General features: G+C 44.5%; 1 protein-coding gene across 7 annotated transcripts; it reads left to right on the top strand.

Annotated features, from left to right (window-relative positions):
* Positions 1-33,568: 33,568 nt before the first annotated feature.
* On the top strand, positions 33,569-48,974 carry LOC100382533 (uncharacterized). 7 transcript variants are annotated; one of them, XM_020543763.2, is made up of 17 exons: positions 33,569-33,961; positions 34,796-36,888; positions 37,008-37,181; positions 39,463-39,881; positions 39,956-40,169; positions 40,246-40,321; positions 40,649-40,701; positions 40,779-40,889; positions 40,975-42,519; positions 42,599-42,708; positions 43,232-43,331; positions 43,445-43,622; positions 45,380-45,450; positions 46,425-46,546; positions 46,653-47,513; positions 48,389-48,479; positions 48,595-48,974. In XM_020543763.2, the coding sequence occupies exons 2-17, from the start codon at positions 34,806-34,808 to the stop codon at positions 48,615-48,617; spliced, it is 6,231 nt and encodes a 2,076-aa protein (XP_020399352.1). In that variant the 5' UTR covers positions 33,569-33,961; positions 34,796-34,805; the 3' UTR covers positions 48,618-48,974. The 7 variants fall into 7 exon arrangements, with proteins under 7 accessions (XP_020399352.1, XP_020399353.1, XP_020399354.1 ...); XM_020543764.3 differs by having other exon boundaries at positions 33,574-33,961; positions 40,234-40,321; positions 42,614-42,708; XM_020543765.2 differs by having other exon boundaries at positions 33,574-33,961; positions 42,614-42,708.
* Positions 48,975-72,089: the final 23,115 nt, after the last annotated feature.

Raw genomic sequence — 72,089 nt, forward strand, 5'->3', positions numbered from 1 at the left:
TTAGTTCCCGGAATTCATCCTCCTTAAGTTGAACTATCCCCTGGGGTACATGGTGCTCACGGAAGGCTGTTTCGAATTCTGCCCAGGTAGCATCTCTGACAGCCTCACTGAAGGTGTCCCACCATGCTAAAGCCATTCCTGAAAGCTGATGAGCTGCCAGTTGGACACACTGGTTTTCGGGGCATCCAATGGCTTCCAGCTTCCTTTTGATCGTGTGAAGCCAGTCATCTGCATCGAGGGGATTGCTGGACCCCGCGAACGTGGGAGGCTTGAGTCTCAAAAATTCTCCCATCCTGTCCTGTGGCCTTCCACCACCTGGGCGCTGGTTTTCCAGACTTCTAGTGAGGACTTCAATGAGTCGGGTTTGATTGGCTAGAACTTGGGCTAGGTCTAGTGGTAGATCCGGAGGTGCGAGGAGGTGGGTCTCACTCCCTTCTCCGCCAGCTTCTCCTTCGGCTCTCAGAGGGCAACCTGCTCCGATCCCGGAGGTGGTAGGCGTGGTTTTATCCGAAGCCATCTGCCATGGGAAGAGAGTCACTATCATGCACATGCCATTTTTTTAACTAGTTATTTTATTCATTACATCAAGCCATTACATAATACAGCACACAGCTACCATAAGCTCATTACACACGAGTGCTATCTAGGGCACTCCCGAACTCCTTCTCTAAAGTGTCCCCAAATTCCTTGAGAAGATCATCAAGGCTGGCTAGGGACATCTCCTCGGTGTCGGACGAGTTCCTTAACCCGGCAGGGGGTAGGGTTGGAGGGGCTTCTTCCTTCTGCTCAGTCTGACATCCTTGGCTTTTGGTCTTCTTGCGGATTTTTCTTGCAGGGGCGAGCTTCTTTAGTTTCTTGTCATAGTCCATCTTTAGGGTGCGGTAGGCCTCACGGGTATTGGTTTCCTCGCCTTCTGCTATTGCGAGGCTCTCTTGAAGGGACGCCTTTTCCCTTGAAAGTTCCCTGACTTTTTGCTCCAGGCTTTCCACCCGGGAGGTTAGGTGGGTGCAGTGGAGGGTGAGGTCATCATATTGGTTATCAAGGGTGTGAAGGTATCCAGCCATGTAGACGATGGTGGGATCATCCTCAATAGGATCTCCTCCTGACAGGGCCTGAAGTCTTTTCCTCTAGGTGGGGGTATTCTTGTTGCTGGGTGGAAAGTAGCGAAGGGGGGTTTCAAAGATCACCTTGTTGTAGTTCTGGCATAGTTGTCAGAGGGCTGTTCGGGCAACATTCTGGCAAGTATCTGGAAAGCGGTATCCGGTAAAAGTGACTTGGAAAGAAGGATGGTTCGGATAGTTTCGGCTTTCTCCCAAGTAGACTGCCATAGAGCATTTCTCCATTCCGCTCTCGAGATACTCCTTCCAGACGTATTCCGGCTTCTTGTGGATTCCCATGCGGAGCGCACAGCTTCGCAACAGATGTGGGAACCCTTCCACCTCTGAGCAGTAGGATGTCCTAATGGCCAGATAGACTTCCATCTGGAATAGGAAAAGAAGGGTCTGTTAAAATCGGGGATGAGGAGAGAAGACTTTTCTTGGGGAAAGAGGTATTTTCTTTTTAGGGCAAGTTTTAGGGTCAGGGCTGCAAACCTACGGCCAGTCCTACGGCTCTGATACCACCTGAAGCGTCTCGATCCTTTGGGACTCAAATGTGATACAATTACTAGTCTCAGGAGGCTAGTAAACACATCCCTTACTTCAAATAGTACATAGTTTAGATAAAGGTTATTACAATACCGGGGTACAAGCTCTAGAGAGCCAAATTAAGAAGCGCAGTAGGAAAATATACTAGCCCAAGCCACAGGCAGAACTGGGTGCAGACACAGCCCTCTCAATCAAGCATAGCAGAAAAGAAGTCTTCGGCTGCTGAAAAACATAAATAAATCTGGGTGAATACACTAGGTATTCCGCAAGCCCACCCCGCTCCCGTAGAGAGAAAGAGAACTATAATATACATGCTTTATTTGGTGGAGTTGAAGTCACTCATCATTTTCTTAGAGAAAGGCAGTTGCTGTAAGGTTTTTCCCCAAAGTCTAAAAGTAACCAAAAACTCAACCACCACTGAGCTTACCGCTCCCGTGGCTTTAGTTTCTTTCTCAACACCCACTTACCCACACATTTCTCTGTTCATGGAACTCATAGAAAAATCTCTAATTGTCATACCATACCATACTCGTCCATACCAGTGGACATGGACTATTCGAATAGGTTTCAACTCTGCGCAGAGGGGTACACTTTACCCACTAGCCCGGTTTCTGCTATCTCACCGTCGCGAGATCCGAATGCCGGATCTCTTTCCTTACTCGAACGTCCTAACCTTAACGGTTATCCGGAAGGAGTCAGGCCACCACCATGTCCAAACCGGACAAAACTTTCCCCCTCCTTATCCTCCCGGTGCTCCCCAGCCTTCTTAACCCTGGGGTTGGACCGCACGAGTTCGGATTGAGTGACTGCCCACACAGTCTCGAGTGGTTGTACTATAAAGGAGTACAGGTAGTGAAAATGACAAGCCGGTCCTTATATGAGGGGACAATCCTTCTGCTCACGCCTAAACCAGCTGAGCCAACACCCTAGGCCCTCCCCTAAACCAGGGACTCCCTGATCATCCCACTCCCAAGGTGATGAGGGTGAGTACCCTTCATCGCATAACTTTTCGAAAAGAGACTTTATTTGAAGAAACACATTGCCTTATTTTCCCAATTCATATTTCGTATCCAGAATGTATATGTCAATGCGGGCCATCTCTCACTCACAATGCAATTTTCCCACCCAGATTTCTCGGCCTAGGCAGTGGTAGAGAGAATAGGTAATTCATGCATCAAGGGAAGGATGGACTTGCCTTCGTCGAAGCTTTCCTGGCCCAAAAGATCTACTTCCGGGAGATCGGGCTCCGGCCCTTCTTCCGGGGTTACGGGATCCGGATCCGCGGTCCCCGCTTCTTCTATTAAAATAGTCAATAAACAATACATCAACAGTAGTCTATTAATTGTAGTGTGTCATTTACCAATATTATTATTACTTAGGATTTTTAGAAATTATTTGGATAATTTTGGGTGCATAAAATATTGGAGAAACTAATTAAATGAGAAAAGGTGAAGAAAAGAAAAATAAAAGGGATTTCTTCTCTGCTGGGTCGGGGGGAGGGTTTTTGGCCCACCCGGGCGCGAGCGCGCGCGCGGGCGCGCTTGCGGCCCAGCTGCAGCCCACGTGCGAGGGGGACGGCGCGGGCGCGGGGAGCGACGGCGTCACTGCGGGCCCACCTGTCAGCGAGAGCGGAGGGGGGGAACGGCGCTACGGTCTGACGGCGCGGCCGAACCAGCCGAGCGGGGGAGAAAGGCCGGCCGCCGGTGGGCTCGACGGCGGTTTGCCGCTGGTGGCCCGGTTCTTGGTCCATGGGGAGGTGGCTTAGCACGGGCAGAGGCTGGCGATTCTAGGGGTAGGCTTAATTTGGCTAGAGGGGGTTGGGAGGGGGCTGTCCGCGGGGAGGGGGCGGAGCTCCACGGCGGGGATCGCCGCCGGTGGGCTCTGGGTGAGGGACTAGGGCGGGGGAGTGGTGCTTTGGGTTCGCGGCTTTGTGAGGGAGCTGCTTGGTTCACTTAATTGCTCACCGGACCAACGGAGAGGGAGAGAGAGAAGGGAGAAGGGACTCACCGGAGAGGGGGAAGACGGCGGTGCTCTGCGAACTGCGCTCGGGCGAGGGGAGGAAGGTAGTGGCCGAGGCCGGTGCGGGGAAGGAGGTGCTTGGGGTGACCTTTTTATAGGCGCCCGAGGGAAGGGGAGCGGTGGAGCTCGGCGGGCGCCGGTGAGGTGCACAGCGCCGGCATTAATGCCGCACAGCGCCGTCGATGAGACTCCACGGCGGGGCGGTACCGGGCAAGGACATTGGTCAAGCGGGGAGGACGGGGCGGTGCCGAACTCTTCCGGTGCGGCGAGGGGACGGCGATGGAGGGGACGGCGGTGAGGGGACGGTGGAGCGTCGTACGTGGGGAAGACGACGCGACTGACCGATGGGGCCGGTCTGCCAGTGAGGGAAAGCGCGCGAGTGAGAGGGGCTGGCGGGTGGGGTTGGCGTGTCAGCGAGAGCGGGTGAGGGGAGTGCGCGGGCGGCTTCGTGCGCGAGCAGGCCGGCTAATGGGCCGAGGGAGGGGAATGCGCAGGCGCGCGGGAGGGGAGGCGGCCGCAACATGGGCCAGAATTGGCCCAGCAGGGGGGGAGCTCCTTTCCTTTTTTCTTTTTATTTTCTATAACTCATTTCATTTTTGTTTCTTTTTGCACAAAATTATTTAGTGGATATTCTAGGTGTTGGAAAATAAAATCTAAGTGAGGTGCTTGTGATCAAACAAAGTGTATGCATATGATGGGAAAAATCTAAGGGAGTTTTTGGAGTAGAAGGTAAAAAGAGGGGAGGGGTAGATTAGGGTTTCAAACCTGGTTTAGAATTTTGGGATGTTACAGCTGTCCACGGTTGTTGCCTCCTAGCTGCATTGCATTCTGTCTGACTGGGGCATTAGGAGCTGGCTGCTGCTGAGTTGCTTTCTTTGGGCAATGATTCGCCCAATGGCCTTGTTCCCCACAGTGGAAACACGCACGACTTCCTCCTTGCGCTGGCGCTGCTTGGTTGCTCTGACGCTGGTATTGATTTCCTCCTTGCTGGTTCTTCTGACGGTACTGTTGCTGCTGCTGAGGAAACTGCCTATAGTACTGCTGATGCTGGTGCTGGTGACCTTGCTTGAATGGCTAAGGTGGGTTGCCTGAGTAGCGAGGACGGCTGCTACTCCTGACCTGAGGTCCACCAATCTTGTGTTTCCTGTCCTCCATCTCCTGACGCTTCCTTTTTGTCATGATTGCTCTGTTGATCAGATGCTGGAAGGTAGGGAAGGTGTGGTTCATCAGCTGGTAGTGGAGGGGATCAACCAATCCTCTCAAGAAGCGGTACTGCCTCTTGGCATCCGAGTTGACATCTTCTGGAGCATAACGTGACAGCTGCAGAAACTTGTCCCTGTACTCGCTGACGGACATGGGACCTTGCTTCAGGGCGAGAAACTCTTCCTTTCTCACTATCATCAGTCCCTTGGGCACATGATAGCAACGGAAGTTGTCCCTGAATTCTTCCCAAGTGATGGCTTCAGGGTTGGCATGGGTGGCGAGGTAAGACTCCCACCAAGACTGGCTGCTCCCCTCAGCTGTCGGGGACCGTACAACACCTTCTCACGATCGTTGCACTGGCAGTGTGTAACTCACGTTCCACGGTACACAGCCAATCTTCGGCGTCCATGGGATCAGCAGAGTGGGCAAAGACTGGGGGATGGCCCCTCATGAATTCTGCCCGCTTGTCTCTAGGCACTTGTGGCATCTGGACTTGCATTGGAGGCTGAGGCAGGGGTGGTTGCCGCTGCACTTGCTACATTGCTGCTAAGGTCTGTTCGATTGCCTGAACTGCTTAGGTCTGCATCATGAACATCTGCTCGACTGTCATCGGTGGTGGCGGTGGCAACTGCTGTTGCTGGGTTGTATCCTCTTGGGGTGCCAGCTGTTCTGGCTGAGCACGCCTCGCACCTCTGCTCCTGTTCTCAGACATCTGTAGAAATCACACACACATATATCAAATCTGACTCTGCAGTCTTTCATAGGGATGAAAACGGTTTCGGAATTTTTCGGTATTCCGGAAACCGATTTCGAAATTTTTCGGTCGGATTCCTCGGTAACGGTATTTTTCGAAAACGGAATCGGTTTTCGGAATTTTCTATCGGAATCGGCGTGGTATTTTACCGACCGTTTCCTTCGGTTATCGGTTTTTGTCGGAAATTACTGGATTTGTGTCTCGGAATCTTCCGGAATTGTGTCTCGGAATTTTTCTGAATTTTCCAGCATGTGCTTTTTCGCATCGCTTGTACGTCTCTAAATAAGGATTACTTATTTTTGTATTTTTTGGACACCTTTAGATTTTTTTGGATAGATGGTTTTAGAAGGCAGTTGAGATTAACGATTTGGTATTTTCCACACACTAGGTTTTAGGGTTTTCCTGTGAGGTTATGAAAAACTTTTTATGTGAGAAAAAAATATTTTATAAGTAAGCATGTCATGTCAGCTGGATCGAGTGGATATTGTGAATTGTGAACTTTGAGTCTATGAACTTGTGATCTTTATGAACTTGTTATACTGTGAACTCTGTTATATTGTGAACTTGTGATCTTTGTACACTTTTTATATTATAAATTTGTGATCCTTGAGAACTTTTTATATTGTGAACTTGTTATATCATGAATTGTGAACTTGTGTTCTTTGTGATCTTTTGTCAACTTTGTTGTATTATGAAGTTTAATATATTTATCGATTGTATTTTAGATTCCGACCGTTACCGGTGTATTTTCCGCACCAAACTTTCGTTTTCGATGTTTCCGAAATACCGATATCGTTTCCGTTTCCGGAGTTACCGTTTTCGATTTTGTTTCCGATAAAAAATATGAAAACGGTAATGGTTTTAGTGTTTACCGACCGTTTCCGACCGTTTTCATCCCTAGTCTTTCAGCATAAGAAAAGATGTATAGAAAATCCTCATAGCACTGAACAAATGACCATCTTCACTGACAACTTCTCTGATAAAGAGGAAAGTGGAAATAAATGGGTTACCCAACTAAATAACCGACTTTATTAATAACTATACCAGGTTACAGGGGGTACTCACACCTTGGTGACAATCATTACAAAGATCCAACTTCATTACATGTCCATCATAACGAGCATCCAACATAAGATAAGCAAACTAACTCTAACTAGAACTGACTTAGACTAAGACACTGAACTAAGCATTATTACAGACTCTGACTCTGTCGATCTAGGGATCTAAATCTATCCGGGTCCTGCAGTCTGGGTACCATAGTCGAAGCGACCACGAGGCGGTGAACGGTAAGGGTCCTGAATCCCGGCAGGGGCAGGAGAACCACCATTCAGATAGTGGCGTGCTGCGCACTCAGCACACAATTTCGCAACCTCCGCCCGAACCTTGCCCAACTCGTCAAGGGCGTGGTCCAACTCTATGTTGAGTACGGCAGCCAGGTTGACCATGTTGTTCAGCCTGGGATTGCCCTCACCAACTGGCGAGACAATCACACCTCCAGCACTGCCCGTCGAACGACGAGGGCAGTACTTCAGGTCGAGGCCATCAGCTACCTCGATGAACAACGAGCAATACTGAGAAAGTGCTCGCCGTGCTGCATCTTGCATGGCTGCCTTGGCAGTATCCCTCTCAGTAATAGAATAGTGCTCTGAGAAGGCCTCTGCACCCTGGAGATCATTGTCCGAACGACGCACAAGCAAGTAGCCTCCCACTGGTCCGGGTATAACCCGCGACGATGCTGGTAGACTACACAACGGTACTCGATGGACCAAGTGTGTCGGTCGAAGGCTTGATGCAGTAGGGTGTCAAGAGCGTCATGGAAATGACACCCACGAGCGGCGTCACGAGTGATGGGTCTAGCGATCCATACCCCCGGCTCCGGCTCCTCCAAGAACTCCGTGTCGTGGCTCGAACTACCATCAGCGTCATCGTCGTCTCCGTCTCCGTCAGGGTCTCCTCCAGCAGCCGAGATGCCCTATGGTGGTGCAAGGGGCATCTCTGGCTGAGGTGCAGGGGAAGGAGGCCTCTCAGACTCCACCTCCCGCTGAGGCGAGGGGGAAGAGTCCTGCTGCTCTTGGTCCTGCTCCTACTCCTGGCGTCGGCGCTCCTGCTCCTCGTGCATGCGACGATGCAGTCTCTCAAGGTGACTCGACTGACCTGGCACCATGCGACGCAATGGATGCTCCATCAGGCGAGAAGGCAAAAAGGGGATCACAGACTTACGTGCAGTGCACCTAATACGAGCCATCTACAAAAGACATCGTGAGAGCACCTAGAGGGGGGATGAATAGGTGATCCTGTAAAAACTTGAAACTTAAAGCCGCAAACTTGATTAAGTGTTAGCATAATGAAATCAAGAGCTCTTGTGAACCACAATTGACACAGTGAGAACAAGCACAAGAGACACAAGGATTTATCCCGTGGTTCGGCCAAGTACAATACTTGCCTAGTCCACGTTGTGGCGTCCCAATGGACGAGAGTTGCACTCAACTCCTTTCAAGTGATCCAATGATTAACTTGAATACCACGGTGTTCTTCTTTCTTTACTCTTTCCCGTTTGCGAGGAATCTCCACAACTTGGAGCCTCTCGCCCTTACAATGAGATGATCACAAAGAAGCACAGATGTAAGAGTGGGAAGAGCAACACACACAAGCCTCAAAGCACGAGCACAAACACGCACACAAGTCACAACTTGAGCTCTAAGATCACACACGGAGTTCTCAACTCAAGAGGAACTCAAATTGCTATCACAACGAATCAAATGCGCTAGAGAGATGTCTTGGTGCTAAGAGATGATCAAAGTATGCTTTTTTATTCTCCTTCATTAGCCTAGGGGTCCCTTTTATAGTCCCAAGGCAGCTAGGAGCCGTTGAGAGCAATCCAGGAAGGCAATTCTTGCCTTCTGTCGACTGGTGCACCGGACAGTCTGGTGCAGATTTCTTTCCTATTCTGGCGCAGCCGACCGTTGACGATTTGGAGCCGTTGGCGCACCGGACACTGTCCGGTGCACACCGGACAGTCTAGTGCCCCCTTCTGACCGTTGGCTCGGCCACGCGTCACGCGCAGATTGCGCAGCCGACCGTTAGCCCAGCCAACCGTTGGCTCACCGGACAGTTCGGTGCACCACCGGACAGTCCGGTGATTTATAGTTGTACGCCGCCATCGAAACCCGAGAGCAGGCAGTTCACCAGACGCCAGCCTGGCGCACCGGACAGTCCGGTGCACCCAGACTGAGCAGAGTCTTGGCTGCTCGAGCCAAGTCTTTTCCATTTGTCTTTTCTCTGATTCTAGCACTTAGACAAATATGTTAGTACACAAAAACCAATGTACTAAGGGGGTGTTTGGTTAGAGGGAATAAAGATTAGTCTCTAGTTTTTAGTCCCATTTAGTCCCTTTTTTACCAAACACTAGGACTAAAATATGGACTAAAATGATTTAGTCTTTAGTCCTTCACATAGGTGCTAAAAGAGACTAAAAGCCCACATGAGTGTATTCCAAGGGCATTTGAGTCTTTGGATAATGTATTTAATGACTTTAGAATCTATTTAGTCCGTATAACCAAACAAGTAGGGACTAAAGTTTAGTCCTAAGACTAATTGAAACCAAACATGGCCTAAGTCTAGAATCATACCTTTGTATTGATTTGCACTTTGTCCACCATTTGGCATAGTTTAACACATAACCATTTGTGTTGGACACTTAATCACCAAAATACTTAGAAATGGCCCAAGGGCACATTTCCCTTTCAATCTCCCCCTTTTTGGTGATTTATGCCAACACAACAAAAAGCAACATATAGAAGTGCAACATCAATGCAAATGAGAACAAGAATTTGTTTTGATTCAAATTTGGCATATTTGGATCATTCTTTGCCACCACTTGATTTGTTTTTGCAAATCAAACTCAATTTCCTATCTCTAAGTCAAATTCACTTGTTGAGGCATAGAGCAAGGTATTCCAAGAGAAATTGATCAAAGATTCAAAAACTCCCCCTTTTTCCCATAATCAAACACTCTCCCCACAAGAGACCAACTTTTGACAAGAAGAGACATTAAGAGGATTTTGACAAAACAAAAACTCTAACTCTACTATTTTCAAAATTCTCAAGTGGTAGCTGATCCATTTCTTGCTTTGGCCTTATTTTCTCCCCCTTTGGCATCAAGCACCAAAACGGGATCAATCTTGGCCCTTAAACCCCATTACCTCACCAAAATCTTCAACTTAGAGTAAAGAGGCAATAAGAGCATGGAAATCAACTTGGAGTTAGTTACCCTCTCATCGGAGTGCAGTGGAAGTCTTTCATGGTCCAAGTCCATCTTTCCCTTTCAATCCACCTTTGAGACTAAATCAAGCAGGCTCAAACACATGGTTAGTCTCAAAGGGTCAAGTTGTAGCACATCTCCCCCTAAATATGTGCATCACTTGCAAATGGACTTGTGAGATCCGGGGAGTGCTTGTACAACTTGAGCACCATAAATAAACAACAAAATGCATAAGGAACATAATCAAGGCATAAATCACATGTATGCTATAAATCAATCCAAGTTCCGTGAATCTAAGACATTTAGCTCACTACGCAGCTTGCAAAAGGTTGTCTCATCTAGAGGCTTGGTAAAGATATCGCTAGCTGGTTCTCGGTGCTCACATAAAACACTTCGATATCTCCCTTTTGCTAGTGGTCTCTCAAAAAGTGATGTCGGATGTCTATGTGCTTTGTGCGGCTGTGTTCAACAGAATTATCCGCCATGCGGATAGCACTCTCATTATCACATAGGAGTGGGACTTTGCTCAGATTGTAGCCAAAGTCCCGAAGGGTTTGCCTCATCCAAAGTAGTTGCGTGCAACACTGTCATGCGGCAACATACTCGGCCTCAGCGGTGGATAGGGCAACGGAAGTTTGTTTCTTAGAACTCCAAGACACCAGGGACCTTCCTAAGAATTGGCACGTCCCTGATGTACTCTTCCTATCAACCTTACATCCAGCATAATCGGAGTCTGAATATCCAATTAAGTCAAAGGTAGACCCCTTTGGATACCAGATCCCGAAGCAAAGCGTAGCGACTAAATATCTAAGAATTCGCTTCACGACCACTAAGTGAAACTCCCTTGGATCGGATTGAAATCTAGCACACATGCATACACTAAGCATAATATCAACGGACTTACCTCCTTTGTTGAGGTCGACGTGTCCGTCAGTTCCCATTGGAGTCTTTGCGGGCTTGGCGTCCTTCATCCCAAACCGCTTGATCAAGTCTTGCGTGTACTTCGTTTGGGAGATGAAAGTGCCGTCCTTGAGTTGCTTCACTTGGAACCCAAGGAAGTAGTTCAACTCGCCCATCATGGACATTTCAAACTTTTGAGTCATCACCCTGCTAAACTCTTCACAAGACTTTTGGTTAGTAGAACCAAATATTATGTCATCGACATAAATTTGGCACACAAATAAGTCACCATCACAAGTCTTAGTGAATAAAGTTGGATTGGCTTTCCCAACCTTGAAAGCATTAGCAATTAAAAAGTCTCTAATGCATTCATACCATGCTCTTAGGGCTTGCTTAAGTCCATAGAGCGCCTTAGAGAGCTTACACACGTGGTTGGGGTACCGTTCATCCTCAAAGCCAGGGGGTTGCTCTACGTACACCTCCTCCTTGGTTGGCCCGTTGAGGAAAGCGCTCTTCACATCCATTTGGAACAACCTGAAAGAATGGTGAGCGGTATAGGCTAACAATATGCGAATTGACTCTAGCCTAGCCACAGGAGCAAAAGTCTCCTAAAAGTCCAAACCTGCGACTTGGGCATAACCTTTTGCCACAAGTCGTGCCTTGTTCCTTGTCACCACCCCGTGCTCGTCCTGTTTGTTGCGGAACACCCACTTGGTTCCCACAACATTTTGCTTGGGACGTGGCACCAGTGTCCAAACTTCATTTCTCTTGAAATTGTTGAGCTCCTCCTGCATGGCCAACACCCAGTCCGGATCTAGCAAGGCCTCTTCTACCCTGAAAGGCTCAATATAAGAGATAAAAGAGTAATGCTCACAAAAATTAACTAATCTAGAGCGAGTAGTTACTCCCTTGCTAATATCACAAAATATCTGGTCGACGGGATGATTCCGTTGAATCGTCGCTCGAACTTGAGTTGGAGGGGCATGTTGTGCTTCTTCCTCCATAACATGATCATCTTGTGCTCCCCCTTGATCACACGCCTCTTCTTGATGAACCTGTTCATCGTCTTGAGTTGGGGGTTGCACCATTGTTGAGGAAGAAGGTTGATCTTGCTCCTTTTGTTCCTGTGGTCGCACATCTCCAATTGCCATTGTGCGTATTGCGGTCGTTGGAACGTCTTCTTCATCTACATCATCAAGATCAACAACTTGCTCTCTTGGAGAGCCATTAGTCTCATCAAATACAACATCGCTAGAGACTTCAACCAAACCCGATGATTTGTTGAAGACCCTATACGCCTTTGTATTTGAGTCATAACCTAACAAAAATCCTTCTACAGCTTTGGGAGCAAACTTAGAATTTCTACCTTTCTTCACTAGAATATAACATTTGCTCCCAAAAACACGAAAGTATGACACATTGGGTTTGTTACCGGTTAGGAGTTCATACGACGTCTTCTTGAGGAGGCGATGAAGGTAGACCCGGTTTATGGCGTGGCAAGCCGTGTTTACGGCTTCCGACCAAAACCGCTCGGGGGTCTTGAACTCTCCAAGCATCGTCCTTGCCATGTCAATAAGCGTCCTGTTCTTCCTCTCTACCACACCATTTTGTTGTGGTGTGTAGGGAGCGGAGAACTCGTGCTTGATTCCTTCCTCCTCAAGGTACTCCTCCACTTGAAGGTTCTTGAACTCGTACCCGTTGTCACTCCTTATCTTCTTCACCTTGAGCTCAAACTCATTTTGAGCTCTCCGTAGGAAGCGCTTGAGGGTCCCTTGGGTTTCTGTTTTATTCTGCAAAAAGAATACCCAAGTGAAGCAGGAAAAATCATCAACTATAACAAGACCATACTTACTTCCTCCTATGCTTAGGTAGGCGACGGGTCCGAAGAGGTCCATATGAAGTAACTCCAGAGGTCTTGATGTGGTCATTACATTCTTGCTGTGATGAGCACTTCCCACCTGTTTACCTGCTTGACAAGCTGCACAAGGTCTATCTTTTTCAAAAGTCACATTTGTTAGTCCTAACACATGTTCTCCCTTTAGAAGTTTGTGAAGGTTCTTCATCCCCACATGTGCTAGACGGCGATGCCACAGCCAGCCCATGCTAGTCTTAGCAATTAAACATGCATCTAGACCGGCCTCCTCCTTTGCAAAATCAACTAAATAGAGTTTGACGTCTAGTACACCCTTAAAAGCTAATGAACCATCACTCCTTCTAAAGACAGACACATCTACATTTGTAAATAAGCAATTATACCCCATATTACATAATTGACTAACGGACAACAAGTTATGTCCGAGCGATTCTACTAAAAACACATTAGAAATGGAATGCTCGGATGAAATTGCTATTTTTCCTAGTCCTTTAACCTTGTCTTGGTTCCCATCACCGAATATGATTGAATCTTGGGAGTCCTTGTTCTTGACGTAGGAGGTGAACATCTTCTTCTCCCCCATCATGTGGTTTGTGCATCCGCTGTCGATAATCCAGCTTGAGCCCCCGGATGCATAAACCTACAAGGCAAATTTAGGCTTGGGTCTTAGGTACCCAACTCTTGTTGGGTCCTACAAGGTTAGTGACAATAGCCTTAGGGACCCAAATGCAAGTTTTATCTCCCTTGCATTTTGCCCCTAATTTCCTAGCAATCACTTTCTTATCCTTTCTACAAATTGCAAAGGAAGCATTGCAAGGATGATAAATTGTAGAAGGTTCATTACTTGCTTTCCTAGGTACATGAACAACATTTCTCCTAGGCATATGATGAATAACATTTTTCCTAGGCATATCATGCACAATAGAAGAACTAGAAGCATGCATAGCATATGAATCATAAGAATAATTCCTATAAGCATTTCTAGAGAATTTTTTATCACTATAAATGAAAGCATGATTCTTTTGAACACTATTAGTCATAGTGGCCTTCCCTTTCTCCTTGGCGGAGATGGGAGCCTTATGACTTGTTAAGTTCTTGGCTTCCCTCTTAAAGTTAAGCCCATCCTTAATTGAGGGGTGTCTACCAACAGTGTAGGCATCCCTTGCAAATTTTAGTTTATCAAATTCATTTTTGCTAGTCTTAAGTTGGGCATTAAGACTAGCCACTTCACCATTTAGTTTTGCAATAGAAGTAAGGTGCTCAACACATGCATCAACATTAAAGTCCTTACACCTATTGCAAATCACTAGATGTTCTACACAAGAACTAGATCTATTTGCTACTTCTAGCTTAGCATTTAAATCATCATTAACACTTTTTAAACTAGAAATAGTCTCATGGCAAGTAGATAATTCACAAGAAAGCATTTCATTCCTTTTAACTTCTAAAGCAAGAGATTTTTGGACATCTACAAATTTATCATGCTCTTCATACAAAAGATCCTCTTGCTTTTCTAACAATCTATTCTTGTCATTCAAAGCATCAATTAATTCATTGATTTTATCAATTTTAGTTCTATATAAACATTTGAATAAACTTGCATAGTCTATTTCATCATCACTTGAAGAAGCATATGTAATAGTATTCCTAGTGCATACCTTCTTTTCCTTTGCCATGAGGCAGGTGTGATGCTCGTTGGGGAAGAGGGATGATTTGTTGAAGGCCGAGGCGGCAAGTCCTTCGTCGTCGGATGAAGAGCAATCCGAGTCTCACTCTTTGCCAAGGTGTGCCTCGCCCTTCGCTTTCTTGTAAGTCTTCTTCTTTTCCCTCTTCTTTTCTTGATCCTGGTCACTATCATTATCAGGACAGTTAGCAATAAAGTGACCAACCTTACCACACTTGAAGCAGGATCGCTTCCCCTTCGTCTTGCTCTTGTTGGGATGCTCCTTGCGACCTTTGAGCGCCGTCTTGAAGCGCTTGATGATGAGGGTCATTTCATCTTCATTTAGTCCGGCCGCCTCAACTTGCGCCACCTTGCTAGGTAGCGCCTCCCTGCTACTTGTTGCTTTTAGAGCAATGGTTTGAGGCTCGTGGATTAGGCCATTTAACGCCTCATCAACATATCTCGCCTCCTTGATCATCATTCGCCCGCTTACGAACCTTCCAAGTATCTCCTCGGGCGTCATCTTGTTGTACCTAGGATTTTCACGAATAGAGTTTACAAGATGCGGATCAAGGATGGTGAAGGACCTTAGCATAAGCCTGACGACGTCGTGGTCCGTCCATCTCGTGCTTCCATAGCTCCTTATTTTGTTGACCAGGGTCTTGAGCATGTTGTAAGTTTGAGTTGGCTCCTCCCCGTGATCATCGCGAACCTTCCTAGTTCGCCTTCCACCAACTCCATCTTGGTGAGCATGGTGACGTCGTTCCCCCCATGCGAGATCTTGAGGGTGTCCCAAATCTGCTTGGCGTTATCCAAGTCGCTCGCCTTATGATATTCTTCCCTGCACAATGATGCTAACAAAACAGTAGTAGCTTGTGCATTTTTGTGAATTTGTTCATTGATAAATATGGGACTATCTGTACTATCAAATTGCGTTCTATTTTCTACTATCTCCCATATACTTGGATGGAGAGAGAACAAGTGACTACGCATTTTGTGACTCCAAAATCCGTAGTCCTCTCCATCAAAGTGAGGAGGTTTACCAAGTGGAATGGAAAGCAAATGAGCATTGGAACTTTGCGGAATACGAGAATAATCGAAAGAAAAGTTCAAGTTAACCGTTTTCTTTTTCTCCTCGTATTCGTCGTCCTTTTGGGAAGAGGAAGACTCGTCGCTGTCGTAGTAGACTATCTTCTTGATCCGCCTCTTCTTCTTCCCGTCCTTCTTTTTTTGACTCGAGCCGGAGTCAGTGGCTTTGTCGTCCCTCGGCTCGTTGAAGATGGACTCCTTCTCCTTATCGTTGACCACCATCCCCTTTCCCTTAGGATCCATCTCTTCGGGCGATTAGTCCCTTTCGTGAAGAGAACGACTCCGATACCAATTGAGAGCACCTTGAGGGGGGTGAATAGGTGATCCTGTAAAAACTTGAAACTTAAAGCCACAAACTTGATTAAGTGTTAGCACAATGAAATCAAGTGGCTAAGGAGAGCTCTTGTGAACCACAATTGACACAGTGAGAACAAGCACAAGAGACACAAGGATTTATCCCGTGGTTCGGCCAAGTACAATACTTGCCTAGTCCATGTTGTGGCGTCCCAATGGACGAGAGTTGCACTCAACTCCTTTCAAGTGATCCAATGATCAACTTGAATACCACGATGTTCTTCTTTCTTTACTCTTTCCCGTTTGCGAGGAATCTCCACAACTTGGAGTCTCTCGCCCTTACAATAAGATGATCACAAAGAAGCACAGATGTAAGAGTGGGAAGAGCAACACACACAAGCCTCAAAGCACGAGCACAAACACGCACACAAGTCACAACTTGAGCTCTAAGATCACACACGGAGTTCTCAACTCAAGAGGAGCTCAAATTGCTATCACAACGAATCAAATGCGCTAGAGAGATGTCTTGGTGCTAAGAGATGATCAAAGTATGCTTTTTTTATTCTCCTTCATTAGCCTAGGGGTCCCTTTTATAGTCCCAAGGCAGCTAGGAGCCGTTGAGAGCAATCCAGGAAGGCAATTCTTGCCTTCTGTCGACTGGTGCACCGGACAATCCGGTGCACCACCGGACACTGTCCGGTGCAGATTTCTTTCCTATTCTGGCGCAGCCGACCGTTGACGATTTGGAGTCGTTGGCGCACCGGACACTGTCCGGTGCACATCGGACATTCCGGTGCCCCCTTCTGACCGTTGGCTCGGCCACGCGTCACGCGCAGATTGCGCAGCCGACCGTTGGCCCAGCCGACCGTTGGCTCACCGGACAGTCCGGTGCACCACCGGACAGTCTGGTGATTTATAGTCGTACGCCGCCGTTGAAACCCGAGAGCAGGCAGTTCACCAGACGCCAGCCTGGCGCACCGGACACTATCCGGTGCACCACCGGACAATCCGGTGCACCTAGACTGAGCAGAGTCTTGGCTGCTCGAGCCAAGTCTTTTCCATTTGTCTTTTCTCTGATTCTAGCACTTAGACAAATATGTTAGTACACAAAAATCAATGTACTAAGTCTAGAATCATACCTTTGTATTGATTTGCACTTTGTCCACCATTTGGCATAGTTTAACACATAACCATTGGTGTTGGACACTTAATCACCAAAATACTTAGAAATGGCCCAAGGGCACATTTCCCTTTCACATCGTAAGCACAAGAGTAAGAGTAGAACTATGAAACCAGAAAGTAAATAGAAAGAAAAGTGAGACAAAACCTTTTGAGATAAGTAGATAACATAGAGTTGGTCAAGATGACCAACTTTTGAAAGAACTCTAAGGTCAAGGTAATAGTAGGGGTGTATAGTCCTCAGGGTGACCATTCTAGTCTAGGTTAGCGGTCCTACAGTCAACAAGGGTTTTGATACCACTTATGTCACACCCGGTTTTAGAAGGCAAACCGAAGGCGAACCATGTACGTGCCAGGATCAGAACTCACGTACACAACGATTCATAATTGGACATCATCACACAATGCTCGAAATAAATAGCGGAAAGATACTTTATTACAACATGATGTCCAAGACATCCACAGAGTCTATTACATAACCATTGTCTTTATCATAACTATCAAAGTGCGGAGAAACGAAACGTAGATGATAAGCCTACACAGGCAGCTGACTGGGGGTTTGCCACTAAGTAAACTAGAACTCGTCATAATCCTGGAACTCCTCGAAGTCCTCCATGTTGCCAGCACACCTCCTGAGCACTGAGTACAATGGGGACAACCTGGGGTGGGGTGGTGTGTAAAGAAAGGGTGAGTACACATCAACGTACTCAGCAAATGTCCCGTTTGGCTGAAGTGGACTAGCCGTATGTGGGGTTGAGGTTAAGCAGTTGCTTTTAGTTGGTCAAGTATTTACTATTATCAGTAGAGCCAAGTTTTAGTAATAAACCCAGTTATTACCCAAAAGTACTCCCTCAAAAGAGGAAATACCAGAGATCAGATTTATAACATCATTGTTAACCATCACCATAAAAGTATCCAAAGTTCTTCTAATCAAAGAGGATCCCAAGGCTGCTCTTAACTATGAGCTCGGCTGATATACCAGTTTCTAACACTCTGCAGCGGTTGCACACTTTACCCACTTGTCGTGATCCCTTTCCAGCCTAGGTTGTACAGACCCGATCTTCACTACCAAGGTGAATGGCCAAGGATACACTACGTAGCCTTTACAAAGACTCCCCTGGTGCATAGCTGCTTGTTAGGTTTCGCCAATCGTACAAACGCAGTACACCTCCCCAAGGTGGGTGACTAACAAAACTAAATAGAATGAACCTCTACACCCCCCTTGGCAGAGCGAGCACTACGCCCCGGCCCCCATTGACGGCCCTCCAGCAAAGACAACTACACCCCCAGGTTCATCTAATTATTCAGCTAAGGGTGTCCCACTCATGGTTGCACTGTTATCCCGGGTGGTCACTCCACGAACAGGTCCTTACGGAGAGGTACTCAGGAAAAAGGCCTCAGCCCCCTAGAGTATCACAATATCATCATTGGGATAACATCATCATATCATAATTAATCACATCATATTCATTGATTAAGTTAAAGCAATAGCAAAATGCTAACCATGATAATCCAAAAGGTAAACAAGGATAAGGTAAATACAGACTAGTCAACCCTTAGGTTAAGTAATGTAATGCGGGACAGTGAATTATAGAGTATGTAGGACATAATGGGTCAGAGGACACTTGCCTTCACCAGGTTGTTGCTCAAGGAGGTCTCCAACAACACACTCAGGAACCTCGGACTGCTCGTTGTCTATATAAAGCGAAGGGGTATCGGGTGATTCCAACCGCTAGATCAAAAACCGACGGCCGAGATTGGATCTGTGGCCGAGGGTGCGCGCTGGCGAGGCTCTAAGAGGGAGCTGGGGCACGTGGGCGAGAATTCTGGCGACGTGTGCGAGTGCACAAGCGCCGGTCCACGGCGGGTGCGGGGAGGGCAGAACTGACAGGGAGGGTCCACGGCACAGAGAGAGAAAAAAGGGGCAGACGGGGCAACGGCTCAGCGCGTGGCAAACCGGGCCCGCGAGGCAGAGAGGGAAGAGGGGCGCGCGGGCGAAGGGAGCCGGCGCCGACAGGTCGGCCCCAGCGAGCAGAGAGCGAGAGAGAGAGAGAGAGAGAGAGAGAGAGAGAGCGTGCGGGAGAGAAAGTTGCCGCTGACAGGTGGATCCCACCTGTCAGGCGGTGCGGGCGCGCCAGCGCGGCCTGGCTGGGCCGAGCTGGGCTGCTTTTCCTTTTTCTTTTTCTCTGGATTTTCTAATTCCTTTTCTATTTCTTTTCTCTAGGGTTTCCAATTCCAAATTCAAATTAGGTTTCAAATTCAAATAAATTCAAACATGTGCAACAATTCAAAGAATATTTAAGCTCAGCATGATGCAACATGTCATGACCCAAAATGTTTTGGCAAAAATAAATAATTAAATCCCCTAACTTAAGCTAATTCTACTTAAAAGGGAAAGAGAGAGAATCTAGAGAGAGATGGAACTTAGGGTCAGAGAGAGAAGAGTAACACATGAATTTGGGTGATCATTAGAATGAAATTTTATAACCCCAAATTCAGGGTGTTACAGGTGGATACATTTTATTTTTTGACATGGATGACAACAGTAGATTGGAGATAGAGGCAACAACCGTCATGGCACTGGATATCGTGTCGCCCTCGGTCGCCATCACCTTTCAGCCATCGCAGACATACACTCAGAGCATCTGTCGCATGCAGAAAGCTTGAAATAGAGGCGTCAACCATGGGGGACGGGGCTGCCGTTGCACCCGTTGTGGGGCGGGGGCATGGACGGTGAGGAAGGGAGGGGTGCGGTTGCAGCTTGGCGGGAGTGCGGGCGGGGGCACGGTGTCGCTGTCTTGGATCGGCGGCGATCTCGGGGGCCGGGGGTTGCGCAGGCGTGGCGGGGTGCTCGCGGAGGTTGATGGGGGCTAGGGCACGGTGCCACTACTTCAGATCGACGACAATCTCGGGGTGCGCGAGCAGCGGCACTGAAGCCTACAGACACGTAGGAAATTCATCAGCATACCATATGGAAAAAATTGAGAAAATAAAAGGAGAAAAAGGAGGCCGTACCTGTTTGCCACAACTCCACAGGGATGGCGTTGACGCTGATGCAGACCATACTTGTCGGCTTGCCGCGGCTCTAGGGGTAGGGGCACAGTGCTGCCGCTGCTGCGGGGCCACGTCATGCAGCCGCTGGAGACTATGCAGGCAGGGCGACACTGCTGTGGGATCAAGTAGCAGCGGCACTGAAGCCTACAGACACGTAGGAAATGCATCAGCATACCATATGGAAAAGATTGAGAAAATAATCAGAGAAAAAAGAGACCAAACCTATTGTTGTGGCTTGAGGGGGACTACGTTGCCACTGTTGTGGGGCCGCCACATGCTGCCGCTGGAGGGTGTGCAAGCGGATGGCACTGCCGCAGGGTCGACAAGCGATGGCACCGCTGTGAGGAAGCATGGAGGTCTGACCTCGTATGGGATTGTGGCCGATGGACCGGTCCCCGCCCTAAGCCACCACCCACAATTGCAAGAAGAGGGACACGACGTGGAGGTGGGGAGGAGCAGGAGGGGTAGGCGCGTGAGAGGCCATGTGTGTTGGTGCTGGTAGTCGCGAGTGAGGAGTGTGGACTGAGGAAGGGGCGGGCGGGCGGGCCGACGAGTAGATCTGCATAGGCGAGACCGGAGGAGGAGTCGCAAAGCTTCCTGGCGGCGATGGAGCGCTTGGACGTGGTGGCAGACAGAGAAGGGACGGTTCTACGCCGCCTGATCTTGATCGTGTGGTCAAAAAAATATAATGACGTGGGCAATCTAGATTGCAGCTTTACATCCTCATTTAATATATAGTAGGAATACCAATCAGGCTAGTGTGAGTGAGGCTGATCATGAGTTTCTGTTATTATTGAGCCAAGAAATGTGGAAGCGGTGTTTGGTTAACTGGTTGCATGACCTAATTAAATCTCAGGTGCATACATTCGATCTCATGTAATATTTTTATAATCGTCATAGTTTGCCCAATGGCACACATGATAAACTATGAAACCAACTACATAAGTCATTTAATGGTAGATAGGAAAACAATTAATGATACAATCTAAAGTCTTAAAACGCGCTCGCATTTTGGCCTCTCTCTGTGTTCCCGGGTACGACATCCTCAAGGCTGCCGACACGTCTACGCACCACGAACGCGAGCGAGATTTCCTCTATGGCTCCATCACGGATGTGAAGTTTTCGAACATGAATTGTTTATCCAATCCAGCTTTATCGTTCTCCCTTCTGCTATCTCCTCACACGCCGCCTCCTGCCCGACTTCCGGATCCGCTGCTCCCCTTCCCCTTTCGACCTCTTCCAGCCCGCTGCGGGGGAGCACGCACCAGCCGAGGGCGGCCGATCACGCGGCAAAGATGGAGGCTCCGGCACCTATGTTGGCTACCGAGGATCCGGGGGCAAGGGGGCAGAGGATTAGGAGGCGGTGACTCAGCTTCGCCTACGTGGCTTCCTGCTGCCTACTTCTACTCGCGCTCGTACCAAACAAAGGAGCAAGGCCGCAACTGATGCCCCCATAAAGGGACCGGAGTGCAGGCGATGCCGAGAGATGGAAGGAGATGCGGTGGTCATGTCTCCGATCTGGGTGTTCAAGTATGGCTCGCTGATCTTGAACCCAGGCATCACCGATGACGCCCGCGTCGTCGGCTTCATCGGGGACTACCAAATTCGTTTGCCACTTTACGTGTCTGTCCGTGATCTCGTGGTGCGAGACGGGTGCGGACGGCACCCCTCTGAAAGGGAAATAGGGTTTAACCTTTTCCTATAAATAATTTTGGTGGTTGAATGCCCAACACAAATATTGGACTAACTAGTTTGCTCTAGAGTATATGTTATACAGGTGCATAAAGGTTCAACACAAACCAATAAAAGATCAAATAAAGGGTTCAAATTTAAGGAGCAAAAGAAATCAAAGTGTCCCCTGGTTTGGCGCACCGGACTGTCCGGTGTGCCACCGGATAGCGTCCGGTGCACCAGGACCGTACCACTCCGAACTCGCCACCTTCGGGTTTCTCAGGCCGCGCTCCGCTATAATTCACCGGACTGTCTGGTGTGCCACCGGACTATCCGGTGCACCAGCGGAGCAACGACTACTTCGCGCAACGGTCGCCTGCAAAAGCTGAAGATTCAGATGAACAGTGTGCAACAGTGCACGACAGAGCAGAGCCGCGCGTCAGAGGCGCACCGGACAGTGCACATTACCTGTCCGGTGCGGCACCGGACTGTCTGGTGCCACAAGAAGACAAAGCTCCAACGATCGATTGCGCCCGAACCCTAACGGTTGGGTGACGTGACTGGCGCACCGGACTGTCCGGTGCGCCCATCGACAGCAGCCACCCCCAACGGTTGTTTTGGTGGTTGAGGGCTATAAATACCCCCCAACCACCTCCACTCCAACCATCCAAGCATTCATCACTCTCCATTCAATACAAGAGCAAAGTGCAACACTCCAAGACACAAATCAAAGCCACCGATCCAATCAAAGTCCCCAATTCAATTCTAGCGCATTAGGACTTGTGAGAAGATCGTTCTTGTGTTTCTTTGTTGCTCTTGTTGCTTGGTTGGCTTTCTTTTCTTTCTCACTTCTTACTCTCAAGTGCTTTGTAAGCGAAGCAAGAGACACCAATTGTGTGGTGGTCCTTGCGGGGTCTAAGTGACCCGTGAGATTAAGGAAGAAGCCTCACTCGGTCTAAGTGACCGTTTGAGAGAGGGAAAGGGTTGAAAGAGACCCGGTCTTTGTGACCACCTCAACAGGGACTAGGTTCTTTAGAACCGAACCTCGGTAAAACAAATCATTGTGTTCATCCGCCTTACTTGTTTTCCCTCGCTCGGACTCGAATACATTTCTAACACTAACCCCAACTTGTAGTGTGTGCTTAAGTTTGTAAATTTCAGATTCACCCTATTCACCACCCCTCTAGTCGACTTTCAATTGGTATCAGAGCCCGGTACTTGATTTATAGTCTAACCACTCGAAGTGATGTCGAGAGGATCCGCCAAGAGGGAGATGGAAACCGGCGAGAAGGCCACAAGCCACAGGAAGGCTCCATCAAGAGAGTCCGACACCAAAGGAAGGGAGGAATCACTTCCCCGCGTCAAGTCGCATCGGAGTGGCGATAAGAAGAAGATGAAGAAAGTGGTCTACTACGAGACCGATTCTTTGTCGCCCTCCACCTCCGGCTTCGACGTCGCGTCCATCACTTCTAAGCGACATGAGCGCAAGAAGTTTAGTAAGATCTCCCTACGCTATCCCCGCATTTCTAAACGCGCTCCTTTACTTTCCGTTCCATTAGGCATACCACCGTATTTTGATGGTGAAGATTATTGTATGTGGAGTGATAAAATGAGGCATCACCTAACCTCACTCCACGCAAGCATATGAGACATTGTTGAGTTTGAAGCGCAGGTACCTACCGTAGGGGACGAGGGCTACGACTCGGACGAGGTCGCCCAAATCCGGCACTTCAACTCCCAAGCCACTACTATACTCCTCGCCTCTCCATGTTGAGAGGAGTATAATAAAGTGCAAGGGTTGAAGAGCGCCAAGGAGATTTGGGACGTGCTCAAGACTACGCACGAGGGAGATGAGGTGACCAAGATCACCAAACGAGAGACGATCGAGGGGGAGCTCGGTCGTTTTGTCCTCAACCAAGGAGATGAGCCACAAGCTATGTATAACCGGCTCAAGACCTTGGTGAATCAAGTGTGCAACCTTGAGAGCGCCAAATGGGATGACCATGAAATGGTCAGGGTTATTCTAAGATCACTCGTTTTTCGCAATCCTACACAAGTTCAATTAATATGTGGTGATCCTAGATATAAGCTAATGTCTCCCGAGGAGGTTATAGGAAAATTTGTGAGCTTTGAATTGATGATCAAAGGCTCCAAACAAATCGTCAACTTAGAGCAAGGCGACACCTCCACACCCGAGGTGCAACCCGTCGCATTCAAAGCGAAAGAAGAGAAGAAAGAAGAGTCTACATCAAATAGGCTCCCCATCGATGCCTCCAAGCTCGACAATGAGGAGATGGCGCTCATCATCAAGAGCTTTCGCCAAATCCTCAAGCAAAGGAAGGGGAAAGATTACAAGTCCTGTTCCAAAAGGGTGTGCCACAAATGTGGTAAGCCCAGTCACTTTATAGCTAAATGTCCTATGTCAAGTGATAGTGACAGGGCGACGGCAAGAGGGGAAAGAGGAAGGAAAAGAAGAAGTACTACAAGAAGAAGGGCGGCAATGCCCACGTGTGTCGGGAATGGGACTCCGACGAGAGCTCCACCGACTCCTTCTCCGACGAGGACGCCGCCAACATCGCCGTCAACAAGGGTCTCCTCTTCCCCAACGTCGGCCACAAGTGCCTCATGGCAAAGGACAGTAAAAGGAAAAAGGTAAAATCTAGAGCCTCCACCAAATATACAACATCTAGTGATGAGGGTAGCTCTAGTGAAGATGAGGATAATTTGCTTACCCTTTTTGCCAATCTTAACATGTAACAGAAACAAAAATTGAATGAATTGATAGGTGCTATTCATAAGAAGGATGAACTCTTGGATAGCTAAGAGGAATTCCTTATTAAGGACAACAAAAGGCATGTTAAAGTTAAAAATGCTTATGCTCAGGAGATAGAAAAATGTGAAAACTTGACTAAAGAGCTTAGCATTTGCCATGACATTATTTCCAACCTTAGAACTAAGAATGCTAGTTTAATTGCTAAGGTTGAGAAGTTAAATATTTGTAATGATTCAATTGTGAGTCTTAGAAATGAAAATGCTAGTCTAATTGCTAAGATTGACAAATCGAATAAATCAATTTCTAGCCTTAGAACTGAGAATGATAAATTAATTTCTGAGGTTAAGGATTTAAATGTTTGCATTGATGCTATTTCCAGTCTTAGAAATGAGAATGTCATTTTACATACTAAGATTGATGAATTAAATGCTTGCAAACCCTCTATATCTACTGTTGATCATGTTTCCATTTGCACAAGATGTAGAGATTTTAATGTAGATGCTATAAATGACCACCTTGCTTTAATTAAACAATAAAATGATCACATAGCTACATTAACTGCTAAAATTAATGAGCATGAGATAGAAAATGAAAAATTTAAATTTGCTAGAAGCATGCTCTATAATGGGAGACGCCCTGGCATTAAGGATGGCATTGGTTTTCAACAGGGAAGCAATGTCAAGCTTAATGCCCCTAAAAGATTGTCTAATTTTTTTAAAGGCAAGACTCCCATGGTTCAGGATAACGAGGGCTATATTTTATATCCTGTTGGTTATCCCGAACACAAAATTAGGAAAATTCATGCTAGGAAACCTCATACTATTTCACATCATGCTTTTATGTATAAAAATGAGGCATCTAGCTCTAGGCATTCTACACATGTTAAAATGCCTAAAAAGAAAACTTCTACTGCATCAAATAAGTCTAATATTTCATTTAAGACTTTTGATGCTTCTTATGTGCTTACTAACAAATCAGGCAAAATAGTTGCCAAATATGTTGGGGGCAAACATAAGGGCTCCAAGGCTTGTGTTTGGGTACCCAAGGTGCTTGTTTCTAACGTGAAAGGACCCAAGACTATTTGGGTACCTAAAAACAAGGCCTAAATTGTTTTGCAGGTTTATGCATCCGGGGGCTCAAGTTGGATTATTGATAGCGGATGCACAAACCACATGACAGGGGAGAAGAGAATGTTCTCCTCCTATGAGAAAAAACGATGATCCCCAAAGAGCTATCACATTCGGGGATGGAAATCAAGGTTTGGTCAAAGGACTTGGTAAAATTGCTATATCACCTGACCATTCTATTTCCAATGTTTTTCTTATAGATTCTTTAGATTATAATTTGCTTTCTGTTTCTCAATTATGTAAAATGGGCTACAACTGTCTTTTTACGGATATAGGTGTTACTATCTTTAGAAAGAGTGATGATTCAGTAGCATTTAAGGGAGTATTAGAGGGTCAGCTATACTTAGTTGATTTTAACAAAGCTGAACTCGATACTTGCTTAATTGCTAAGACTAATATGGGTTGGCTCTGGCATCGCCGACTAGCCCATGTTGGGATGAAGAATATTCACAAACTTCTAAAGGGAGAACACATTTTGGGACTAACAAATGTTCATTTTGAGAAAGACAGAGTTTGTAGTGCATGTTAAGCGGGAAAACAAGTTGGCGCCCACCATCCACACAAGAACATCATGACGACCGACAGGCCACTTGAGCTACTCCACATGGATTTATTTGCCCCGATCGCTTACATAAGCATCGGCGGGAGTAAATATTGCCTTGTAATTGTGGATAATTATTCTCGCTTCACTTGGGTATTCTTTTTATAGGAAAAATCTCAAACCCAAGAGACTTTAAAGGGATTCTTGAGACGGGCTCAAAATGAGTTCAGATTAAGGATCAAGAAAATAAGAAGCGATAATGGGACGGAGTTCATGAACTCTCAAATTGAAGGCTTTCTTGAGGAAGAGGGAATCAAGCATGAGTTCTCTTCTCCCTACACACCTCAACAAAATGGTGTAGTGGAGAGGAAGAATAGAACTCTACTGGACATGGCAAGGACCATGCTTGATGAGTACAAGACACCGGACCGATTTTGGGCCGAGGCGATTAACACCGCCTGCTACTCCATCAACTGGTTATATCTTCACCGAATCCTCAAGAAGACATCATATGATCTCCTAACCGGTAAAAAGCCCAATGTTTCATATTTTAGAGTCTTTGGTAGCAAATGTTTTATTCTTGTTAAAAGAGGTAGAAAATCTAAATTTACTCCTAAGACTGTAGAAGGCTTTTTACTAGGATATGACTCAAACACAAGGGCATATAGAGTCTTCAACAAATCCACTAGATTAGTTGAGGTTTCTTGTGACATTGTGTTTGATGAGACTAATGGCTCCCAAGTGGAGCAAGTTGATCTTGATGAACTAGATGATGAAAAGGCTCCGTGTATCGCGCTAAGGAACATGTCCATTGGGGATGTGTGTCCTAAGGAATCCGAAGAGCCTCCACAAGCACAAGATCAACCGTCATCTTCCATGCAAGCATCTCCACCAACTAAAGATGACGAGGACAATGATCAAGGGGGAGATCAAGTCAATAAGGACAAGGAAGATGAGCAAGAGATATAGGGTCAAAGACTGCCACACCTAAGAGTCCACCAAGCAATTCAAAGAGATCACCCCGTGAACTCCATTCTCGGTGACATTCATAAGGGGGTAACTACTAGATCTCGAGTTGCACATTTTTGTGAACATTACTCTTTTGTGTCCTCTATTGAGCCATACAGGGTGGAGGATGCACTAAGAGATTTGGATTGGGTGCTGGCAATGCAAGAGGAGCTCAACAACTTCACGAGGAATGAGGTATGACATTTAGTTCCACGTCCTAACCAAAATGTTGTAGGTACCAAATGGGTATTCCGCAACAAGCAAGATGAGCATGGTGTGGTGACAAGGAACAAAGCCTGACTTGTAGCCAAGGGGTATTCACAAGTCGAAGGTTTGGATTTCGATGAAACATATGCACCCGTAGCTAGGCTAGAGTCAATTCGAATATTACTTGCCTATGCTACTTACCATGGCTTTAAGCTTTATCAAATGGACGTGAAAAGTGTCTTTCTCAATGGACCAATCAAGGAAGAGGTCTATGTTGAGCAACCTTATGGCTTTGAAGATAGTGAGTATCCTAACCATGTGTATAAACTCTCAAAGGCGCTTTATGGGCTTAAGCAAGCCCCAAGAGCATGGTATGAGTGCCCGCGAGATTTTCTTATCACTAATGACTTCAAAGTCGGAAAGGCCGATCCTACACTCTTTACTAAAACTATTGCAAAAGATTTGTTTGTATGCCAAATTTATGTTGATGATATCATATTTGGGTCTACTAACAAATCTACTTGTGAAGAGTTTAGTAGGATTATGATTCAAAAATTCGACATGTCTATGATGGGGGAGTTGAAGTATTTCTTAGGATTTCAAGTCAAGCAACTCCAAGATGGCACCTTCATCAGCCAAACCAAGTACACTCAAGACATACTTAACAAGTTTGGAATGAAGGATGCCATGCCCTTCAAGACACCCATGGGAACAAATGGGCATCTCGACCTCAACACGGGAGGTAAATCCGTAGATCAAAAGGTATATCGGTCGATGATAGTATATTTACTCTATTTATGTGCATCTCGACCGGATATTATGCTTTTCATATGCATGTGTGCAAGGTTCCAAGCCGATCCTAAGGAAGTTCACCTAAGGGTCGTGAAAAGAATCATGAGATATTTAGTTTATACTCCTAAGTTTGGTCTTTGGTACCCCAAGGGATCCACTTTTGATTTAATAGGATATTCAGATGCTGATTGGGCATGATGTAAAATTGATAGAAAGAGCACATCAGGGACTTGTCAGTTTCTGGGGAGATCCCTGGTGTCTTGGGCTTCAAAGAAACAAAACTCAATAGCTCTTTCTACCGCCGAAGCCAAGTACATTGCCGCAGGCCATTGCTGTGCACAATTACTTTGGATGAGGTGAGATCACCTAGAGGGGGGGTGAATAGGTGATCCTGTAAAATTCAACACTAATAGCCACAAAACTTTGGTTATGAAGGTTAGAATGGTTAAGTGGCTTGAAACGAGCTCTTGTGAACATAGATAATCAAAGAGAAAACAATCACAAGAGACACACGATTTTATCCCGTGGTTCGGCCAAGTAACACTTGCCTACTTCCACGTTGTGGCGTCCCAATGGACGAGGGTTGCACTCAACCCCTTTCAAGTGATCCAATGATCAACTTGAATACCACGACTTTTCTTGCTTTTCCCTTTTTCCCGTTTGCAAGGAATCTCCACAAGTTGGAGTCTCTCGCCCTTACAACAAAGATCACAATGAACACACAAGAGTAAGGTTGGGAGCAACACATACAAATCCGCAGAACACACACGCACACAAGCCAAGACTTGAGCTCAAGATGAAGCACAAAGAGTTCACAACTAGAACGGAGCTCAAATCACTAACACGATCGATCAAGTGCGCGGAGACGGAGTGTGGGAGTCTTGGAGGCTTAGAATGTTTATTGAATGCTTGGGTGACTCCTCCATGCGCCTAGGGGTCCCTTTTATAGCCCCAAGGTAGCTAGGAGCTGTTGGAGGCCAACAAGGAAGGCTATCCTTGCCTTCTGTCGGGTGGTGCACCGGACAGTCCGGTGCACCACCGGACAGCCACTATTCATGTTCGGTGCACAATCTCCTTCCTATTCTGGCGCAGACGACTGTTGCATATTTGTGGCAGTTGGCGCACCGGACACTGTCCGGTGCACACCGGATAGTCCGGTGCCCCCTGCCGACCGTTGGCGCGGGCCACACGTCGCCTGCGGATTGTGCGGCCGACCGTTGCGCTAGCGGTCGTTGGCTCACCGGACAGTCTGGTGAATTATAACTATACGCTGCCAAATTCTCCCGAGAGCGGCCTGTTCACCGGAGTCCAGCCTGGCGCACCAGACATTGTCTGGTGTGCTAGACTGAGCAGAGATTTGGCTGCACCGAGCCAAGTCTTTTGATTCTTTTCTTTTCTCTGTTTCTAGCACTTAGACAAAATATGTTAGTACTCAAAACAATGTACTAAGTCTAGAAACATACCTTGTTACATGATTTGCATCTTTTGCTTGTTTGGCACATAATATTTCACTCACTTTGTGTTGGACACTTAATCACCAAAACATTATAGAAATATCCCAAGGGCACATTTCCCTTTCATGAGGCAAACCCTCAGGGACCATGGCTACAAATTGAGCAAAGTCCCTCTCCTATGTGACAATGAGAGTGCAATCCGCATGACAGATAATCCCGTTGAATACAGTCGCACTAAGCACATAGACATTCGGTATCACTTTTTGAGAGATCACCAACTAAGGGGGGATATCAAGATTGCTTATGTTAGCACCAAAGAACAATTAGCCAATATCTTTACCAAGCCATTAGATGAGAAAACCTTTAGCAAACTTAGGAATGAGCTAAATATTCTTGATTCTCGGAATTTTGATTGAAACATTGCACACATAGCTCATTTATATACCTTTGATCATATCTCTTTCATGATTACGACTAATGTGTTTTCAAGTATATTTCTATACTAAGTCGTAGATTGAAAGGGAAATGAAGTCTTCGGCGAAGACAAAGCTTCCGCTCCACTCTAACGGTATCATTTACCCTTCGCCGTCACTCCACATCACTCTCCAAATTGGTATAATCTTTCACTCATATTTCATTTACCAATGGGGGAGAAATTAAGAAAGGGCTCACAAAGTCTCCGTTTTTGGCGATTAATGCCAAAGGGGGAGAAATATTAAGCCCAAAGCAAAAGGACCGCACCATCACCACCTAAAAGTTTCCAAATTTTCAAAATAAAGTTTTCAATTTGTATCTTGCTATCTATTTCAAATTGGTATGATATTTACAATTGGCATATGTATTCAAAACTAGCATCTCAATATATTTCCAATTGGTATCTATTAAAACCCTCTTGAAAACTAAGAGGAGAATTTCATTCAAGGGGAGTTTTGTTAAGTCAAAGAAAAATCATTTGAAACAGGGGGAGAAATTTCGAATCTTAAAAATGCTTCTTGCAATCTTATTCATATACCTTTGACTATTTGCAAAAAGACTGTGAAATTTTTTTTTCAAAAAGAATTTGCAAAAACAAAACAAGTGGTGCAAATGTGGTCCAAAATGTTAAATAAAAGAAAGCAAACCATGCATATCTAGTGAAACTATAAAATGGTTTAATTCTAAGTAACCTATGCACTTATCTTATGCAAACTAGTTCAATTCTGCACTTATATACTTGCTTTGGTTTGTGTTGGCATCAATCACCAAAAAGGGGGAGATGGAAAGGGAAATAGGGTTTAACCTTTTCCTATAAATATTTTTGGTGGTTGAATGCCCAACACAAATATTGGACTAACTAGTTTTCTCTAGAGTATATGTTATACAGGTGCATAAAGGTTCAACACAAACCAATAAAAGATCAAATAAAGGGTTCAAATTCAAGGAGCAAAAGAAACTGAAGTGTCCCCTGGTCTGGCGCACTGGACTGTCCGGTGCCACAAGAAGACAAAGCTCAAACGATCTACTGCGCCCGAACCCTAACGGTTGGGTGACGTGGCTGGCGCACCAGACTGTCCGGTGCGCCCATCGACAGCAGCCACCCCAACGGTTGTTTTGGTGGTTAATGGCTATAAATACCCCCAACCACCTCCACTCCAACCATCTAAGCATTCATCACTCTCCATTCAATACAAGAGCAAAGTGCAACACTCTAATACACAAATCAAAGCCACCGATCCAAGCAAAGCCCCCAATTCAATTCTAGCGCATTAGGACTTGTGAGAAGATCGTTCTTGTGTTTCTTTGTTGCTCTTGTTGCTTGGTTGGCTTTCTTTTCTTTCTCACTTCTTACTCTCAAGTGCTTTGTAAGCGAAGCAAGAGACACCAATTGTGTGGTGGTCCTTGCGGGGTCTAAGTGACCCGTGAGATTAAGGAAGAAGCCTCACTCGGTTTAAGTGACCGTTTGAGAGAGGGAAAGGGTTGAAAGAGACCTGGTCTTTGTGACCACCTCAACGGGGACTAGGTTCTTTAGAACCGAATCTCGGTAAAATAAATCACCGTGTTCATCCGCCTTACTTGTTGGTTGATTTGTTTTCCCCTCTCTCGGACTCGAATACATTTCTAACGCTAACCCCGGCTTGTAGTGTGTGCTTAAGTTTGTAAATTTCAGATTCGCCCTATTCACCCCCTCTAGGTGACTTTCACCCTCGCCATACCCCGCCGTACCCTTCCGTCAGTTCGCCCATGCTGGTCCCGTAGACCCACACGCAGCAGCTGTAGGAGAAGACGTGGTGTGGTGCGTTCCCCTCTTCTTCGAAATCGTCGCTGCACGGATCCACATCGTCTCCACACCTCTGCACTCTCGAGGCATGGGCGCCGGAGCTGTTCTCCGGTCCGCGACAACAGGGATAGTACCTCTTTTACTTATTTATTATTACATGCCTCCCTCTATGCTCTCCCTCCTCTCTTCACATTTCAGGTCCCTACATCTACCGCTGTCCTCGAGGACTCTTTGGGTTTGTTATTTTTTGGAGTCGCCGGCTGCCGTGAGAGTCCCTCGCTTTACTGTTGAATCCTAGAACTTGCCAAGGCATCTGTTGGTGCGCGTGTTAGCTATTATTTTAGCCAATCATTTGCTTTACAAGAAAGGACCAGATGAATTTGCGTTACGTTCCTTCTTTGTTTAAACCTAGGTAATGTTTTCTATTATACACTAACCTCTGTTTTCTTTGTTTCTTGTTCTTTTTCTCAGGGATACGGCCTCCTAACCAGAGGACTCAAGGTTGCCTTGTCATTTTTTAAACTTATGGTTTCTCGTGCGAACATTTAGCAAAGGCTTTATAACTATTCATGGGATTGAACTGCAAGCCAAAAACGACTGCTGCAGTCATTTAGATGTAGACTTGGATAAGAATATGGATCACCCAATCTTGATTTAAATCAAAACTGCTGCAAAGAGTTCCTTATGGAACATATTCTAGAATCAAAAGCCATGCTCCTTAGATGCCTGCATGAATGATGTGCCTGTGCACTACATTTTGAAACTGGACGAAGCTTTGAACTGTGAGGTCTCCACAAATTGAACGCAAGCCCTGGATTAGGTCTCCACAAATTGAACGCGGAAGGGCCAAGAAACTGTGAAGTATTAATGGTTGTTCTTTGGGTATTATTTATTGCTAGGTATTATATATATAATACAAAGGAGCATCAGAACCATTGCTCACTAAACTGACTAAGGTTGTTGGTTTGGAATCAGGACCCTGTTTGTTTAGCCTCGAGTTTATATACCTATGTTTAATATCCTGCTTTGATATAACATTAGCTTGAAAGACATGACACAAAATATTTGTGGACCTTTATGCTCACATTCTTCTATTTTTTTGCAGCCTTGACAAACCTGCTTTCTGAGAGATGATGACTTTCCTTTTGTGGATGTACATCTTAGTCGCCTCTGCAGATGGACATCTTTATCGCTTTTGTGGGTAGATTGTTTCGCTGGCTTTTTGTGGATTGAATGACTCTCCACTTGTAGTAGTGTAATGTTTATGTACCTAGCTGTCTAGATTGTATCGGCCAAGAGACCGCTACCAGTACCTTGTATATACATCTCGTTTAGTTGCCTGCCCCCCGCTGTGTCAGGTAGACATAGACTTGGATTATGTAGTCTTCTTCTGGACCAGTTTCCAGCTAGAACAAGCCTCAGCGTCATGCTATGATCCGTGTTTTAGTGTGGTGCTGCAACTATAATGTGGATTATTTTCAGGCTATCTATGTTCTGTTAAGTACCTTCTTTCTTGCTTGTCAAATTAAAAAAATTATTATAAATTTAGTCATTATTCACTTAATATTTTTTCAGTGCCGGATAGAGCGCCCGCAAGGGCGCCGTCTGATCCAGTGAGTTTTTTTCACGTGCAAGCCGCCGCTTCGTGTCCTCGCCTCCTCGGCTTCGGCGGACCAACCCAGACCTAAAACTGAAAGCCACTCCAGTCCCAGGCTCTCAAGGCCTGTTTGATTGACGGCTGAAAAATGCTGCCTGAGCCAGGCAGCCCAGGCCCTCCAAACATGCCATCGAAGAAGCCCCAATCACCCGATCCAGTCCCAATCACCCGATCCAGCTGTGCGCAAGTTACTGGTGTGCCCGGTGCGCGGGCCGCGTACATCCTGCACAGCCGAACCACAAAGCCCCCCACCCGACCATGGACCACCAGTCCACCGCAAGGCACACTCCTGTCTCCACCCTGCTCCGCTCTTTGCTCCCGCTCCCGCTCCCGCTCGCCTACGCTACTTGCCGTTCATCGCCGGCCACAGCCTCTGCCCCCGCCGCTTAGAGTTCGCCTCCGTCGCTGCTGCAGGAGCTAGGGTTTCCGGCGCCGGGCGCCGGGGTATGAGCATCCGCCGCCGCCGCCCTGCAGGATCTAAGGTTTCGACGACTCCGCTCACTGATGGAGGGTGGTAGAAGGGCGAGCGAGTCCCTCTCGGTACTTTCCCATTCCTCCTTATATTTTTCTTCTTCACGCGACGTGCCTCGTTTTTGTGCCGCAGGGTACGAGGCAAGTAGTGGCTCGCCCGGGTCGCGCGCGCAGCTTGGTGGGTTAGGGTTTGGGATGGGTGGCACTTGATATTGTTTTCGGGTAGTTTTGAAGGCGTAGTTACGAATTCCTGCTTGACTCTGGGAATTGGGATTTGGAGCCTTTTGTTTTCAGTAGCCTCATGTGTTTTTTTTGCGGTCAGACTGGTTTGGGGCTTGGTTCAAGTTCAATCCGACCGCTGTAAATTACAGCTTTACTTGCTTAGAGTAATGTTTTGCTGGGAGTTTAGTGCTAGCGAGCTCATGGTCCTGAGGTCAAAGTGCACCACACGTGTTCTATTCATGGGACAGGAGGGAGTACGGTCTTAGTTGACTGAGAATGTTCTGCTAGCAAATGTAGAATTTGTACTTCCCTTTTGGCTATTTTAAAACAGCCACACCAGTCTTTATGGTTCAGTCAGTACTGCAATTTTGGTGCGGGTTATTTGTTATACAACAAGCATCATTACTTTGTACTAGGTGGCAGTCTTGTAGAGTCGTCTGAGATGCTGCCTACTGCCTTAAATTTCTCACGTACACTGATACACACTCACACATGATGTTGTTTGTTGCAATGATGTTCACACATCCGTGGCCGTCTGAGTACTTTTGCTCCCATATATGAATTATGTTATATATAAATATGATGCTCCAATATATTTAGCTTGCTTGCTGCAAAGTTGCTGATTTATGTTTGACTTGTTGGAACTTTGACTTTATATGTTTTGAACTCTCTATTTTGCAGGCATACACCCATGGACCATGACGATACTGATTTTCAGAGCCAAAATTTTCAACTAGCTGGTGTAGGAAGTAGCAAATTCCCATCAGGTTTGCGACCATTTGCACTGCCAAAACTTGATATCGAGGACCAACTACAAGGCCATCTTCGATTTGATAATTTGATAGATTCAGAAGCATTTTTCAGCGTACAAGGGCACGAGAATAGCTGGATTGAGGTTCTGTCCACTGGAAGCAGTGTTGTTGATTTTAGCTCTAGCGCAGCTGAATCTTGCTCGATATCTAAAACTAATAATGTCTGGTCAGAGGCAACGTCCACAGAATCTGTCGAAATGCTATTGAAATCAGTGGGAGGAAATGAGACAACTGGTAACATGGACAGTAATGCTCACCTTCAGTTAATTGGTATGGACAGTCAAACTGATCAATCGAGTGTTCATCCTAAATCTAGTACCTCCCCGACAGATAGTACTGTAGTGCCAACTGAGAAAGATCAGTCTTGGAGCACTCATTCTAGAATGACTGCTGACCTTTCAAACACTGAGTCTCAGCTTGAACATTTTGTGCCTTTCTTACTGGACAAGAAAGCTGCGCAGGCAGCAGATTCTGTTGCTGAGAAGTGCCTTACAGGTGAGAAGTTGTCCTCTTCAAACAACACACCAGGAAGCTGCCCAACTGTTGGCAACTATTTTGGGGCAGGCCATGATGATAATTCTTTGGACAAATTTAATGTACCCTCAGCTGAAGTAGATTCAAAGAAATTGAATAATGAATCTTTCCCAGAGTTGGCTCCCCTGCAGAACATATATACTGATTCATATCACTTCAAGAAAGATATTAAAGAATCTGAGGCTGTTGTTACTCCTCAAGATTCGAAGTTTTGCCATATCAATGAAAATAAAGTTGAAGGTGGACTACAAGAACTGCAAAATTTGTCATGTGCTGGTCAGTCCTTGGGCGCTGTAAACTTGTCCAGTCCACCAAGCAATGAAACTCTATTGTCAAAAAGTTCTGATGGATTACTAGAAGCCATCACAAATCCAGTTAAGATGCTGCACAGGAGCGATGATACTTGCCATAAAGTGAACATCACTCTTCAACCATCTTTTTTAGCAGTGCAACATGGAACTGAAGGCCTGAAAAGTTCAGTTCACAGGAGCAATGAGCTTGTTGTTAAGGAGTTTAGTATTGGTTCAAATTCTCTTATCTCTCACCAATCTGAGGCAGACCCAAGAAATTCTAATCCACATCCTGTCAGTTCTGTGTCTCCCAAAAGTAAAATTACCGATGCCACTTGTGTTCCTGAAGAAACAAACAACACTGAAACGAATAGTACAAACACCTGCTATACATATGATGAATCAAAACATGTAGTGCTGGAGTACAATCAAGGTTCTGTTGACAAGCTAAAAAGTGGTGACATGGGAGAAAAGGCAACTGGGGAGGAAATACCAGCAGTTTCAGGGAGCATTGAGCAAATGATAGAAAATTATCATGAAGAAAATGCTACTGGTACATCCAACAATAAGGTTGGCCTTTCCGACAGTATTGCACCTGAAAACTGTGCAGCTGACACTTTGAATGCTTCAGAGGAACCAAACAGTCCTTCGTTAAATCATGAGAGGTCATTTGAGGAACACGAATTGCCTGCTTTAGGAGAGGAGCCTAAAAGCACAAATTTACTCCTTTCTACTTCTGGGTTTCAAGAGAAAATTTCAGCATCAGTGATCAGTTCTAGCAGTGGTGTCATGCCTACCATTGTTACTGACAACGTTGCTACTTCTGAGGATAATAATGGTTGTTCAATAGGTGTTTCTTCTGTTGATTCTTCTGTTTTACTAGACGAAAAGGATTTGAGAACGTCCACAGTGAATAATGAGGAGCCATTCAAGGAAGGCACTAAATCTGCTTTAGGAGATCAAGAAAACGATGGTATTTCTCCTGGCTCTGAACAAGGAGGGGAAATGCCAGCTGTGCCCATGGATTCAAACATTGCCGTTTATAGTGATACTGTTTCTGCTACAGAAAAGGAGAAATACAAGGACCATCCTAATTCTTTGGGTAGTTTGACCACAGGAGGAACCCAGGATAAATCAGGTGAGCCTTTTGTATTTTTCCTCCTATCATGGCCTGAGTTTGTTGGGCATATTTCTAATTATCTTGTGCATTTTGAGCTTATTTTACTTGCAAAACTGATAACGCTGGGATTTTTTCAGGTAACCATCCAGATGCTCTTTCACTGAAATGCCAGACTGGTAGATCTTCAATACATACAGATCTTATAGATCCAACCACGGCACCTATGTTAGGTATCCCAACTGGAAAGGTGGCTGAAAAGATAGTAAAAACTCCACTGAATGCAAGTGATGATTTGAATGCACATATGCAAGGTCAGTTGTTTGTGCTAGCACATTGTCAATGCAGTTATTTTCATTCTTTTCACCAGTTTGAAGCAGAAAAATAGATGTTTCAATTTTAGCACATTTATGGTCTATCATGCATGCATCACAATGTCTTCCCTAACATGTGCCAGCCTGCCAGGTGCACAATAGGTCATGTGCCAGGCTTATCTTAGTTATTATGGTGCCACCTATGTTGTATTATCACCTTTTTGACCTGTCTAATGTGCATGTTGGGCTTCAGGAGCGGAAAAAGTTGATGGTTAGTGACTTTAATCCCCAATATGAGTAAAGTAACTTAGGGGGTGTTTGGGACCGCTTCACTTTACGAAATCTAGCTTAGCTCCAATGTTTTCAAGTCGGACGATTTGCTGGTCGTTCTGGCTGACCGACTAGGGCGATTAATCGTGATTGGTCCAAACCGACTTGGACGATCAATCGTGACTAATCGCGATTAATCAGACGACTTGAAAACATTGCTTAGCTCCATAAATCTGTACCCAAACATTGCTAGCTTGACCGGCTCAGCTTCACAAAAAATGGTGAAGTTGGGGTTTGTTGAAGTGTATAAGTGAATAAACTACCTTCTCCCATTAGCTTAAGCTTTTGGGTTGACCTTGTTAGTTCGTCTACTCTAACATGGTATCAAAGCCAGAGGTCTCGAGTTCGAATCCTGACAAAGGCTTTATTTGTGCCTCCACCTATTTATTTTCACGTTTGCGCCTTTCTCTCTGGCTGCACGTCAGTGGGGGTGTTGAAGTGTATAAGTGGAAAAACTACCTTCTTCCACCAGCTTAAGCTTTTGGGTTGAACTGGTTAGTGCGTCCATTCTAACATGGTATCAAAGCCAGAGGTCTCGAGTTCGAATGCTGGCAGAGACTTTATTTGTGCCTCCACCCATTTATTTCCACGTTTGCACCTTTATCTCTGGCTGTGTTTGCGCCTTTTTCTCTAGTTGCACGTGAGTGGGGGTGTTGGAGTGTATAAGTGGATAAACTAACTTCTCCCATTAGTTTAAGCTTTTGGTTGAACTGGTTAGTGTGTCCACTCTAACAGGGTTAACTTCACTTTTTTTATAAAGCAACAAACGGGGTGCTTCACATACGCTATTTTTCAATAACCTCGTGAAGTTAAGAGGTAATTACCCACCATTGCCACCGATTAAAAAAACATTCGTTCTTTTTTCCTCCCGTTCCTCATTTTGCACGTAGTACACCTTTCCCTTTCTCTGTTCTCTGCATCTTCATGGATATGCCGGCCCTAGACGCCGTCGTCGCCAAGCATAAGACCACGCCGGAGCTCGCTGAGGACACCGCAAGCCTCGGCACGGGAATGGTTGTGTTCGACGCCTACGCTGGAGGAGTCCCCACGGCCGCAGGGACCGTACGTGCGACCGACCGGACGGGCGTAGGCTTCGCCGGTGGCTGCCTGGCTCACCTGGCGCAGCAGCATCCCTCGGCGCAGCTCTGCTTGGGCTCGACGCCTGTGCTAAAGGCGTGTCGGTAGTGGCAGAGACTCCGTGCGCGGTCAGGCGAGGCATCGACGCGGCGGCTTCCCTTGGAGTGGAGGGTGGTGGTGTGGCTGTGGCCGCTGTAGAACAGGCTCCGCGCAGTCGGCCGAGGCTGGAGTGCTGGACACAGCCGCTGCCTGCGTTGGTGCACCCAGCCGTGGAAATGGTTAACTAAAGGTTACCTAGCAATCAGTGTCATTTCATAGTTCAGATTACTAGGTTTCTCAAACTCTATCATGTACGGAGTACAGGAGCATGCACATTTTGAATATTTCTTTATGAGAGGAAATGGACTACTCGGTCAGTCAAGAGTATAGTTGACATTTTATAAAAAGTCAGTTATCTTTTAAACTTTAATCAAATGTATATATTATAAATATTTATAGTATGGCATATAAACAATACATATATATATATATATATATATATATATATATATATATATATATATATATATATATATATATATATATATATATATATATATATATGATGTATGTTATTTTTTACTAATATTTCATAAAAACATGTAAATAAAACAGTTTCATATATCATTCAAGGGTACAAGGGATTTTCCTTAGATTGGGAGTTGGAATGATAGACACATCTATGTAAAGCTGGTATCCTCAGCATACTCTATTATGCTTTCTGTAGAGCTGGAACAAAAGCCTTTGGTCTATATATTAAGTGTTGTAAGCATTGCTAACGTAGACACTAACTGTTGCCAATGCAAAGTAACATCTTTTTTTTTGTTGGGTACAGACATAGTGTTAAATCATGGTACGGATTGTAGTCCTGGTACTGTGACATCCCAAGGAAAGGAAGGCTCAAGCTTGCTGGAACCTGGTAATGGTATCTGCACTGGGGTTACATGCGGATCCCCTTCAGTGATTAGTTGCGCTGAATCGTTTCCCCAAGGTGGTGGAAATGGCAGCAATGATTTACTTGATCACACACTATGTGGGCAATCTGAGGATCCTAAAGACCGTGGGGCCTCAGCTGATGCTACTCAGAGATCAAAACAATGCTGTACCAGAAACATGAAATCTGCTCCTGGTTCTGAGGAGACTAGTGCAGCAGGAGGTGATAGAAGCTTTTCATTTGAGGTGGGAGCTCCACCCAATGTTGCTGAGAAAGCACATAGCTCTGTTTGGAGTCCTTTTCATTTGAAGAGTACTGAGGTCTCTCTCTCTCCCTCTGTGTGTGTGCGTGCGCGTATGACATATATTAACATGGTTTTGCATCCAAATTTTAGACGGTCACAGAAAATCTTCAAGCTGGAAGTTCTTTGAAGGATACTAGTGATGATAGTAAGAAAACATCTACTATAGATGCTTGTAAAGAACAACTATCAGAAAGGAAAGTGGCTGAAAGTTCTGGGGGCAGCCCCCCAGACAACTCTAATATAGGCGGCAGCATTAAGAGCAGAAGTTCGCCACCGCAGCAGCATCCAATCCCTGAGTGTTCTGGTATGCAAACCTCCTATATTTTGACAGTCCAAAGCTATTAAAAAATTAAACTTGAATATTTCAGTTTCTTCTGCAGATTTAGTGAATTTTCCATTCACAGAGGCACAGCATTTGCAGCTACGCGCACAAATATTTGTTTATGGAGCTCTTATGTGAGTTACAATTCTCTTTAAGTTACTCTTATCCCAATATAATAAACCCATATATAGCCTTATTATCTCACACGAACCAACTATAAATACATGACAAACTCCAATGTACATTTTACCTTATTCCTCCATTTCGCCCCCTTCTTAATTGCACCCTAACCGGTGCAGCAGACCTGTCACCTATCTTTAACTCTAGCAGTAAGCGACGAGCAATAGTGCCATTGTACCCCTTACCTTAATTCTTGTGCCCAACAAAATTGATGATATTTGGGCTTGGTTGGAGTATTTATTTATAAATGTAGATACTATAAGGTATTTTTCTTTGAACAGTCAAGGAACGCCACCAGGAGAGGCTTACATGGTGGCAGCTTTTGGAGAACCTGGTTTGTCTGGTTTCACTGTTTAATGTAGTCATCTGCCGTCCTCTATGTATCTTATAGATTTTGTGTTTCTTGAACAGTAAGTGGTGGCAAACCTACATGGGAGGCTGCTTGGCGAGCTGCATTTGAAAGATTTCAGTATCAAAAATCACTTTGTATCAGTTTAGAGACCCCCACAAGTTCGCGTATAGGTAATTATATGAATGAAGAATGATAGTGGAGCGATATCTGCCAGACATTTTTTTCTCTATTTTTTCTGACCAGACGAGTTTTCAGGTAGTACTGTGCCTGAGAAAGCTAGCAAGGGTACATCAATTACATCTGTGCCAGCTAGCAAAAGAGGTGGCAAAATTGTGGCGCCAGCACATCCTGCTGTAACCCTACACTCCCCAACTTCTAACATACCTTTTGGTAGTTCTACATTTAACCTGCAGCGAGGCACTCATCTGGATTTTAGCCAGGCAGTGTCACCATTTGCATATAATTCACACATGAGACATCTGTCTCCCGGTGTTGCCCCCTGGTATACTCAGAGCCCTGGTCCACGTTCTGCACCCTGGTTGATTTCACCACAAAACTTAATATTTGATTCATCGATGCAACCAGCTATTCCTACAAATGAAACTGCAAATGGGGCGTCATCCAAAAATATATCCATTTCACATACTGTTTCATCTGGTGTAGTTCTTCCCAGTCCAGCACCTTCTATTGTTTCTTCTCCAACAGCAGTTGTGAATGATGGAAAACAGAAGGCTGTTTCTAGCTCTAAGTGTGGCACCACATCACAAAAGCCAAGAAAAAGAAAGAAAGCTTCAGTAAGTCCAGAACAGCAACCTGTCATTGCTTCTCCTCAGCTCAAAATGGACATGCCGTCTTTTACTCCTGCCATTAAGCACACAGCAGGATTTGCCTTATCCGGTAGCAAGCTTGTTCCTAAGACGGGTGAGATTGCCTCTGAACCTAACTACCAGGTCACTGGTGGTATGGATAGTGAGCAAAGAATCATCTTTTCAGAAAAGATCCGTTGTGCAGTAGAACAATCAACTGCACAGGCTAAAGGTGCAAGCCTTGACTCAATGGAGGCAGTTAAGCACAAGGAAGGCGTATGGAGCAATCTATCCACAATCTCAAGAAACAAGTTATCTCCAGAGGTCGAAGAGAAGCTTACCTCAGTTGCAGCAGCTGCTGAAGCAGCAGTTTCTGTTGCAAAGGCAGCTGCAGAAGCTGCCAAGATGGCGTCAGAGGCTGCATTGCAGGCGAAAATAATGGCAGAGGAAACTCTTAGCTCTTTTACATCTGTAATGTCCATGCATCACGAAGTTGGTCAATCTGATGTCATTAGTAGTCCACTGATCTTGTCAAGTTCAACACCAGCATCATCCCTGAAAATTAAGGACAAGAGTCATGCCCCAGGTTCCATCATTTCTGTGGCACGGGAGGCTGCTAGAAAGAGGGTTGAAGAGGCATCTGCAGCTGCAAAACGTGCTGAAAACTTGGATGCCATATTGAAAGCTGCAGAGCTTGCCGCGGAGGCTGTGTTCAGGGCAGGAACCATTATTGGAATGGGAGAACCACTACCTTTTACCCTAAGAGAGCTTTTGGAAGCAGGGCCAAATGGCTATTGGAAGTCTGCAAGTGTAAGGAATAAATCTGGAAGTGGTAATGATAATCTAGTAACAGAAACATTGGAGGTAGATGCACCTGCTAACCCTAGCAAATCTGGCAGAAAGCGTGGTCGGAAACCTAAATATGATCAAGCACTACCGAATTCAGAGCCATTTTCAAACTGCAAAGAATTACAGCCATATGGAATACACTCAGGTAAAGTTACAATTAGCTTTTGGCATATCAAGACCAGTGTTCACTTTCAACTCATTTACCTTCTGTTTGGCTAATGTAGGACATGGGGTTGTAGGAAATGTTCCTGTCACTGTGCCAATGGATGGTACCAATGTTACATCACCAATAAGCATTGTCTGGAATGGCATTGAAAAGGGATCTGCAGTTGAGGTCAGTTTCTTTGGTTGGATTGGATGTGGTTCTCCTTTGTCCCTTCTGACATGATGAAGATCATAGAGTGGTGTCTCTGGACTCTGGATTCTGGGCCTTTTGCTATTCATTTTCTTATAGTATGTACTCTACGGTATTCATTGATCCTTGTTTCCTGATTATTGTGTCGTACATTGATCCAATCTCCCCAATTACATCCACATCAGTATTCAATATAGTAAAAATCAGAAAATGCTAGTACCTCAACCTTTTCATGTTAATATGTTGGTAATGGTTATAAAAACATATTTGAGTCCGTATGACAAATCTATTTTGTTTGATGTGCATCACTTTAAAACTACTGATACTGAAAATATGGAGTACTTTGTCACCCTACGTTTTAAGATGCTAATGACATCTTCAAAATTTTACCTATTCTGTTTCTGTACTAGTGTTTGTCAGCCTTGCTGTGGTCTTGTCTGATTTGCCACCTCAATTCTTATGGCAACCTTTTTACAGTGTTACTTCATTTTGTTTTTGATAGGTTTTATCTGACAAGGTTGGGTTTGGAGTAGCTTGGTTTTCTGCTAAGGTTATTGATATAAATGAAAATAATGCTTTTGTCAGCTATGACAACCACAATGGTGAGTATCCATTCATTGACCTGCATATCAACATTTTGGTGATGCTCCTTCCATAGTGTCGTTCCATGTTTGACTTTTTCGCAGTTATTCATTCAGTTGATCTTTTTTTTCAGGAACTGGTCCTCGTGAAGAATGGGTGCCATTGAGACAAGAGGGGGATAAGCCGCCTCAGATACGTCTTGCACACCCTGCTACCCTCTCCAAATTCAAAACTAGGAAACGGCGCAGGGAAACAGCAGGCAGTTGTTTATGGGTCATTGGAGATCATGTAGACGCATGGGTCAATAATTGGTATGCTATTCAGTGTTCTATATGATGTTCATGGAAAATCCTATGCTATTTGCCAGCCAGGAACAGTGTAGTTGTTAGATTACTGTTCTTAGCCAAGCAGTTGAAGAATGTACGGAAAAGCTAATGCTCATCTAAAAAGCTTGGTTTTATTCTTTTCAGCACAACTATCTAGTAATTCTGGACATTCTCCATTTTGCTAATTTGAGATGGAAATGCATAGAACCAGCATCCCACACTTTTTTTCTTCTAAAAGTGGTCTTAAAACTTTTTTTCAATTTTCAACTAATGCTTTGCCTATATTTGGTTCTATGATATGATGAACTTAGCGAGAATGAGAATTTGATGTGAGGACACAGAGACACATGAAATTTTGTTTACTCGATGTACTTGCATTTGGGACCAAATTTCTTTCTATTCTATTTTCTTTGTCTGTTAGCAAGGTTATAAAGGTGTCGCCTAGTTGACTCTTAAGCGTCGCCTAGGCGGTAAGGCGAGCCGGGGACATAAGGCGTCCTCCTCGCCTTGCTCTGGAGCGTAAAGCAGGCGGGAGCTGCAGCGCGGCGGCGGCGGCTGGGAGAGAGGGAGAAGCGGGGAGAGAGAGGACTGGGAGAGGGGAGAGAGGGAGGGGCTGGTGGCCTGGTGCGGTTGGAGAGGAGGGAGGCGCTGGTGCGTCTGGGAGAGAGGGAGAAGCGGGGAGAGAGGGCTGGGAGAGGGGAGAGAGGGAGACAGCTGGAGAGGGAATAAATGGGCTTGACCTAAGTTTAATGGGCTAGCTGGGCTGTTTTTTTCTTTTCTTTATTAATATTTTTGTCCTAAACACTTTCTCAAATATCAATATTTAATCTATTTTAAATATATTTAAGACCTCGCCTCGCCTTGCACTTTACCGCTTAAAAGGTAAAAAAGGGGGGGGGGGGGGGGTTAGTCGCCTTACCATGACGCCTAAGCGGTAAGGCGATCGGGGTCACCTTGCCGCAAGAGTAAGGCGAGGGTAGGAGACGGTGGCGGCACGGGAAGAGGCGTCAGCGACGCAGGGAAGAGGCGGTGGCGGCGTCGCGTGTGTCCTCCCCCCCTCTCTCTGGCGAGAGGGAGTCATTTATCAGAATATATAGCCAACTATGGTTTATATGCATAAGGTACCTTAATATAGTCTATAACAAGCTTTATGATGTTGCTATGTCATATATAGCCAACTAAAAGCCTACTCATATAGTAACCCTTCCATGATATAAGCTATGCATTTAATATTTGCTCCATATCTTTGGCTAACAAAGTGTCTTGGAGTCTATGAGCAGCCCACTTTCAGCTGGCTACTAGTGAGCAAGCAGTCCGCTTTCTTTCTCTCTCCGTTTCTCTTTCTTCCACATCACCAAAAATCTGACATGGCATCTTTTGCAGCCCGCTTACATCACCTTATTGTACTTGCTCTTATAGTGGTTGGTTTGTTATTGAAGTTTACACATCTTTGAAACCATCCAACATTCCAACCTCTAATGAGCTTGGTTCTCAGTTATTTTAAAGTAAGATTGTGGATTTAATCGTTGACCAATGTCCAATGTCTTATTGGAGGTTTTGTGTAAATTCCTAAGCTAAATTGGTAAGGTATTACCTATATCTGATTAGCTGCGCCACCGTTTTTCTTTTGCTTGTCTCATGAATTACAGCTTAAATTGCTGCTTGATGCGAGTTCACTATTTGTTGTGGTAACAGTGTTCTTAGGTTTATCATCCACTTTATCTGATACTTGTTTCTTTCAGCTGTTGGCGAGAGGGAGTTATTTCTCAGAATTATGAGACTGACGAGACGAAATATGTTGTACATTTTTCAGGTATTTTTTGCAGCCACTATCCCCTGTCACCCATTTTCTCCTTTTGCATTGGTTTGAACATTTTTAGGAACTTAATAGGCTAGAAACAGTAGTTTGCCATTCATCACTGCTCTACTGGTAGTCTGGTATTGATGTGAGAGCAGGCAGTGCCATTGAATTTTTAAAATTGGCAGAACTAATATTCCTTGTACATCAAACAGGATTAATATAACAAACTATTTTAGTAATTTATGTTTTTTAAAGCGAAAACAACACAGCTTATGAAATTCTTGTTCATTCTCCTCCACCCATGGCCGAAACATTGTCGATTAGTATCCTGGTGTTTCTACATGCCCAGGCACCTGAGTTAGTGAGTTATCCTTTAGCTTCTTAAGTTCTGTGTAATCTTCAGAAGAGTCCTGACCCTCTTCCCCATCTGTATGTTGGTCCATCATCTGCAATTTGGAGGCTGCACATTGCTATAGCTCGAGTATCTGTGCAATTACTTTTACTCGTCTGCACTACCTGCAACACTCTAGAAATTAGGTCACCGACCCATCATTCATTAGGTACACAATATGTTTCAATCACCTTATCTAAGATCACATAGATTTCCCCACCAAATAACTTTGGCAGTATCATTGCAAATGAGAAGGCACATGATATTTTCTTGTTCTTGATTAATAAGCATGGTGGGCATCCACCTTTTTTGTATAGCCAATTATCATATGAAATCAATTGATTTTGGGAAAAATGTAAATGAAGAATAAACCAGAAACCTCAAAATACATAGAACAAACCAGTTTATTACTATGGCGGGGCTGGGTGAGGGTAGGGGCATAGCTCTGGTCAATGCAATTATGCCTCTGAGGCACTTGAGCTAAAACTGCTATTTTATTTTGTTTTTACAGAATTTATGGTTTGTTTATTATTTTTTAACTGTCTTGATGTATTGTAATGTGTGGTCTTCATTGAACCTTGTTATTCATTTCCAGTTGGAGGTGGTGGTGAATCCTTAGTAGTTGATGCTTGGAGTCTTCGTCCATCACGTGTTTGGAAAGATGTTCAATGGATAGAGTGGTCCCGTGCAAGAGAAAGGAAATCCAAGTCTAATAAGGTTGCTTTTTTTTTTTACTTTCTAGACTTGTTATCTTTTACTCTGTAGCTAAGATTCAACGTTCTGCGTTTGCTCAATGACTGAATTGCAATTCCTATGGTCTTAGGGCGATTCACCTCTTGAGAAACGCCAAAAGACAGACTTGCTTCAAGCAGGTGGCAATCTATCTGTTGTTGACGAAACGGGAGGATCTTCAAAGGACAAGAATACAAACAATGCAAAAAAATCGGATGAACTAAAGACATTGTCTTTGTCTCAGGGGGAAATTGTTTTCAACATTGGGAAGAGTGTAGTTGAGAACAAATCTGATGCTCTTGCATTCAAACGGCCTGGATTACAGAAAGAAGGATCAAAGGTTGTCTATGGTGTTCCAAAACATGGAAAGAAGAAGTTTATGGAAGTAAGCAAACATTATTACGCAGGCCAGTTTGACAAGATTTCTGAGGGTAATGCATCTAACAGATTTGTGAAACATCTGGTGACGCAATTGCCAAGGGAACGTGAAAATGATTCCAAAGTTGATCCTATTAGAGGAAGGAGAGTGGGTGAGACGAGGTCTAGATTACCTAAACCTACGAAGTCTCAGAGCGTTCGAGCTAGCAGTGCTCCTGGAAATGATTCCTTCCCCATGCATGTTCAGAATACTTGTGTTTCTCAAAGGAGTTTTGGTTTTGCGGGAAGTTCGACAAGCACTTCCAACAATGAAAAGTCCACTTCAGAAAAAAATAATCCTGCGCTTGGTGTGGGCTTTAGAACTGAAGTTCCTTCTGTTTCTGAACTGCAAACTGCATCTACTGTTCCTACTAATCGAGCTAAAAAGAAATACATTCCCACTGTTAGCAACATAAACAGAAGTATACTCAATACCTCTGAAAAGGCAAATTCTGATTCTGGTGAACCCCGAAGGACTACTTCTGATTCTACCGAACCCAGACGGTCTAACAGGCGAATTCAACCAACTTCAAGGGTAAGTACAAGAACTTATCTATGTTGCAACCCCTGTTCTTAAGGCGTCGCCTAGACGTCCAGGCGGAGGTCCAACGCCTAGGCCTCTTGCCCGCCTACCTCGCCTAGGCGCCGCCTAGGCGTCCAGGCGGTGGTTCAACGCCTTTGCTCGCCTTACCGCTTTAAAAACCATGGTTGTAACACATTTATGTTAATCTGGACATTGCCTTTGAAGTCCTTTGTGTCATTGTCTCATTGAGTTTAGTAGTATACACTTTATTTCACTAATTGTTTACTCTGCATAAAATGTAATTTGGCTTCTGAAATACTCTTAGGTCCCGTTTGTTTCGTTGAATTGAATTTCATTCTAATAATTATATAATTTAGATAAAACTAATTAAGTTAATATATTTGTCTATATAATATATTTGTATATTATACTAAATCATAAGAGAGAGATAGTTATACACTAAATTTATGTTATAGAGAAGCAAGTAAATATGCTATAAATTGTACATTAGAAAAGTAGCATGTAAATCTATAGAATCAATTTTCATCTCTCACCCTATAAACTTGAGATAGACTTATATATACACTTGGAAAAGTTATGCTATGTCACATTTAAAAAAAATAGTCTACTCCATTAGTTAAATTCCAATTTCTCAAAATGAAAGGAAACAAACGGGCCCTTAGTTATTCTAGCCTTTTTTATACTCCCTTTTGTTGGACATCTGAGATAGGTTAGTGTTCTTTCTCTGTGCTTGCACGTGGTGCTAGAGTGCGTTGCCTGCTATATAACTTGCTATGTCTACTTATGTTATGCAACTTGCCTGAAATGACCATATCACAATTCTTATTTTAGATGCCTAACTTTTAGTCAAATGTTTTGTGCTACAGTTGCTAGAGGGATTGCAAAGTTCCCTCATAATCTCTAAAGTTCCTGGCGAGAAGGTTCCTAGGAGCAATTACAAAAGTGCATCGTCAAGAGGTACCTCCCCTTATTCCTTTATTTTACTTTACTAGTGTAATCCTTCATTTTCTTTCAGCCTTTGTTTTCTTTTGCTTCTGATGGTCATTCTGTTATGAACTTGGTGTCGAAACAGGGAGAGCTCAATCTCATGGTTGAGTGAAGGCACCACATAGCTACCTTTTGTGGGATACCTCTCGTTGTACATAGCTGCAGCCTTCTAGTACGGAAGCAGGATAGGATTGGAGTAGGAAGTCTTCATTGGAGCACAAGGATTCGGATGTATTATAAACTAGCTTAAGTGAATTCTGTTAACCTTTTCTTTTACTTGCCTGAATCAGACTTTTCCGTGTTGTAGAATAGTCATTAATATCGTAGAAACCTCCTTTTAGTATGTGTGGGTACACCGGGAAAGAAATTGGGTGTGGTTTAAATTTATCCGATAATTTAACATGTGCTGTAGCCTGTGAAAGACAATTTGGTTTGCCAGCGTCGTTTGATCATTCATTCCTTTTCTAAGTCGTCTCCCTTCAGTCGCAAAAGCTGGATCGTGCTCTGCTTGTGTGCCGTTGTGTAGTGAAGTTGTTGTTTGATCGTTTTTTTAAAACGGCCAGCAGTGCTAAATTGCTGGTTTGTTATGATCGTATTGGCGTCATGATCAGTGGTTTTGATGTTGAGGTCTTGGCTACCGATGCATGGGAATCAAAATTTTGGGGCTTTAAGAGCCAAGCCACCAGTCCTGACTATGAGGCCAAAGGCAAACAAATTTAAATTTTCCAGCAAGACTCCTAAGAAACCAGAATCAGAAATGGTGGTTCTAAGTATCAAATTGATCCATCACTTTGCAAGTTCTACTAAAGCAATCAGCATAGCGGAAATACTGCATTTATTTTTCTTAAGTGACTCAACAAGAAAGGTGTTGGTTACCCGTTAAGATTCCTGGAAAGGACCGAAATAGGGCAACATAAATACAGTAACAAGATCTCACCCCCCCCTAATCCATTCAAAAGGATAGAATAGGTCAAGGGGAGATGGTTGAAATAGTCATAAGTTCATAATAGAGTAAGGGACCAAGTTTTTGAACCATTACACCACATGATTATTTTGTCATTTGTCCTTTTTTTATTGCAAACAGAGAATTACAATAATACCTTCGAAGGATACAAAAGATGCTAGAATGCTCTAAAGCTTCAGATGCTAAGTTCGGAATTGCACAGGCGTGTTCTCCATGTTTCCCAGCCCGTTCGCCGTGATCTCCATGTTTCCCAGCCCGTTCGCCCATTGCATGGGCACCAGTGGCGGACCAGGAAATCGAAGACAACCTAGGCAAGATTATCAAGTGCTAATAACCATAGCTAATTTTATATAAAAGACATGTACATTTAAACTTGAGATGCACTTCAAACCGGACAAGGTAGTCCAGACAGTGGCATGCACTGCCTGGGTGCCGAGCCCACCCCTGATGCGCATTGTTCACCTATTTATAGAAACAACTCGACGTACAACTTCATATAAAATTACAACCATAACCTCAGACTATGGACTCTACTACTACTAGGGACATCATCGTCTTTTTCTCTTGAAACATTGGTGCGTATGCCGACAAATTTTTTCTTCGTTTTCTCGTCACCCACTTCGAGCTCGGCAACATGCTTCGTTTGCATGCTTAAGCCAAAGCTTCTTCTATTCCCCTTTTAACCTGCAACATTGACCTTCATCAAATATGAATTAATTGCTTCTGAAACAAACCACAAAGTAGTCAAGGTTAATTGTTTTTGAGGACCTTCGGCAAAGGCTATCTTAACAGTAGCCCCTCGCCTTCGACAAACATGAATTAATTGCTCCTGAAACAAACCACAAAGTAGTTAAGGTTAATTGTTTTTGAGGACCTTCCGCAAAGGCTTATCCTAATAGTAGCCCCTCGCATGATTAGTTTGTTTTTCCATAACGTGCTCAGACCGCAGAACAGACGAAGGCCTTGTACCGAAGGTCTAAAAAACACCTTCCTTAAGCACGCTATTGAAAGCGGGATTGCACAAACACGTGTTTGGACAGCTGACGACGAGGCGAGGACCTGCATCGACGGTCCATAGAACGAGTGAGAATGACACGACTTCGCAACTTATGTGCCTCTTTATATTATCTATATAACTAGTTTGGCCCCAGCCGAGTCACACGATATTTATTGCTGGTACCAACCTGCTGACATTAAATTCTCTACCTCCGAAGCTCATTTGCTTGTTGTGCTTTGTGTGAGCTTTGGAAATTCGATATTTTAACAACCTTTGTATGGAGAGGATTAGGACAACTTCTAAGCTAGTGACACCAACCTCGTTAAAGGCATTACAAAGAGACGAGGAAGCTCCAGATACCTGAAAGTACCCTTTAGCGGTACTAAGGACTAGATGTCGCCTGGAGGTGAATAAAAACTTTAATTCAAACTAGAACTTTTCTTACTCTACTCATAGAAGTATATGCAACGAAATCAAGATGAGTAGACTTGGTTGCAGCGGAATGGAGTCCTTTGTCTCAAAAGATCCCGCACTTCACAAACACTTTGTACCAAAGATAAGTATAGAAGTGCAAATAACAAAGTAAAGAAAGAGACAAGAGACAACGATTTTTCTCGTCCTTTGGCCAAGCCTAAAATAATTACAACATCCACATTGAACCTAGCCAAACTGACTTGGAGTCTATTTCAACTCTTTCATCCGGTTGCTTAGGTTTATCACCAGTGCGATAACCGGGTCTTCCACTATATAATATTGTTGTAGTACATCAGAACCGTGACTATCACAACTCGATAGCTCGATGATAGAAGAACGCAACACGAAAGTCTTGCTCAAGATCATACTCACTAGCTCTTTCTCTCAGCATCACTTCATCTCTGAAAGTCGCCTAGAGGGGGGGTTGAATAGGCAAATCTGTATTTTATAAAGTTTAAGCACAACTACAAGACGGGGTTAGCGTTAGAAATATAATCGAGTCCGAAAGAGAGGACAAAAACAAATCACAAGCGAATAAGAGCGGATGACACGGTGATTTGTTTTACCGAGGTTTGGTTCTTGCAAACCTACTCTCCGTTGAGGTGGTCACAAAGACCAGGTCTCTTTCAACCCTTTCCCTCTCTCAAACGGTCACTTAGACCGAGTGAGCTTTTCTCTTCAATCAAACGGGACACTTAGTCCACTACAAGGACCACTGAAAGTCACCTAGAGGGGGGGGGGGGGGTGAATAGGGCGAATCTGAAATTTATAAACTTAAGCACAACTACAAGCCAGGTTAGCGTTAGAAATATGAACGAGTCCGAGAGAGAGGGTGAAAAACAAATCACAAGCAAATAAAGAGTGAGACACAAGGATTTGTTTTACCGAGGTTCGGTTCTTGCAAACCTACTCCCCGTTGAGGTGGTCACAAATACCGGGTCTCTTTCAACCCTTTTCCCTCTCTCAAACGACCACTTAGACCGAGTGAGCTTCTCTTCTCAATCAAACGGGACACAAAGTCCCCGCAAGGACCACCACACAATTGGTGTCTCTTGCCTCGGTTACAATTGAGTTGATCACAAAAAAGAATGAGAAAAAGAAGCAATCCAAGTGCAAGAGCTCAAATGAACACAAGTTACTCTCTCACAAGTCGCTGTTTGATTTGGAATGAACTAAGGACTTGGGAGAGGATTTGATCTCTTTGGTGTGTCTTGTATTGAATGCTATAGCTCTTGTAAGGTGTGGGAAGTCAGGAAACTTGGATGCAATGAATGGTGGGTGGTTGGGGGCATTTATAGCCCCAACCACCAAACTAGCCGTTTGTTGAAGGCTGCTGTCGCATGGCACACCGAACAGTCCGTTGCGCCACCGGACACTGTCCGGTGCGCCTGCCACGGCACCAAACCATTGGATTCCGACCGTTGGAGCTTCTGTCTTCTGGGCCACCGGACAGTCCGGTGGTGCACCGGACAGACACTGTTCAATGTCCGGTGCGCCATCTGGCCCTGCTCTGACACTGGCGCGCACTGTAGTGCATTTAATGACTTCTGCAGACGACCGTTGGCGCGAAGTAGCCGTTGCTCCGCTGGCACACCAGACAGTCCAGTGCGCCACCGGACACTGTCCGGTGCTACACCGGACATTCCGGTGAATTATAGCGGAGCGACCTCCAGAATTCCCGAAGGTGAGCAGTTCAGAGTTGGAGTCCCTGGTGCACCGGACACTGTCCGGTGGCACACCGAACAGTCCGGTGCGCCAGACCAGGGCACACAGTGTGGCTGACTTTTGCTCTTAATATTTGAATCCTTTCTCAGTCTTTTTATTGGTTTGTTGTGAACCTTTGGCACCTGTAGAACTCATAATCTAGAGCAAACTAGTTAGTCCAATTATTTGTGCTAGACATTTCAACCACCAAAATCAATTTGTGAAAAGGTGTAAGCCTATTTCCCTTTCAATCTACCCCTTTTTGGTGATTGAAGCCAACACAAACCAAAGCAAATATAGAAGTGCATAATTGAACTAGTTTGCAGTATGTAAGTGCAAAGGTTAATTAGAATTGAACCAATAAATTCTCATAAGATGCGCATGGATTGATTTCTTCTTTATTTTTAACATTTTGGACCACACTTGCACCACATGCTTTGTTTTTGCAAATTATTTTCTAAATTCTTTTCAAAGTCCTTTTGCAAATAGTCAAAGGTAAATGAATAAGATTTTGAGAAGCATTTTCAAGATTTGAAATTTTCTCCCCTGTTTCAAATGCTTTTCCTTTGACTAAACAAAACTCTCCCTCAATCAAATCCTCCTCTTAGTGTTCAAGAGGGTTTTAGATATTAGTTTTGAAGAGGTTATACTAATTTGAAATTCTAATAAGATACCGATTGAAAAATCATTAATTGAAAAATCTTTTTCTTAACTCAAATTTTTGAAAATTGGTGGTGGTGCGGTCCTTTTGCTTTGGGCTAATACTTGAGTGAAATATAAGCCCTTTTACTTTCTCTCCCAATGGTAAAAAGCATAAGAGTGAAGATTATACCAAAGTTGAAGAGTTGCGTGGAGCGACGGCGAAGGGTGAGTAATTCGATGGAGTGGAGTGGGAGCCTTTGTCTTCGCCGAAGACTCCAATTCCCTTTCAATCTATGACTTGGTTTGAAATACACTTGAAAATACATTAGTCATAGCATATAAAAGAGATATGATCAAAGGTATATTAATGAGCGATGTGTGCAAAATATCAAAAGAAATTCCGAGAATCAAGAATATTTAGCTCATGCTTAAGTTTGTTAAATGTTTGTTCATCTAGTGGCTTAGTAAAGATATCGGCTAATTGTTCTTTGGTGTTAATATATGCAATCTCGATATCCCCCTTTTGTTGGTGATCCCTTAGAAAATGATACCGAATGGCTATGTGTTTAGTGCGGCTATGCTCAACGGGATTATCCGCCATGCGGATTGCACTCTCATTATCACATAGAAGAGGAACTTTGGTTAATTTGTAACCATAGTCCCTGAGGGTTTGCCTCATCCAAAGCAATTGCACGCAACAATGGCCTGCGGCAATATACTCGGCCTCGACGGTAGAAAAAGCTACAGAATTTTGCTTCTTTGAAGCCCAAGACACCAGAGACCTTCCCAAGAACTGGCAAGTCCCCGATGTGCTCTTTCTATTAATTTTACACCCTGCCTAATCGGCATCCGAATAACCAATTAAATCAAATGTGGATCCCTTAGGGTACCAAAGCCCAAACTTAGGAGTATAAACTAAATATCTCAAGATTCGTTTTATGGCCCTAAGGTGAGCTTCCTTAGGATCGGCTTGGAATCTTGCACACATGCATACAGAAAGCATTATATCCGGTCGTGAAGCACATAAATAGAGTAAAGAACCTATCATCGATCGGTATACCTTTTGATCTACGGATTTACCTCCAATGTCGAGGTCGAGATGTCCATTGGTTCCCATGGGTGTCTTGATGGGCTTGGCATCCTTCATCCCAAACTTGTTTAGAATGTCTTGAATATACTTCGTTTGGCTAATGAAGGTGCCCTCTTGGAGTTGCTTCACTTGAATACCTAAGAAGTACTTCAACTCCCCCATCATAGACATCTCGAAGTTTTGTGTCATGATCCTACTAAACTCTTCACATGTAGATTCGTTAGTAGACCCAAATATGATATCATCAACATAAATTTGGCATACAAACAAATCATTTTCAAGTGTTTTAGTAAAGAGTGTAGGATCAGCCTTTCCGACTTTGAAGCCATTAGTGATAAGAAAATCTCTTAGGCATTCATACCATGCTCTTGGGGCTTGCTTGAGCCCATAAAGCGCCTTAGAGAGTTTATATACATAGTTAGGGTACTCACTATCTTCAAAGCCGGTAGGTTGCTCAACATAGACCTCTTCCTTGATTGGTCCATTGAGGAATGCACTCTTCACGTCCATTTGGTAAAGCTTGAAGCCATGGTAAGTAGCATAGGCAAGTAAAATGCGAATTGATTCTAGCCTAGCTACGGGTGCATAGGTTTTACTGAAATCCAAACCTTCGACTTGTGAATATCCCTTGGCCACAAGTCGGGCTTTGTTCCTTGTCACCACACCATGCTCATCTTGCTTGTTGCGGAAGACCCACTTGGTTCCTACAACATTTTGGTTAGGACGTGGAACTAAATGCCATACCTCATTCCTTGTGAAATTGTTGAGCTCCTTTTGCATTGCCACCACCCAATCCGAATCTTGAAGTGCTTCCTCTACCCTGTGTGGCTCAATAGAGGAAACAAAAGAGTAATGTTCACAAAAATGAGCAACACGAGATCTAGTAGTTACCCCCTTTTGAATATCGCCGAGGATGGTGTTCACGGGGTGATCTTGTTGAATTGCTTGGTGGACTCTTGGGTGTGGCGGTCTTGGAACTTGTTCATCTTCCTCATCTTGATCATGGGCATCTCCCCCTTGATCATTGCTCTCCTCTTGAGGTGGCTCAACTTCTTGATCTTCTCCTTCATCATCTTGAGCTTCATCCTCATCTTGAGTTGGTGGAGATGCTTGCATGGAGGAAGATGGTTGATCTTGTGCTTGTGGAGGCTCTTCGGATTCCTTAGGACACACATCCCCAATGGACATGTTCCTTAGCGCGACGCACGGAGCCACTTCATCAACTAGCTCATCAAGATCAACTTGCTCTACTTGAGAGCCGTTAGTCTCATCAAACACAATGTCACAAGAAACTTCAACTAGTCCAGTGGACTTGTTAAAGACTCTATATGCCCTTGTGTTTGAATCATATCCTAGTAAAAAGGCTTCTACAGCCTTAGGAGCAAATTTAGATTTTCTACCTCTTTTAACAAGAATAAAGCATTTGCTACCAAAGACTCTAAGATATGAAACATTGGGCTTTTTACTGGTTAGGAGTTCGTATGATGTCTTCTTGAGGATTCGGTGTAGATACAACCGGTTGATGGCGTAGCACGCGGTGTTGACCGCCTTCGCCCAAAACCGATCCGAAGTTTTGTACTCATCAAGCATGGTTCTTGCCATGTCCAATAGAGTTCTATTATTCCTCTCCACTACACCATTTTGTTGTGGCGTGTAGGGAGAAGAGAACTCATGCTTGATGCCCTCCTCCTTAAGGAAGCTTTCGATTTGTGATTTCTTGAACTCCGTCCCGTTGTCGCTTCTTATTTTCTTGATCCTTAAGCCGAACTCGTTTTGATCCCGTCTCAAGAATCCCTTTAAGGTTTCTTGAGTATGAGATTTTTCCTGCAAAAAGAACACCTAAGTGAAGCGAGAATAATCATCCACAATAACTAGACAATACTTACTCCCGTCGATGCTTATGTAAGCTATCGGGCCAAATAGGTCCATGTGTAGGAGCTCGAGTAGCCTGTCGGTCGTCATGGTGTTCTTGTGTGGATGATGAACACCAACTTGCTTCCCTGCCTGACATGCGCTACAAACCCTGTCTTTCTCAAAATGAACATTTGTTAGTCCCAAAATGTGTTCTCCCTTTAGAAGCTTGTGAAGATTCTTCATTCCAACATGTGCTAGTCGGCGATGCCAGAGCCAGCCCATGTTAGTCTTAGCAATTAAGCAAGTGTCGAGTTCATCTCTATCAAAATCTACTAAATATAGTTGACCCTCTAACACTCCCTTAAATGCTATTGAATCATCACTTCTTCTAAAGACAGTAACACCTATATCCGTAAAAAGACAGTTGTAACCCATTTTACATAATTGCGAAACTGAAAGCAAGTTGTAATCTAAAGAATCTACAAGAAAAACATTTGAAATGTAATGGTCAGGTGATATAGCAATTTTACCTAATCCTTTAACCAAACCTTGATTTCCATCCCCGAATGTGATAGCTCGTTGGGGATCTTGGTTTTTCTCGTAGGAGGAGAACATCTTCTTCTCCCCTGTCATATGGTTTGTGCACCCGCTATCAATGATCCAACTTGAGCCCCCGGATGCATAAACCTACAAAACAAATTTAGTTCTTGATTTTAGGTACCCAAACGGTTTTGGGCCCTTTGACATTAGATACAAGAACTTTGGGTACCCAAACACAAGTCTTTGACCCCTTGTGTTTGCCCCCAACATACTTGGCAACTACTTTGCCGGATTTGTTAGTTAAAACATAAGATGCATCAAAAGTCTTAAATGAAATGTTAGAATCATTTGATGCATTAGGAGTTTTCTTCTGAGGCAATTTTGCACGAGTTGATTGCCTAGAGTTAGATGTCTCACCCTTATACATAAAAGCATGATTAGGACCAGAGTGAGACTTCCTAGAGTGAATTCTCCTAATCTTGTGCTCGGGATAACCGACATGGTACAAAATGTAACCCTCGTTATCCTGAGGCATGGGAGCCTTGCCCTTAACAAAGTTAGACAATCTTTTAGGCGGGGCATTAAGTTTGACATTGTCTCCCTTTTGGAAGCCAATGCCATCCTTGATGCCAGAGCGTCTCCCACTATAAAGCATGCTTCTAGCAAATTTAAATGTTTCATTTTCTAAGTCATGCTCATTAATTTTGGCATTAAGTTGAGCTATGTGATCATTTTGTTTCTTAATTAAAGCTAGGTGATCATGAATAGCATCAACATTAATATCTCTACATCTAGTGCAAATGGAAACATGCTCAATGGTAGAGGTAGAGGGTTTGCAAGATTTTAGTTCAACAATCTTAGCATATAAAATGTCATTTTCACTTCTAAGATTGGAAATGGTAACATTGCAAACATCTAAGTCCTTAGCCTTAGCAATTAATTTTTCATTCTCGTTTCTAAGGCTAGCAAGAGAGACATTTAATTTTTCAATCTTAGCAAGTAAACTAGCATTATCATCTCTAAGATTGGAAATTGAATCATTACATACATTTGAATCAACCTTAGCAATTATTTCAGCATTCTCATTTCTAAGGTTGGCAATAATATCATGGCAAGTGCTTAGCTCACTAGATAGTTTTTCACATTTCTCTACTTCTAGAGCGTAAGCATTTTTAACCTTAACATGCTTCTTGTTTTATTTAATTAGGAAACCCTCTTGGGAGTCCAAGAGTTCATCCTTCTCATGAATAGCACTAATTAATTCATTTAATTTTTCCTTTTGTTGCATGTTTAGGTTGGCAAAAAGGGTGCGCAAATTATCCTCCTCATCACTAGAATTATCTTCATCACTAGAGGATGCATATTTAGTGGAGGATCTTGATTTTACCTTCTTCCTTTTGCCATCCTTTTCCATGAGGCACTTGTGGCCGACGTTGGGGAAGAGGAGTCCTTTGGTGACGGCGATGTTGGCGGCGTCCTCGTCGGAGGAGGAGTCAGAGGAGCTCTCGTCGGAGTTGCACTCGCGGCACACATGGGCATCACCGCCCTTCTTCTTGTAGTATCTCTTCTTTTCTCTCCTCTTTCCCTTCTTGTCGTCGCCCCTGTCAATGTCACTTGATATTGGACATTTTGCAATAAAGTGACCGGGCTTACCACACTTGTAGCACACTTTCTTGGAGCGGGACTTGTAGTCCTTCCCTCTCCTTTGCTTGAGGATTTGGCGGAAGCTCTTGATGATGAGCGCCATTTCCTCGTTGTCGAGCTTGAAGGCGTCGATGGGGAGTCTACTTGATGTAGACTCTTCCTTCTTCTCCTCTGTCGCCTTGAATGCGACCGGTTGTGATTCGGGCGTGGAGGGGCCATCTTGCTCGATGATTTTCTTTGAGCCTTTGATCATCAATTCAAAGCTCACAAATTTTCCTATTACTTCCTCGGGAGACATTAGTGTGTATCTAGGATCACCACGTATTAATTGTACTTGCATAGGGTTAAGAAAAACGAGTGATCTAAGAATAACCTTGACCATTTCATGGTCATCCCATTTTTTGCTCCCGAGGTTGCACACTTGGTTCACCAAGGTCTTGAGCCGGTTGTACATCTCTTGTGGCTCCTCCCCTTGGCGAAGCCAGAAGCGACCGAGCTCCCCCTCGATCGTTTCCCGCTTGGTGATCTTGGTCACTTCGTCTCCTTCGTGCGCGGTCTTGAGTACGTCCCAAATCTCCTTGGCACTCTTCAATCCTTGCACCTTGTTATACTCCTCTCGACTTAGAGAGGTGAGGAGTATAGTGGTGGCTTGGGAGTTGAAGTGCACGATTTGGGCCACCTCGTCCTCATCATAATCTTCATCCCCTACGGATGGTACCTGTACACCAAACTCAACAACATCCCATATGCTTTTGTGGAGTGAGGTTAAGTGATATCTCATTGTTGGGGACTCGTTCTCAAGTGCTATGAATTAAGAACAAGGCAACATAAAGTGTTAAATGTCAACGTCCCTTCGTCCATGAAACATTATTCCCTTGAGGATAATGGGTCTTGGACGAAGGTTGATGAGAGTAAAATTACGAAGCTTAGATCTTCGTAATAAAATTTCAATAGATATTGCAAGATGACATAAAATAAAAGGTACAAAAAAGGTAAACAAGTCATAGATGAATTATATTATATTTTCTTAATATATCCAATCATTGAATACAATAATACCTCTGCCTTGACAAAAGGTTGAATTCCAGAATATGCGATTGCAATTGCTAGAATCCGTGAACAGTAAAGGAATATTGTTCACTATTTATAGGCACAGGGCGCAGCCTGTGAGGGATTACAAGTATGCCCCTTATAAAAGTTTGCAACATTGACTCAGACCTTTATGGACTAAAAGGTCATTCTATCTTTAAGTCGGTTTGTAACACCGAAGCTTCATGAAGAGGGACCTTCGGCCATCTTATACAAACAGCTTCAGCCGAAAGCCGCTTCTTCCTAGAAGACCTTCGGCGACGAAGCATAGGCCCAACAGTAGCCCCTTTCGCGGTGCTAGATCGTTTTTCGTAACGAGCTTGATCCGTGAAAAAAGTCTCTTAAGCTTCGGAGCGCCGAAGGTCTAAAAAACACCTTCCCTGAGCTTGTTGTCGAGAAACGATTCAATTTCTCAGCGTGTAGCGGCCCCACCTTTCAGAGTTACTGTTCGGTCTCTGCGGTCCACCACGCAGCGAGTACGAGCGGGTGTCCGCCTGGTGTAAAAATCCTGGCGCTTCGCCTTCTTACCTGCAACACTATATAAACAGACGAGTAGGTGTGAAGTTACCACAGCATTCATTGCTATTTGCACTGTTTTGCTGCCAAAATTTTTAACCGTCGCCGAAGCTTGTCTGTCGGAATCGAACGAAGCTCCAGTTTGAAACCTGCTTCGGAGGAAGAAAGTATTAAAGTTCCACAAGTTCATAATTAAATGGCCAGAGTGCGTTCTACCGCCAGGGTTGAACGTGAGGGGGACGAAACTGAAGCTTCGGAGACTGTCCCCATCTCCGAAGCCATGCAACGATCCGGGCTAGTGACTTCGGAAGAGGTTCCTAATGATGATGCAGAACAAGCAATCGCTGAAGCAGAGGAAGAAGATATTGAGGAAACTGATCCCGAAGATGATTATCGCATTGCCATGCCGAGCAAACCCAGCCACTTGGACTTTGGGAAATCTACTGTTTCGAAGGCTGATCTGTCCAAGATGGTAAAATCGGGGTTTTTTGCTGAAAACCAGAAGAAGCTATTGCGCTTCGGAGGAGAAGAGACTACCCCAAAGCCGGAGAAGGATGAAATTGTTATCTTCAAAAGCTTTTTAAAGGCTGGATTAAGATTCCCCCTACATGGGATTATTGCAGAGGTGCTGAAGAGGTTCGGTATCTATTTTCACCAGTTGACCCCTAACGCTATCGTTAGGCTTATTGTTTATATCTGGGCACTCCGAAGCCAAGCAGTGGAACCATTTGCGGACAGCTTTTGCCGGGTTCACGAGTTGCATTATCAAACAAAGGCTAGAAAAGATGGATTGCACGATAATTTTGGTTGCTATAACTTCGCCTATCGGAAAACTACAAAGTTTCCTGTAATTAGCTACCGAAGCAAGTGGGCAGCAGGCTGGAAATCAGAGTGGTTCTATGTCAAGGTTGATGATGACAAGGAAAAGCTTGTGAAAAGTCCACTCGAACTGACCTTCGGAGAAACCCGACCTCGCTGCAACATGACACCCGAAGGTCCAACACAACAAGCAATGAATGAATTCAGAATTATTGCAGAGCATATCAGCACAAGGGACCTGGTTCAGGAGTTTTTGGCTTTCAAAGTTTTTCCCAGTTTGAAAGAATGGGAAATGCCGAAGCTACAGGGGGAAAAGAAAGAAGGTGAACTTGTACGTTTACCTTACTATTTCAAGTTTAAAAAGTACTTTAAAACACCTTGCCGAGAGTGGCTAGATTCAATTGAAGTGATGTGCAATGAAATACTTGGTAATTATTCCAAAAAAGAAGATCAATTGATGACCGCAGCCTTCGGCACCCATCCGAAGCGAAGGTTAAATCGAGTGCTGGACGCCTTAAATTTTGAATACCCTGACTATGAAAATCTGAACAAAGGTGCCGGAGGCCAGAAAAGGAAAAGAATAACCGAAGCCTCAAACAAAGATGAAAAAGAGACACCAAAAAAGAAAATTCCAAAGAAAAGGAAAGCGTCTTCTCCGAAACGAAAAATATCCGACGAAGAAAAATCCCCCGCATCACCCTCTGCCACTGATGTGGAGGCAATTCTGAAGGTAATGACTGAATCCTTACCTGCGAAGCTAAGTCCACTGGGGCCTCGACTGACAAAGTTTTTTCAGAAGGACAAGGAGCCCGAAAAATCGAAGAAAACAATCAAAGCAAAGAAACAAAGAATTATTACTGTGACAGAAGTAATTGACAAGACACCGCCAAGAGCTGCAGCTCAAAAAACACCAGCGTCTGCGGAAGGGACAGATGTTGAAATTACACCTTCGGAGGTCGCGGCTGCCGAAGCTGCCTCAGCTGAAGATTTGAACCTGGAGAGCACAATCGAAAATATTGATAGGATACTGCTAGATATGGCTGCAGAAGAAGCTACCACCGCCGCCGAAGAGGCCGTGACCGCAGCGTCGGGGAAAAGGAAGGAAATTGCTGATGAAGCTTCGGAAGACGAAGCTTTCATGTTCCAGAATTTAGTTGGAGAAAAACTGTCAGAAGCTGAAAGAGAAGAGCTTAGAGAATATGCAAAATCCTGCGGATACAAACCTGGGGCACTCCTCTTCGGAGGCATTGATGATGAAAAATTAGATTGCATTCGAGATCAGACTGGGGCCAAAATTATCGGTACTCTGTCAAAGAGTATCGGTTTTCCGAAGCTAGAAACAGACATCAGCCGCTACCGACGACAACATATCGTTGGTAGTTTATTTTATTCCAATTTCAAGGTGAACTACTTTTCCCTTAACTTTTATTGTTTCTAATAATGAAAACATATCTGACGAAGGTTGTTTTCGTGCAGAGTATGCTATTGAGCAAAGCCTTGAAAATGCAGCAAGATCTTGAAGACAAGAAGCACGAAGTTATAATTGAAAATTTGGAAAGCAGAATAAAGGAGCAATCAGATGTTATTGAGAAAAAGAACTTTGAGCTCCAGGCAACCGAAGGTTCATTGGCGGAAGATGAAGCAAAAATAACAGAACTGAACACGGAGCTTCTCCGCCAGTCTGAACAGTTCGAGCGAGAAAAGCTAGAGCTTAATGCAAAACTTGAAGCCGAAGCTCAACAAAATTCAGATTTGAGAAAACTATTGACAAGCCTTCAAGAAAAATGTCTGGAATTTAGCAACAAATGCATTCAACGATTAAGAAAAATTTTCCACTCAGTTGGAGCCAGCAGTGAAAAATTCACCCCCTCAGCTGAAGATCTACCAAAGACCTTCGAACATATTGAGGGTGAGATTGATGAGCTCGACGAAGTCATAGCTGGGCATGGTGACTTCTGTGCCTGGGTGGCTTCTCGAGGCACTGCTGCAGCTTTCCTGAAAGCTGGCTGCGATCATGGAAAGATTGTTAATAGGCCAAATTTCACTTTATCACCATCAATCCTGGATGACATCCCTGATCTCGCCCGAAGTATCTCTAATAGATTTGTAAAAATGATATGGACAAAAGGTGGGCGAGAAAAGGCTGGAGACGAAGCTCGTAGCCACCTTGAACCAGTAAGAAACCATACCTTATGCTTACCTTTTCTTGCAAGCTCGATTTCGACTAACGACGTTATTCATGTAGGATGACGAAGCCGAAGCCGATGATTAAAAATGACGCCGAAGCTGAAGCTCCTTGGAGATTAAACAGTAGTCTAGACAGTACTTGAGAAACTTTTGAGATAATTTTTGTGAATGTAACTAAAACTTGTCTCTAATGAATTCTGTTCATACCTTGTGATATATCCTTACCCTTCCATTGATGTATGAGAAATGCTTTGATGTGAACGAAATTTTCCTTTTTTGAGCCGAAGGCGAAAAAACACCTTCCCTTCTTTTCGTGCGCAACGAAGCATAGAAAACAACATTTCCCTTTTTTCCGAAGCTTTTCCTTTTTGTAAACGAAGCTCTTCCTTCCTTTTTTTTTCTTTTTGCCAAGGCAAGCATTTATGCCATGATGATGATTATTCTACATATGCCTAGATGAATGTTTATGAATGCAAATGCTATGATGTGATGTGCAAATGAATGTCCAAACGCGTATCCGAAGCCATACCCATAGCCACAATCACACCTCAGCTCTGCATTCCCTTAGGAACGACTTTGGAGCTTCTTCGCCTTTACTTTTGGCGGAATCAGCGTTGACTTTTCGCTGTAAGCTCTGCATTCCCTTAGGAACGACTTTGGAGCTTCTTCGCCTTTACTTTTGGCGGAATCAGCATTGACTTTTCGCTGTAAGCTCTGCATTGCCTTAGGAACGACTTTGGAGCTTCTTCTCTTTTTACTTTTCAGCACTCGATGGTGCGTTCTCAGCTTTTACATTTACATTCCTTGGGGGATTTTACTCTTATAGAACTAAAAAAGGAAATTACATGTGATGGCCCCATTAAAAACCTTTCTCCCCCTTCAGAAAGGAAAAGGGTGCCATGAAAGAAAAATAAAATAAAAAATATGGAAAGTTACATCGAGTTATACATAATATCGCCGAAGCTCATCCGCATTCCAAGATCTAGGAATGTCGTTGCCGTCCATATCCTTCAATCTGTATGAATCGGGTCTTGACGAAGATGCTACTAAGAAAGGTCCATCCCATTTCAACTGCAACTTGCCCACTGTTTCTGGGTTGGCCACTCTCCGAAGCACCAAGTGTCCTGGCTCAATATTCTTTAGCCGAACCTTTCTATCTCGCCATTTAATTGTTTCGGCTTGATATTTATTGATGTTTTCCACGGCTTGCAACCTGATCCCTTCTAAAGCATCTTTTTCCACAGAATAAGCAGCTTCGGAATCTGATGCTGCCGAAGCTACTACTCTTATTGATCCGGTTTTAGCTTCTTCTGGAGTTATTGCTTCGTCACCGAATAATAACTTAAATGGAGTAAAGCCTGTAGACCTTGATGTTGTTGTATTATGGCTCCACACCACTTTGGTTAACTGATCTGGCCACTTTCCCCTGGGTTGATTGAAGATTAACTTCATTATTCCTGTCATTATGATGCCATTGGCTCTTTCAACGAGTCCATTTGACTCCGGATGTCTGACTGATGCAAAATGGATCTTCGTACCAATTTGATCACAGAAATCCCTAAAAGCTTCGGAGTCAAACTGTGTTCCATTATCCACAGTAATAGCCTTTGGTACCCCGAACCGACAAACAATATTTTGCCAGAAAAACTTTTGGACGGTGGCCGAAGTTATTGTGGCTAAAGGCTTTGCCTCAATCCATTTAGAAAAATACTCCACCGCCACTACAACATATCTTAGGTTCCCTTGGGCCGGTGGTAACGGACCTAACAAGTCAAGGCCCCACCTTTGCAATGGCCAAACGGGTTGTATGAGCTGTGTTAAGGACGAAGGTTGTTTTTGATCTCGCGCACATTTCTGACAACCTTCACACTTTTGGACTAATTCCGCTGCATCCGAAGCTGCCTTCGGCCAATAAAATCCTTGGCGGAAAATTTTTCCAAGTAACGGCCTAGATCCAATGTGAGATCCACACAGGCCTGCATGTATTTCTTTCATCAACTCTATACCTTCGGTTCTGGATAAACACTTGAGTAGCGGAGCACAAACTCCATGCTTGTGCAACTCCCCTTCTATCATGACATATGGACGAGCTCTTGCCTCTATCCTCCTGTTATAAGCTTCGTCATCTGAAAGGAATTTTCCCTGAAGATAAGAGATGATCTCAGTTCTCCAATCTTCGCTATAAACAGGAGATATACTGAGGACTGCCCTTTCAAGAAGTTCCACCGAAGGTGCTTTTATTGTTTCGAAGAACACATCCGAAGGTAAAGGCAGCCCCTGTGCTGCTGACTTAGCTAACAAATCAGCATGCTCATTTTGTCCTCGAGGGATATTTTTGACAGAAAATTCTTCGAAGGAAGCTTCAACTCTTCGAACCATATCCAGATATTTTTCAAGCTTCGGATCCTTAGCCTTGCAACTCTTGTCAATATGACCCGAAACAACCTGGGAATCAGTTTTGAGTATAGCCCTTCTGATTCCCATTGCTTTTAGCTTCCGAAGACCTAGAAGCAAGGCTTCGTACTCGGCAATGTTATTTGTGCAACTAAAATCAAGCTTTGCCGCATAACAAGTTTTGACCTTGGAAGGTGAAACCAACACAGCAGCCGCTCCTGCTCCGAAGGTTCCCCAAGATCCATCACAAAACACTGTCCATGCTTCGGCGTCTTTATTTGTTTCTTCCTCCTGAGCCCCTGGCGTCCAGTCAACAATGAAGTCTGCCAAAGTCTGGGACTGAATCGAAGATCTATGAACATATTCAATACAAAATTCATTGAGCTCTGCAGCCCATTTTCCAATCCTTCCAGTAGCTTCTCGGTTCCTCATAATATCCTTCAGAGGTTGTGAAGAAGGAACAATTATGTTGTAAGCTTGAAAATAGTGCCGAAGCTTCCTGGAGGCCATCAAGACAGCATACAGTACCTTCTCCAACTCTGTATAATTTTTCTTTGATAAACTAAGAACCTCGGATACAAAATATATTGGGGCCTGCCTCTTGGCTTGACCATCAAGCTTCTCCTGGACAAGCGCTGCACTTACCGCTGAGTGCGAAGCTGCCACATATAATAACAAAGGAGCCCCTGGCGTCGGTGGAGTTAATGTTGTGAGATCTATCAAATACTGTTTCAGCTCTTCAAAAGCCTTCTGCTGGATTGGTCCCCACTGAAAGACTTCGGCTGACTTCAGTACTTCGAAGAATGGTAAGTTTCTCTCTGTTGATCTGGATATGAATCTATTGAGAGATGCCAACCTTCCTGTCAATCTTTGAGCCCCCTTCTTTGTAGTTGGTGGCTCCATCCGAAGTATAGCTTCAATTTTACTTGGATTAGCTTCAATTCCCTTTGTTGAAACCAAGCATCCAAGAAATTTTCCCTTCTTTACTCCAAAGACACATTTTTCTGGATTCAGCTTTAAACCAGCTTGTCTGAAATTGGCGAAGGTCTCCTGCAGATCAGCAATATGATTCTCCTGTTTTGTGCTTTTTACAATGATGTCATCAACATAAGTTAGCACATTTCTGCCTATCTGAGACTGGAGAACCTTCGCAGTCATTCTGCTGAAACTTCCTCTAGCATTTTTGAGCCCCTCAGGCATCCGAAGATAGCAATATGTGCCACTTGGAGTTATGAAGCTAGTCTTCGGCTCATCTTCCTTTTTCATCCAGATTTGATGATAGCCTAAGTAACAGTCTAGCAGACTCATGAGCTCGGAAGAAGCTGCTGCATCTACTAAAGAGTCTATCCTTGACAATGGGAATTCGTCCTTCGGACAAGCCTTGTTGAGGTCTGTAAAATCGATACACATTCGCCACTTGCCATTGGCCTTTTTTACCATAACAGTGTTAGCTAGACATTCTGGGTACTTTACTTCTCTGATGACTCCTGCACTGAGGAGTCTTTTGACTTCGTTACGAGCACCTTCGGCCTTATCATCTGACATTTTCCGAAGCCTCTGTTTTCTGGCTCTGAAGGATGGATCAACATTGAGCGAGTGGTTCAATAACATCCCTATTTACTCCGCAGAGATCATTAGCTGACCATGCAAAAACATCTTTGTTGTTGAACAAAAACCTTATCAAGGTTTTCTCCTGCTCTTCGGATAATTGAGAGCCTAACAGCACCTTCTGCTCTGCTATGTCCTCACATAAGAGCATAGGCTTCGGCTGATCTGCTAAAGCTGCTTTCTCCCTTCTGAATTTGTACTGTTCACAAGCTTCAGCTCCATCTATGTTATGGATTGCTTTTGAGTCAGTCCAATTGCCTTCGGCCCTTCTGGCAGCTTCCTGACTTCCATGTATAGCGATGGGTCCTTGATCCGACGGTATCTTCATGCAAAGATAGGCAGGATGAAGAATTGCTTCGAAAGCATTGAGGGTGCCACGACCAATAATTGCATTGTAAGGGTATTCCATGTCAACAATGTCAAACACAACTTGCTCAGTTCTAGTGTTGTTGATGAACCCGAAGGTTACTGACATGGTGATCTTGCCCAATGCTACAATTTGTCTCCCTCCGAAGCCACAGAGAGGATGTGTAGCATCATGAATCTTATCTTCTGGCTCTTGCATTTGTCTGAAGGCCTTAGCAAATATGATATCAGCTGCACTGCCTGTGTCAACCAAGACATTGTGGACCAGAAATCCTTTGATAACACAAGAGATAACCATGGCATCGTTGTGTGGGTAATCCTTGAGGTGAAGGTCCTCTTGGGAGAAGGTAATAGGAATGTGAGACCATCTTGACTTGATGAAGGGTCCTTGCACCCCAACATGTTGTACCCTTCTCTGTGCTTCCTTCTTTTGTTTCTTGTTAGCTGGTTCTGAGGACGAACCACCTGTGATCGGGAGTACCAGCTTCGGGTCTGAAGCAGCTCCAGCTTGGTCATTGAACGAAGCCATCAGCTTAAAAAGTGGAAGTGAGTTCACCGGAGGTGGGCGCCAATGTTGGGGACTCGTTCTCAAGTGCTATGAATTAAGAACAAGGCAACATAAAGTGTTAAATGTCAACGTCCCTTCGTCCATGAAACATTATTCCCTTGAGGATAATGGGTCTTGGACGAAGGTTGATGAGAGTAAAATTACGAAGCTTAGATCTTCGTAATAAAATTTCAATAGATATTGCAAGATGACATAAAATAAAAGGTACAAAAGAGGTAAACAAGTCATAGATGAATTATATTATATTTTCTTAATATATCCAATCATTGAATACAATAATACCTCTGCCTTGACAAAAGGTTGAATTCCAGAATATGCGATTGCAATTGCTAGAATCCGTGAACAGTAAAGGAATACTGTTCACTATTTATAGGCACAGGGCGCAGCCTGTGAGGGATTACAAGTATGCCCCTTATAAAAGTTTGCAACATTGACTCAGACCTTTATGGACTAAAAGGTCATTCTATCTTTAAGTCGGTTTGTAACACCGAAGCTTCATGAAGAGGGACCTTCGGCCATCTTATACAAACAGCTTCAGCCGAAAGCCGCTTCTTCCTAGAAGACCTTCGGCGACGAAGCATAGGCCCAACACTCATCATATCACTCCACCTAGAATAATCTCATCATACCACAAATGTCAGTGGTTTGCCTAATGGGACGGAAAGTAATGAAGTATGCTTAGGAATGCGAGGATAGCGTAGGGGGATCTTACTATACTTCTTGCGCTCTTGGCGCTTAGAAGTGACGGACGCGGAGTCGGATCCGTATGTAGAGGGCGATGAAGAGTCGGTCTCGTAGTAGACCACTTTCTTCATTTTCTTCTTCTTCTCGCCACTCTTGTGCGATCGAATACGTGAAGGGGATCCATCCTTCTTGTTGTTGGTGGACTCCCTTGATGGAGCCTTCCCGTGGCTTGTAGCAGACTTCTCACCGCTGATCACCATCTTCTTGGCGTGATCTCCCGACATCACTTCGAGCGGTTAAGCTCAAATGAAGCACCGGGCTCCGATACCAATTGAAAGTCGCCTAGAGGGGGGGTGAATAGGGCAAATCTGAAATTTATAAACTTAAGCACAACTACAAGCTGGGTTAGCGTTAGAAATATGAACGAGTCCGAGAGAGAGGGTGAAAAACAAATCACAAGCAAATAAAGAGTGAGACACAAGGATTTGTTTTACCGAGGTTCGGTTCTTGCAAACCTACTCCCCGTTGAGGTGGTCACAAAGACCGGGTCTCTTTCAACCCTTTCCCTCTCTCAAATGGTCACTTAGACCGAGTGAGCTTCTCTTCTCAATCAAACGGGACACAAAATCCCCGCAAGGACCACCACACAATTGGTGTCTCTTGCCTCGGTTACAATTGAGTTGATCACAAGAAAGAATGAGAAAAAGAAGCAATCCAAGTGCAAGAGCTCAAATGAACACAAGTCACTCTCTCACAAGTCGCTGTTTGATTTGGAATGAACTAAGGACTTGGGAGAGGATTTGATCTCTTTGGTGTGTCTTGTATTGAGTGCTATAGCTCTTGTAAGATGTGGGAAGTCAGAAATCTTGGATGCAATGAACGGTGGGTGGTTGGGGGTATTTATAGCCCCAACCACCAAACTAGCTGTTTGGTGAAGGCTTCTGTCGCATGGCGCACCGGACAGTCCGGTGCGCCACCAGACACTGTCCGGTGCACCTGCCACGGCACCAAACTGTTGGATTCCGACCGTTGGAGCTTCTGTCTTCTGGGCCACCGGACAGTCCGGTGGTGCACCGGACAGGCACTGTTCAGTGTTTGGTGCGCCATCTGGCCCTGACACTGGCGCGCACTGTAGCGCATTTAATGCCTTCTGCAGACGACCGTTGGCGCGAAGTAGCCGTTGCTCCGCTGGCACACCGGACAGTCCGGTGCGCCACCGGACACTGTCCGGTGCTACACCGGACAGTCCGGTGAATTATAGCGGAGCGGCCTCCAGGATTCCCGAAGGTGAGCAGTTCAGAGTTGGAGTCCCTGGTGCACCGGACACTGTCCGGTGGCACACCAGACAGTCCGGTGCGCCAGACCAGGGTACACTTCGGCTGACTTTTGCTCTCAATATTTGAATCCTTTCTCGGTCTTTTTATTGGTTTGTTGTGAACCTTTGGCACCTGTAGAACTCATAATCTAGAGCAAACTAGTTAGTCCAATTATTTGTGCTGGGCATTTCAACCACCAAAATCAATTTGGGAAAAGGTGTAAGCCTATTTCCCTTTCAACCACCACAACTTGGTGTCTCTTGCTTTGATTACAATGATCTTGGGAACAAGAAAGGAGGAAGAAGAAAAGTGATCCAAGCGCAAGAGGTCAAAAGAACACAACAAAACTCTCTCTTCTAGTCACTAATGCTTTGAGTGGAATTGGGACTTGGAGAGATTTTGATTCACTCTATTTGTGTCTTGTATTGAATGCACTAGCTCTTGTATTGAATGTGTTGGCTGAAAACTTGGATGCCATGAAGTGTTAGTGGTTGGGGGTATTTATAGCTCCAACCACCAAAGTGGTCGTTGGGGAAGGCTGCAATCGAAGGGCGCACCGGATAGTCCGGTGCGCCACCGGACACTGTCCGATGCGCCAACCACGTCACCCAACCGTTAGGGTTCGACCGTTGGAGCTTCTGACATGTGGGCCACCGGACAGGTCCTGTTCACTGTCCGGTGCGCCATCTGCGCCTGCTCAGACTTCTGCGCGCGCAGTCCGCGCATTGTAGCTTCACTGTACACTTTTGCAGACGACCGTTGGCACTGTTAGCCGTTACTCCGCTGGCACACCGGACAGTCCGGTGCTACACCGAACAGTCCGGTGCTACACCGAACAGTCCAGTGAATTATAGCGGAGAGGCATTCCTAGAACCCTGAAGGTGGCAAGTTCGGAGTTGATCTCCTTGGTGCACTGGACATTGTCCGATGGTGCACCGGACACTGTCCGGTGGCACACCGGACAGTCCAGTGCGCCCGACCAGGGCTGCCTTCGATTGTCTTTTCCTCTTTTTATTTGAACCCTTTCTTGGACTTTTTATTGGTTTGTGTTGAACCTTTGGCACCTGTAGAACTTATAATCTAGAGCAAACTAGTTAGTCCAATTATTTGTGTTGGGCAATTCAACCACCAAAATCATTTAGGAAAAGGTGTAAGCCTATTTCCCTTTCAATCTCCCCCTTTTTGGTGATTGATGCCAACACAAACCAAAGCAAATATACAAGTGCAGAATAGAACTAGTTTGCATAAGGTAAGTGCAAAGGCTGCTTGGAATTAAACCAATATACATTTCATAAGATATGCATGGATGCTTTCTTCTAATTTTAACATTTTGGACCACGCTTGCACCACTTGTTTTGTTTTTGCAAATTCTTTTCAAAGTCTTTTTGCAAATAGTCAAAGGTAAATGAATATGATTTTGAGAAGCATTTTCAAGATTTGAAATTTTCTCCCCCTGTTTCAAATGCTTTTCCTTTGACTAAACAAAACTCCCCCTCAATGAAATTCTCCTCTTAGTGTTCAAGAGGGTTTTGGATAATAACTTTGAAGAGGTTATACTAATTTGAAATTCTATCAAAAATAATATACCAATTGAAAAACTTCTTTTAATACAAATTGAAAGACTACATTTTTGAAATTGGTGGTGGTGCTGTCCTTTTGCTTTGGGCTAATACTTTCTCCCCCTTTGGCATGAATCGCCAAAAACAGATACTTGAGTGAAATATAAGCCCCCTTTTTCAAACTTTCTGCCCCTTTGGTAAATAATATAGGAGTGAAGATTATACCAAATTGGAGAGCTGTGCGGAGTGACAGCGAATGATGAATAATTCGATGGAGTGGAGTGGAAGCCTTGTCTTCGCCGAGGACTGCATTTCCCTTTCAATCTATGACTTAGCATGAAATACACTTGAAAACCACATTAGGCATAGCACATGAAAGAGAGGTGATCAAAGGTATATAAATGAGCTATGAGTGCAAGGAATCAATCAAAGTTCCTAGAATCAAGACTGTTTAGCTCATGCCTAAGTTTGTTAAAAGTTTTCTCATCTAATGGCTTGGTAAAGATATCGGCTAATTGTTCTTTGGTGCTAACATAAGCAATCTCGATATCCCCCCTTTGTTGGT

Source organism: Zea mays, chromosome 9, assembly GCF_902167145.1.
Source record: "Zea mays cultivar B73 chromosome 9, Zm-B73-REFERENCE-NAM-5.0, whole genome shotgun sequence".
Lineage (NCBI taxonomy): Eukaryota > Viridiplantae > Streptophyta > Magnoliopsida > Poales > Poaceae > Zea > Zea mays.

Bases quoted from the DNA above. Each gene is read 5' to 3' on its own strand.
- LOC100382533 (XM_020543762.1), top strand. From the start codon at position 34,806: ATGGACCATGACGATACTGATTTTCAGAGCCAAAATTTTCAACTAGCT. The intron at 46,547-46,652 runs GTTGCTTTTTTT...CTATGGTCTTAG, and splicing joins GGAAATCCAAGTCTAATAAG to GGCGATTCACCTCTTGAGAA. The intron at 47,514-48,388 runs GTAAGTACAAGA...TTTGTGCTACAG, and splicing joins GAATTCAACCAACTTCAAGG to TTGCTAGAGGGATTGCAAAG.